At 32.8% G+C, this 72089-nt stretch overlaps 2 protein-coding genes across 3 annotated transcripts; one reads left to right on the top strand and one right to left on the bottom strand.

Annotated features, from left to right (window-relative positions):
* The first annotated feature begins 1255 nt into the window (after positions 1–1255).
* Positions 1256–4945, top strand: LOC123224100 (protein ABCI7, chloroplastic). Its single transcript, XM_044647629.1, has 3 exons — positions 1256–2261; positions 3816–4075; positions 4419–4945. The coding sequence occupies exons 1-3, from the start codon at positions 1371–1373 to the stop codon at positions 4738–4740; spliced, it is 1473 nt and encodes a 490-aa protein (XP_044503564.1). The 5' UTR covers positions 1256–1370; the 3' UTR covers positions 4741–4945.
* A 27736-nt stretch (positions 4946–32681) lies between these two features.
* On the bottom strand, positions 32682–40069 carry LOC123222303 (protein phosphatase 2C 29-like). Of its 2 annotated transcripts, XM_044644985.1 has the most exons (4): positions 38013–40064; positions 34807–34920; positions 33765–34029; positions 32682–33371 (listed from the first exon to the last, which is right to left on the bottom strand). In XM_044644985.1, the coding sequence occupies exons 1-4, from the start codon at positions 39882–39884 to the stop codon at positions 33247–33249; spliced, it is 2376 nt and encodes a 791-aa protein (XP_044500920.1). In that variant the 5' UTR covers positions 39885–40064; the 3' UTR covers positions 32682–33246. The 2 variants fall into 2 exon arrangements, with proteins under 2 accessions (XP_044500920.1, XP_044500922.1); XM_044644987.1 differs by lacking the exon at positions 32682–33371 and having other exon boundaries at positions 33889–34087; positions 38013–40069.
* Between the last annotated feature and the right edge of the window lie 32020 nt (positions 40070–72089).

Raw genomic sequence — 72089 nt, 5'->3', positions numbered from 1 at the left:
ATTTTTTTTACCCTTTTTACCCTTATGTTGAAAAACCCAGTAAAAATATTTTTTCTGAGAATATGCGTCGGTTTACGGCGGTTACGATGGTAGCTAGGGATTTTACAGTGAAACCCTAAATATGTCGAATGTATATGGATGTTTTTGAATGTTTCGAACGCTTAAAATGATATAGTTTCGATGTTAATGGATGCCTAGAAGTGTAGCCGTTGAGAGACAAAAGCGCAAACTGTGAACAGTGTCGCGCAAACTATGAACAGTATCACGCAAACTGTAAACAGTATCGCGCAAACTGTGAACAGTGTCACGCAAACTGCGTAAATACTGTTTACATCGCGTAAACTGCTTGCAAAATCGCGCAAAAAATACTGTTCACAGACTATAATATCTACTTTTGCGCGATGTAAACAATGATTGGGCGATGTGAACAGGTTTGCGCGGTGTAAACAGTGTTTGCGCGATTTACGCAGTTTGCGCAACACTGTAAATTTGCGCAGTTTGCGTGACTGTAAATTTGCGCGTTTTTGTCTCTCAACGGCTACACTTCCAGACATCCATTAACATTGAAACTACATCATTTTAAGCGTTTGAAACATTCAAAAACATCCATATACATAATTCGACATATTTAGGGTTTAGTGTAAAATCCCTAGCCACCATTGTAACCACCATAAACCGACGCACATTCTCAGAAAAAATATTTTTACTGGGTTTTTCAACATAAGGGTAAAAAGGGTAAAAAAAATACGGTTTGCTTATTTTGGTAAAACTTTTTTAGGGTGGCCTAAAAACGTATAAACGCTTAAAATTTTGCTTATTTTAATTAATTACCCTATTAAATAACATAAATAATATTTTAAAATAATTATAATTAAAAACATTTAAATGAAATAATATTTTATTTTTCTTCTATTATATTCAACCACAAATAATAATTATTTTTATTTAATTATTTTTATTAAATATAATAATAATAATTTATAAATGATTTTTTTTCGTAATATTTTATTTTTGGTGTCCAGTGAAAAACTTCAACCAAACACTTCCCACAACGATTTCATTAAAAATGAGACAGAAAATTATACCAGGGTAAAAGTGGAAAATTATTTGATTTAGATAAAAATTAATTAAAAACAGAAACCTTAAAAAGAGAGTGATTGAAAGGATATCCAATGAAAATGTGCCACGTTGTAATGTGTGGCTCACACGGGCACCCTCGTTCCCCTGTTGTACAGGCATCCTTGTACAGAAAATTTTGCGGACAAAATACTGAGCAGAGTAAAGCTTGTTGTGTCTCTTTAAAGTTTCACAAAACTCGACCCTAATTTACAATTCTGATAGCAAAATCTCTGCGTATTAATTGGCCATCGATGTCTGTATTGTCTTTCACGCCACATCTTCACGTTCGCATCAATCCCAAGCTCACTCCCAGACCAAAACCAAAACCAAAACTCAACAAACTCATAATTTCTTCCCTACAAACCTTCACAACTCCGCCTCTACAACCATCTTTTTCCGACCCTTTCGTCCTTCAATTAGCTGACTCTCTTGAAGATTCCCTCCCTTCTTCTTCACAGTCTCTTCCACTTCAGAAACTCAGAGACTTCTCCTCTCAAACCCTCCTCTCAACTCCTTGGCCCTCTCGTAAAGATGAGCCTTTTCGTTTCACTGATACCTCGATCATTAAAAGTTCCCAAATTGAACCCGTATCTCACCCTGCTCAATTTCTTGATTCTTTGTATGTTTCAGGTGATACCCAATTCCCTAGTCTTGTTTTTGTTGATGGATTTTTGAAGGAGTCTGTATTGGATTTGTCAGATTTTCCTGATGGAGTTTATATAGGTAGTTTGTCAAGTGCTTCAGATAGGATTATAGAAAGGGTAAGTAAGTTAATTGGGGATTTTGAATGGGGTGATTTGTTTTGGTCAATTAATGGGATAGGGGCACCGGATTTAGGTGTTATTTATGTTCCTGCTGGATGTAAGGTGGAACTCCCGATCTGTTTGAGGTACTTTTCAGTTGAGGGAGGCAATGAGGGGTCGAACAAGTTGCCAATATCGAATCCGAGGGCGTTTGTATTGGTGGAGGAGGGAGGAGAGGTTGGTGTAGTAGAGGAGTTTGTAGGTAAAGAGGGCACTGAGTGTTATTGGTCGAATCCAGTTTTGGAGATGGTTATTGGAGAAGGAGGGAAAGTTAGACATTCTTATGTGCAGAATCAGTCCTTAAGAGCTGCTCATATCAAGTGGACTGCAGTGAGGCAGGTATATTCTCGTTATTGTTTATGTACTGGTAAGACTTAAATTTCTTTGAGCCTATAAGTAATCAGTTTAGTTTTAGAGGATTTTAAAAGTATGTCCAGGATATGTGTTTTTTGGCTTACATTTTGGTGATATTTGTTTATGTGTAACTGTGCATTGAATATAACAGGAATACTAACATGGTTATAACAAGTTTAAGGGATCCTGAATCTCAACTATAAGAGGGAAACTAAATGGTTGCTTTCATCCTTTACTTTCACCTAGGACCAAGTCTAGAACGCGCTTCCATGTTCTCCTTTTCTGAAGTCTTTCTTCTTGTCTGTGGAGAACATCTAATTTCCTTGGTTCTCATTTGTCTAGTTTTTTATTTAATTATTTATGTAATCTTGTCAGTATTCTCGATGATGGCTAACATTCCCAAAGTATTACTTAAATGATTGCTGTGTGGTGTGGGAAAGGGAAATGTGAGTTTTCTTGACTAGTGCAGAATTGCTTAGAATTTGTTGACATTTCAGATATCTATTCCCTGTTTTGGATGTTCTAGAAATAGGTATTTTTCTTCCTTTTTTTTCAAATTTCATCTGCATGGCTTTTTAGTTGTAACATTGAGTGATAGAAGGATTTTGTAATATGTCCCATATTTTGCAGAAGTTTCTTCTCTACTTGTGGCATACTTTTGAATATTCCATGGACAAAAGATGAAAAAAATTTTTTGCCTGCAACTAGAAACAAATGCTTTGAAGTCTTGTAGGGGGTATTTGAATAGTGCATTAATTAAAGGTGCAAATATCTTATTAGTAATGCAAGTGTGTGTTTGGTTAAGACAGCTCAGTTTGCATATGCCAGAAACCATTTTCTTGATTGGAGAAGTAACTTGGCAAACAGTTTCCAGGAAATCAACTATTCTCAAAAATCTCTTCCTTGTTTTTAAAAAAAAAAATTATATGTTGTATAAAAACTGCTATCCATTTTCGTCAAAAATTTACTGCTCTTAAGTGATTGTAGAATAGCTTTACTTTTTTGGGTTGAGTGCTAGTATGGAATTGTAAGTATCAAAGAGGAAAATAATGAATTCTCACTCTCATTAGTTACTGGGGGAATCATGTTTCTTATAAAGTAGAAGTACTAACAACATTGTTAAGGATTAATTCTTTAATTTTCAAGAACAGAAAAGAAGAGTGCACATGCTTTAATTTTATTAAATACTTATTTCCTTTTGGTTTAGAGGCTGTCTCTAGGGAGTCATCAATAACTTATTTTTTAGAATTTGAGTCTGACAAGAGATTGTAAATATAAGCAACTTTGTTATGTGAATCTAAAAATCATTTATAATGGCCTGGAGTATGTCCCATGACTGGTCTTTTTGCCTCCATTTTGTGGACTGAGGAGATGTTCAGATTGTTCTTTTTTATGTGGTCTGCAGATTATAGTAATCTTCCCCTGTCACAGTCTCCATACCTGTTTGTTTACTTGTCAATTCTTGAAACCATTTCGTAGCTCTATATTCTGTGATTTATTGAGCAACAGTCAATTTGTTCATCAATTTGCCATTTGTAGGAATCATCCAGTACTTATGAACTTGTAGAGGTAAGCACTGGTGGAAAATTGAGCAGGCACAATGTCCATGTTCGACAACTTGGCCCAGAAACAGTAACAGAGATGTCCACATTTCATTTGTCTGTCGCTGATCAAACACAAGATTTACATAGTAGCCTAGTCTTGGATCATCCACGAGGTTATTCTCGACAACTTCACAAGTGTATTGTAGCCCATCCACAAGGACAAGCAGTTTTTGATGGAAATGTTAAGGTCAACAGGTAATTTTATTGTGTCTCCCTTTTAATTGTAATTTTTGCACTTGGTACCATCATTTGATTGTGTGCCTTAATATCATTTGGGTATATGATCACATCGTCGTTTATCAACATCCCTATTTTCCAATTTAGAAGTTACTAGTTTCTCATGTATAATCACTCATTGGAATTGATGCTAATTAATACCTGGAGAGAATTTATCCTTGAAACTGTTTTGTTGCTGATGTTCTTGTATCTTTCTTTTTTTACTCGTTGTATCTTGTTTGCTTATATTGTAAGGATAGTTTTTACGGATGTTGTGTGCATGTTTGTTCGTTGTTTTCATATCTCCACTTGAATTATGCAGATATGCACAGCAAACGGATGCTGGGCAACTAACAAGGAGTCTCCTCCTTGAACCTCATGCAACTGTAAATGTCAAACCCAATCTCCAGATTATTGCTGATGATGTGAAGTGCTCCCATGGAGCTGCTATAAGTGACCTAGAAGAAAGCCAACTCTTCTACTTTCAAGCACGGGGTATTGACCTAGAAACAGCTAGAAAGGCTCTTGTCTTTTCCTTTGGAGCCGAGGTGATTGGACGCATTCCTTACCTGCCTTTTCGTAAACAAGCTGAGAGTCATGTTAAACAATTACTGGAAACCACATATAATAGTTCCTCATTGTGAGGGGTCATAGATTGTATTATTTTCAATTTTGTTCAATATTGTCATGGATCTACTGAATAATAGTTGTGATTAACTACCCAATTCAGCGACAGAGTTGCTCTTATTCCCCATTTTGGTTCCCATCCAAATAGTGAAATGGAAGAGATTACGAATTGTCACATTATGAAATTAAAAATAAAATTTAGATGTATCTGATGTTTTGTTTGATTATTGTCGTTATTTAACAGAGAGATCTTTACACTTACCATTGCAACTGTCTAATTTTTCTTGATGTTATGAACTTCTGGAGTCAGATCCTGTAAAAGTAGAGCACAGACTGAGCTTGCAACTAGTGTTTCTCGTCGTACAAGTATAGCTAGTAAATTGCCAGAGGAAACAACATTTTCTAGTTTATGTTTGATCTTCTCTTGTGGATTTTCAAGCTTGTGCTATCTTAGTTCCATTTCAGATGCTAAATTAGGAGACATTACAACAGTAAGCCCTTCAATGCTTTTTCCTAGACACAGCAAAGGGATCGGATCTTGGTGATTGTGATATCCTTAGGTGAATTCTACATCGGCAAGGCTTGGGGGAAATGCTAGAGATGTATGTGCATCCCACATCACTTAGGGATACTAAAATAAAGCCAGTTAAATAACTTATAAGCTTTTTTAAGTTGTTAATACGTGTTTTAGCTTGCAAAACCCTAAAGTAAAACTATAATGAATTGTGTGTTCAAAAGTAAAGACGATATTTTAACAGTAGATCAGACTATTGAATCAGGGATGTTACAAATTGTATTAGAATCGTTTCACGTGTCCTCTTAAGTAATTGTGGGACAAACCTCAGCAAAAACCCTGAATTTTGTATAGGCGTGATTGTGTCACTCTTAGTTGAATCTCATATTGACAAAACACAAAAGATATGTTAGAATCATTTCGTATGTCCTCTTAAGTAATGGTAGGACAAACCTCAATAAGGATATTGAGTTCCATAAGGGGGTGATTGTGACACTTTTAGTAGAATCCCACATCGACAAAGCATGATAGATATGTCAAACATGTGTATGCATCTTACATCACTTGGGAATGCTAAAATGAAGCTGGATAAATAGTTTGTGAACTCCTTAAATTGTCAAGATGTGTTTTAAGTTGCAAAGCTCAAAAACAAAATCATAATGGACTATGTGTCTAAAAGTGGATAATATCTTGATAGTGGGTAGTAGTCGTTGGCATGACCGAAATTCTTTATTTTAATTTTTTTTTTCTATATAAACCCTCTCCCCTTCGCAAAATTCGTATATGCAGTCTCGATCTCTCAATCTTTTCTTCTTCCTAATCTCATATTCTCTCATCAATCTCTCATTCTCAAACTATCTAAATTCGCAAGCAACATTTCTCTATTTTTATAATTTAGTTTTTGTTTCAAATTTATTAATCAATTATTATTTTTCATTTATTAAAATATTTTACAAATGGATCCAAGTCAAATGAGTTCAATTCGTTTGAATATTATGAAATTGATGATATTATTGATGATTCATGTAGAATAGGAGTGCAGGTACCAACAGGTAAAAGTGGGACAACCATAGGCTCGACAAGAAGAAAAAGACAGTAGAAGTCTATAATGTGAGATCACTTCGATCAAATACAAGAAATAATTGAAGGAAAAGTAATTCGTTGAGTAGTGTATAAACACTGTTATTCATGTTTAACATGTGCTTGTTCGGGTGACACCAGACATCTTTGCCGATATATTACAAGTTATTGTAAAAAAAATACACATGAGGTGAGATGACAATAACAAATTGTTTTCACCAAATCACAGTCTGCTAATGCTGACGTTAGAGCAATAGAAGGTTTATGCAGTTTTGGGCACATGAGAGAAATGTCCAATTTCATATACAATCAAATAAAAATGTGAGACTACATGGTCATATATGTTGTCACTTTTGACCAACCTTTTTTTTATATTGAAGATGAAATTTTAAAATAGATTATGTAAAATAGTATTCAATTCGTATTTAAAAAAAATTTTAGGTTTACTCTTAGGTCAAACATTCTATTATAACAAATATTCAATTTAGGAACGATTTTAATTTTGCCCCAAAATATTACTTTTAGTGATAGAATTTTAATTTCATCATAGAATGTTATTTTTAAGCGCAAAATTTTAATTTCGTCCTAAATGATTATTTTAGGGGATAAAATTTTAATTTCATCCCAAAAAATTTATAATTTATTTTTAATGATATCTTTAGTTTCCTCCTAGAATGATAATTTTATGGACGATTTTATTTTTATCTTAGAATGATAATTTTAAGGGACGAAATATTAATTTCGTCCTAAAAAACTTGGGATTTATTTTTAGGGATATTTTTAGTTTCCTCAAAGAATGATAATTTTAAGGATGATTCTATTTTTCTCTTAAAATAATAATTTTAATTTTGTCTCAAAAAAATAGGATTTATTTTTAAATATAATTTTAATTTCGTCCTAAAATGATAATTTTAGGAATGAATTTATTTTTGTCCTAAAATTATAATTTTAGGAGATGAAATTTTAATTTCGTCTTGCAAAATTTAGGATTCATTTTTAAAGATATTTTTAGTTTTGTCTTGGATGATAATTTTAGGAGACGAAATTTCAATTTCGTCCCAAAAATATTAGGATTTATTTTAATAACATTTTTAGTTTCGTCCCAAAATAATAATTTTAAAGACAATTTTATTTTTGTTCCAAAAGAATAATTTTAGAGACAATTTTATTTTTGTTCCAAAATAATAATTTTAGGGAACGGAATTTTACTTTTGTCCTACAAAACTTAGAATTCATTTTTAAGGACATTTTTAGGTTTATCCCAAATGATAATTTTAAAGAACAAAATTTTAGTTTCATCCCAAAAAACCTAGGATTTATTTTTAGTGATATTTTTTAGTTTGGTCCTAGAATAATAATTTTAGAGACGATTTTATATTTGCCCCAAAATGATAATTTTAGAGGATAAAATTTTGATTACGTCCCTAAAAAACATAGGATTTATTTTTTGAGATGATTTCAATTTTCATTCTAGAATGATAATTTTAAGGAACAAGATTTTAATTTTGTCTTAAAAACTTAGAATTTAGTTTTAGCAAGACTTTTAGTTTTATCCTAGAATATTGCTTTTAGAAACGAAATTAAAATTTCATCACAAAATGATTATTTTAAAGTACAAAATCTTAAATTCTTCCCTAAAAATTTTGGATTTTTTTTTAAGGATATTTTAGTTTCGTCCTAAAATAATAATTTTAGAGATGATTTTACCTTTTTGTCCTAGAATAATAATTTTAAAAGATAAAATTTTTAATTTTGTCATCCAAAACTTATGATTTCTTTTAGGGACATTTTTGTTTGTTATCCCATAATGATAATTTTAGAGGACAAATTTTTAATTTCATCCATATAGCTCATGATTCATTTTTAAATTTAAATCAAATGTTTTAATGCAAAAATTTTAACTAAGTTTCACTCCGTCAAACATTTTGAAACCAAAATGTTTGATGGCATCAAGTCCAGCTTTGCTATTCCAAAGAACAAGTTGTCTAGTTCATTGGTTCCAACATAAGAAGCATAGGAAATCGAAACGTTTTAGAAACCAAAACTATTAGAAATCGACATGAAATGATTCAGACATGTTTCAGAAATTAATGAATAATTGAAACGCATTTCAAATGCTTAAAATATCTTCATCAAATTTTTTTTCACATTCTGTCATTTCTATTCCCAATTGAAATCCATAACTAACATTTACGTCATCTCTCATTTACACTCCAGCGTCAAATATCGTCTCCTCACTGACATCTCAACTCTTCTCTGATAAACCAACTCCATCAATGAGCTAAAAACAAGTCAACACAATCAATCAAGCTAAAGACTTCTCTTTAATTCTTGTGATAAATTAATAGTATCAATCACTTCAATCAGGCCATAGTTATCTCCTTAATTCTTGGTTAAAATCTTGTAAATATTCTATAATATTTTTCATTCAATTATGTATATTTAGTTTATTCTAAAAGATTAATTTCCCTTTCTAGTTTAGCAATACACATGTATAAAATATTTGTATTATTCGGAAATAAAATTAAAAATCCATTACACTCATTTTACATAGTTTCTTCATGGCATCAAAGCCCTAGGCTCCTTCTTCACCTTGTTTCAAATTTCAATCATGGCTGAATCAAATATAGTCACGATTATGTCTAGCAATGAAAATCTTTCTTAAAAAAATCTCTCAACTCAAGTTATTTCAATCAATACTGTTGCACTTATTCCTTAAAAACTATCAAAGGAAGAAATTATTTGGTGTGGAGCTCGCAAATGATGAATCTTCTTCTCCAGTATGATTTCATGAAATTTGTGGAAAGAGCCTATCCATGTCCACTAATTAATGATCCTAAATATAAGACTTGGATTCATTAAGATCAGTTGATACTCCTTGCCATCCAAACTGTTGTCTTTGGACTAGTAAACCCACTTGTGTCTTGGTGTAAAAATGTTGAGGTGGACTGATTCAAACTCAAAACCATTTATGCCAACAGATCTAATACTTGGATGGTTGGTCTCATTGATTCTCTTACTAAAATCAGTCATGAAAGAAAAAGTATTTCTAGTTTTATGCAATTAGTTAAAACCATTATTGTTGACCTTGCTATGATTGGGCATGAGTTGAGTGATGGTGAAATTGTGGTTCATAAACTTAATAGCTTTACCAATGATTGTAAAGAGCTTGAGGCTACTTTATGTGCTAGAGAATCATCAATCTCTTTCATAGAGTTTCTTAAGAAAGTTTTAGACTATGAATCCAACCTCAAGCACTTAACTTTAACAAAATAAGACTCTTTTATCACAACACAATATTCTTGTAAGCAATCTTACAACAAAGTTAAAGGTAAGCACTTTAATACTTTTAAAAAACAATTAAACTATAAAGGAAACAATAGTGGTAATAATAGGAACAACGGTCATTAATCTCAATAGACTTCTTATGGAAGTTATGGATTCCATAACTATCCTAATCCATCAAATCATAATTGATAGACTTCTTTCCATTGGAACCAACCTCGATTTGTTTGTTAATTATGTATGTAGGCCACACCCTATGCCTTCCACTTAACCAAAAGCTAACTACTCAAGTCATGAAACTTCATGTAATCAATTAGGTTTGGTAGTTGACTTTGGAGCCTCTCACCACATTACCTTGGACTTGCAAAATCTCTCCATTCATTCTAACTACAATGACAATGAAGACATCATGGTTGAAAATGGTAATAACGTTCCTATTACTCATGTAAGAAATGCTATTGTAAAATCTAGTAGTTCCATTTTCAAACTTAATAATGTTTTGTGTGTACCTAACATTAAGAAAAATCTTCTATCTATTTCTCAATTTTGTTCCAATAATAACACCTTTATTGAATTTTTTCTTGATTTATTTCTTATGAAGGATTTAATGATAAGGGCATCCTTGGTGCGAGGCCGGAGTAAAGGAAATGTATATGAGTGGCCGACCTCAGTGACTAGATCATCTTCATTGCAACATATTACTTTTATAACAAACGTGCCAAACCCTTCAACCATTAACCTCTGGCACAATCATCTTGGCCACCTATCCTAAAGGATTCTCCATCAGATTATTGCTTCTCACAAGTTACCATTATCTTGCTCATTTTCTAATCCTTGCAATGCATGTTTATGTAATAAAAGCCATAAAACACCATTTGACATTTCCTTGTTAAATTGTTTTAGATGTTTAGAAGTTCTTTTTATTGATGTTTGGGAACTCACTTTTCTTATTTCATTTGCTCATTTTTGTTGTTATGTTATATTTGTGGACAAATTTACAAAATATACATGATTTTTTTCTACTAAAAAAGAAATATGATGTTACTTTAGTATTTAAATGTTTTCAATTGCTTGTTAAGTGTTATTTTTCTACAAAGGTTCAAATTGTTTATATAGATGGAAATGGTGAAACCTTTTATCTTGGTCATTATCTATCAAGGGTTAGAATTCAAAACCTCAAATCTCCCCCTAATACTCCTGAATATGTTGGCATAGCTGAAAGTAGACATTGTCATCTTGTTGAAACATGTTTTACTTTACTATGCATCCATGCCATTCGAATATTGGTCTTTAGAATTTCAGGTTGTAGTTTATCTAATCAACGGTATGTCATCCCCGGTCACAAATAACAAATCTACTCTCTTTCATCTCTTTGAGCAGTTACCAAATTATTTGTCATTAAAAATATTTTGTTGCTTTTGCTACCCATGGTTGTGACTTTATAGTTCTCATAAACTTGAACCACAATCTCGTCCTTGTGTGTTTGTTGGCTACTCAATTCCTCATCATGCATTTGCCTTAATCCTTCCACAAAGAAACTATTCACTTCTAGACATGTGATCTTTGTGGAAAATACTTTTCTCTTTCATAATCATTCATCTTATTATAAACCACCGCACACCTTTGTTGACTCAAGGAGTCATTATGCTCTTATTTTGATGATAACAAACTAATATATTCCTTAGCAATATTAACTAATGATTCTACTTGAGTGTGAGCTTAGATTGCAAAAATTTATCTAATGCACTTGAAGAAGTTTCAAGATGAAAATGAAGACAAGGCTCAAGTGAAGAATTCTTGAAGATTTGAAGTAAAACTCAAGTTTAGGTAGACGTGTTTGTAATTTGGATCATTCGTTTTGATTAGAATATTTATTTGCATGGGATAGCTCACTTGAAAACTCATTTTTATATCTTTCACATTTTGGGTTAAAATGTCATTTTTTCAAACTTATTGGGTTAAGCCAAGTTTTTCACTAAAGTTTATTAATTCTTTTAAAATGATGAAATTTTGTGAACTATATTTTCATATCCTAAAGTTGGTTTTGAAAGAATTTTCAAAAATAGGTTAAATTGTCACTTTTAAAAGTTTTAAGGGTTAAATTGTGATTTTTGAAAATTCAGGGGGTAAAATGCAATAAAATTTGATCGACCGAATCAGCTTCCGAATTGTCTAGAAGCCATGTATTTTGGCTTCCAGAAATTCGATTGACCGAATTAAATTCGGTCGACCGAATTTTGGTTTGAATTTTCCAACGGCTAGTGCCATATAAGCTCCACGAAAGTGCCATGTCACATCCGATTGATCGAATTACATCCGGTCGATTGAATTGTGCATTTTCTGGAAAACTAAAACGACTATTCTTTGTGCACAATGGTAACTTTCCTTATTTTCCCCTATATAAACCCAATTAAATTCATTCGAAAAGAACTTTTGCCAACAAGAACTTTCACATATTTGAGAGCAAATTAGTTTTGAGCTATTTACTTGCAAATTCTTTTCTCTAATCAAAACCCTTGCTCATACACTTTGTAATTTCATTTGCATTGGATTGTACTAAGCTTTAACTTTCATATGCACTCTTTGAGAGAGATTATATTTCAATTTCGTACTAAAATTCATACTATAAAAGAGTGAGGTTCACTCTTGGAGAGATTAAAAAATTTCTAGTGAGAGAAATTGAGCTTTAACATTTGTAAAGGTTAATAGCACCTTGGAAGCTATTTTGGTTGTGAAGAAAAGCTTGGTTGAAGTTTTGGTCAACCAAGGATTAGTGGAATACTCTAAGGGAGAAAGTTTGGAGGAGTGGACGTAGGCCGAGTTGAGCCAAACCACTATATATTGCGTGTTTGATTTTCTTTTCCCTTAAACTCATACTTTATGTTATGTTATTTTGATTGTATTGATTATTTGAATATTTTAGTTATTCTCATAAATTGGATTAAAAATAGGCAACATTCATTGATTTGAATAAATTGCTTTAATTCTCAAATTTGGTAAAGATTGTTTTAAAATTGCCTAATTCACCCCCCCTCTTAGGCCATTCAATCCTACAATTGGTATCAAAGCTTGGTTATTCATTCTCATAAACTTAACTGTTTAGAGCAATGGCCATGAACCTAGGAAAATCTCACACCGTTATTGAAGGGCTTGCCCCTAATGGACCGCCATTGTTTGATGGCACCGGATATGCCCATTGGAAAAATCGTATGTCGATTTTTCTTCAAAGTGATTATGAATTGTGGGATGTAGTGCAAGATGAACCTTTTGTTCCCATGAAAGAAGTAGATGGAAAGCAAGTGCCCAAAACTAGGGAAGAAATGACCCCTCAAGATAAGAAGAATATTGCCATTAATGTTAGAGCTATGAATGTGTTGTATTGTGCATTAAATGAATATAACTTTAACAAGGTACAAGCTTGTACCTCGGCTAAAGAAATTTGGGAATTATTGATGGTGTCAAATGAGGGAACTTCACAAGTCAAAGAGACTAAAATTAGCATGCTCACACACTCATACGAGTTGTTTAAGATGAATGAAAATGAAACTATTAGGGGCCGTTTGGTTATGAGTTTTAAAGATTACTTTGGTATCTATCTTTTATTCTCTTATTTGGTTTATCAGTAATAAAAGATTATAGTAATCTTTTATTACCTATGCTGACGTGACAGGTAATATAAGTGGTAATCTGATTACCATATTTACCTTAGGTATTTAAATATTACCAAGGTAATCTTGATTTTATTATAATTAGATTAGTATTTATTAATTTTTTGAGACAAAAATAAATTTATTTTTAATTAATATGACAAATAATATGAAAAATATTTTAAAATAATTATATTCAAGGACATTTAAGTAAAATAATGGCCAAACGACTATTTCCCACCCAAGGTTTGATGTTTTCTCAAAAGTCCCCCCTTTAACTATGAAAACACCAAACACCCACCCATGGCCGGTTAGATTTAACAAAACTCTAATGGTGGTAAGGGTAAAATCGTCATTTTTGCTATAATATTAAAAATAAACTAAAATAGAATCTAATTTTGCCCCCCTAAACTTTAAAAACTAAAATTTTTCCCCAGCCTAAGTTTTAAAAAATGGCAGTTTCACCCTAGGGTTTGCTTTTGAAATCTCCGACGACCATTTCGATGCTATTGCCGATGACCTCTCCCTCCCGAAGCAGCCCCTCCTTCTAGCGAGTGCTTTCCTCCCATTTGGAGGCTCGATCAGCGTCGGAAACGCCTTGGGAGACGAAGAACTTCGTCTTCCCTGACGAAGTTCTTCGTCTCCCAAGGCATTTTCGAGACGAAGTTCTTCGTCTCCCAAGGCGTTTCTGACGTCGATCGAGCCTCCAAATGGGAGGAAAGCACTCGCCGGAAGGAGGGGCTGCTTCGGGAGGGAGAGGTCGTCAGCAATGGAGCCGGAACGGTCGTCGAAGATTTCAAAAGGAAACCCTAGGGTGAAACTACCATTTTTTAAAACTTTGGCTGAGGGAAAATTTTTAGTTTTTAAAGTTTAGGAGGGCAAAAAGGGATAAAATTTTCAGACGTTAGGGTTTTGTTAAATCTAACCGGCCATGGGTGGATATTTGGTGTTTCCATAGTTAAAGGGGGGACTTTTGAGAAAACATCAAACCTTGGGTGGGAAATAGTCGTTTGGCCTAAAATAATTTACTAGTAATCTTTTATTACCTTTAAACAAACACAATAATTATTTATACCTATCAAATTTTATCAAACATAGTAATAATTTATACCCAGTAATATTTTAAGTAATCTATCTTCAAAGTAATCTTTCTATTTTGGTAATAAAACATTACTCAAACCAAATGCCCCCTTAGTGACATGTTTGATAGATTTATTACTATTATGAATGAATTGAAAAATCTTGGTAAAGTTTATACTAACCAAGAAAATGTCAAGAAACTTCTTAGGTGTTTGCCTCCCTCTTGGGATCCCAAAGTGATGGCAATCGAAGAAGCAAAAGATGTCAAGACTCTACCTCTTGAAGAGCTTTTAGGTTCACTTCTCACTCATGAGCTTACTATGAAGCAACGACAAATTGAAGAAGTGGAGAAGAAGAAAAAAAGTATCGCCTTCAAATCATCCATCAAAGAGAATGAAAAGTTCCTAGAAGAGGAAGAGGAGATATCAAATGATGAAGATGAAGACATTGCACTCTTGACTAGAAAGATTAGAAAGCTTATAAGGAATAGAAAGCTAAGAAGAAATGGAAACTTCATAAAAATGGATGTTTCTAAAGGTGAAAGGGGAGAAAGACAAATGAGAGAACAAGTTGTGTTCTATGAATACAAGAAGCCAGGACATATCAAATATGATTGTCCTCTCCTCAAAATTGGTAGATCGAAAAAGAAAGCAATGAAGGCTACGTGGGATGATAGCGATGAAAGTGAATCCGAAAAGGAGGATAATGAAGTAGCCAACATGTGTTTAATGGCAATTACAAATAATGAGGTAATTAACTCTAACTTATCTAATACTTGTGATGATTTAGATGACATAGATGATGAGATAGATGAAAACCCCTCATATAAAGAGTTATATGATACACTTGAAGAGATGAATGAAAAACTTGCTCTTTGCATGTCTAAAAATGCAACCCTTAAAAAGAAAAAATTTAACTTGGAAAAGGAAAATGAGTCCTTAAAGAAAGAAAATGAAAAGGAAGAAAACAAGTGTTCCATTTTTGAAAAAGAAAAATAAAAGTTTGAAAATGATCTTTGCATAGCTAAAAAGGAAAAAGAAATTATAGAAAATGAAATTGAAGTTTTAAAAAGGGGAGCAAAGGATTTAAGTGAAATAGTTTTAAAATTTAAAAATGGAAAAGATATTCTTGATAAAATGCTTAGTGTACAAAGGGGAGTTTTAAACAAAAAAGGACTTAGTTATAAACCTTTTATCAAGGCAAAATACTTAAAAAATTATTTTGTTAAAGCCTCAACTTCAAGTGAACCAAATATAACTTGCAATTATTGTGGAAATAAAGGTCATATCTCATTATCTTGCCCAATTCAAAAGAAACATTATATGGGCACTAAGAAAGTGTGGGTTCCTAAGGGAACAAAAACTAACCACCAAGGACCCAACATGATTTGGGTACCTAAGACAAATTCTTGAATCTTCCATTGTGTTTAGGAACCGAAAAACAAACGGAAGAAAAGCAAATGGTTCCTCGATAATGCTTGCTCAAGACACATGACCGGAGATATTTCACTTTTCTCGACAATAAGCAAGAAAGATGGAGGACATGTCACCTTTGGAGACAATGCGAAGGGTAAAATTATTGGCATTGGAGATATTGGTAACAACTCTCATATTATCATTGAAAATGTTCTTTTGGTAGATAGTCTTAAGCATAATCTCTTTAGCATTAGTCAACTATATGATAAAGGATTTAAAGTCATTTTTTAGCCAAATAGTTGCATTATAGAAAATATGAATGATGGAAAAACAAGTTGTGTAGGAAATAGAGATGGAAATGTTTACACTATAGATGTAGAAAATGCTTCTCATGAAAATCTATGTTTCTCCGCATTGCATGAAAATAGTTGGTTGTGGCATAGAAGATTAGGTCATGCTAGCATGGATTTGATTTCAAAAATCTCCAAGAAAGAGCTTGTAAAAGGTTTTCCAAAAATAGATTTTGTTAAAGATAAAATTTGTGATGCATGTCAATTTGGTAAACAAACAAAAAATTCTTTTAAAAGTAAAACTCATATTTCTACATCTAAACCTTTACAACTTCTTCATATTGATCTTTTTGGTCCTTCAAGAACCGCAAGCCTAAGTGGAAAACATTATGCTTTTGTTATTGTTGATGATTTTTCAAGATTCACTTGGGTATTTTTTCTTGCATCAAAAGATGAAGCCCTCCATGCATTTTCAAAATTTGTCAAGAAAATACAAAAAGAAAAAGAAATGCATATTTCTTGTATTAGAAGTGATCATGGGGGAGAATTTGAAAATCATTTATTCGAAAACTTTTGTGATGAGCATGGTATTAAACATCAATTCTCTTGTCCTAGAACTCTCCAACAAAATGGTGTTGTTGAAAGAAAGAATAGGACAATTCAAGAGATGGCTAGAACCATATTAAATGAGAAAACTTTACCTCAATATTTTTGGGCGGAAGCTGTAAACACCGCATGCTATGTTCTAAATCGTGTTTTAATAAGACCATCTTTAGATAAAACTCCATATGAACTTTGGAAAAACAAAAACCAAATATTGGTTATTTTTAAGTTTTTGGATGCAAATGCTTTATTTTGAACACAAAAGAAAACTTAGGAAAATTTGATTCAAAATCTGACATTGGCATTTTTCTTGGATATTCATCATCTAGCAAAGCATATAGAGTGTTTAACAAAAGGACACTAGTAGTTGAGGAATTCATGCATGTTATTTTTGATGAATCTAATCCTTCAACTAGTGTGCAAATTGATATTGATGATGATTAAGTTAAAAATGAAGACCAAACAAAAATTCATGATTCACCAAATGATGATAAGGATGAAGCAAACCAAGAGCTAAAACATGAAGAAGATAAAGATCTTCCTAAGGCTTGGAGGTATGCAAATGCTCATCCTAAAGAATTAATTATTGGTGAAGAAAATCATGGTGTTAAAACTAGATCATCCTTTAATCTTTGTAATAATTTAGCATTTCTTTCATAATTTGAACCAAAAACATTTCATGATGCATTAAATGATGAATTTTGGATTTTAGCCATGCAAGAGGAACTAAATCAATTCGAAAGAAATAATGTTTGAGAACTAGTCCCTCATCCGGATCATCAATCCGTTATTGGCACAAAATGGGTTTTTAGAAACAAAATGGATGAGTTCGGAGTGGTTGTTAGAAATAAAGCTAGATTAGTGGCTCAAGGCTACAACCAAGAAGAAGGAATACATTTTGAAGAAACTTTTGCACTGGTGGCTAGACTAGAATCCATTAGGATGCTTTTGGCATTTGCATGTTCTAAAAATTTTATTTTATATCAAATGGATGTCAAAAGTGCTTTCTTAAATGGATTTATCATGGAGGAAGTATATGTTGAACAACTTTCCCAGTTTGAAAGTCATGATTTCCCAAACCATGTTTTTAAACTTCAAAAAGCTCTTTATGGTTTAAAACAAGCACCTCGAGCATGGTATGAACGTTTAAGTAAATTCTTGCTTGAAAAAGACTTTTGCATTGGAAAAGTAGATACTACATTGTTTGTTAAGAGAAAAGAAAATGATATACTTTTGGTTCAAATTTATGTTGATGATATCATCTTTGGATCTACTAATGTTTCTTTGTGTGAAGAATTTTCTAACCTCATGAGCAAAAAATTTGAAATGAGCATGATGGGAGAACTCAAGTATTTTCTCGGACTTAATATCAAGCAAAGTAAAGAGAGTATCTTCATCAACCAATCTTCATACATCAAGGACTTAATAAAGAAGTTTGGCATGGAAGGAGTAAAAGCCTCAAGCACACCAATGAGTTCAACTATCAAGCTCACCAAAGATGAACGTAGGCCAAATGTTGATGTCAAAATGTATAGAGGTATGATTGACTCTCTTTTGTATTTAACCGCTAGTAGACCCGATATTATGTTTAGTGTGTGCTTATATGCTCGATTCCAATCATGTCCCAAGGAATCTCATTTAAAAGCCGTTAAAAGAATCTTCAAATTTTTACATGGCATTAGATTTTTAGGGTTGTGGTATCCTAGAGAAACGTCTTTTGACCTAGTGAGCTATTCGAATGCCGACTTTGCTGGAAGCCAAGTCGATAGAAAAAGTACTAGTGGTACTTGTCATTTTCTAGGTCATGCATTAGTTTCATGGTTTTCAAGGAAACAAAACTCCGTAGCTTTATCAACCGCGGTAGTGGAATATATTGCCGCCGGTAGTTGTTGTGCTCAAGCCGTGTGGATGCAACAAACCCTTAGGGATTATGGAGTTAGCCTATCTAAAACTCCAATCTTGTGTGACAACACAAGTGCTATTAGCTTATCCAAAAATCCCATTCAACACTCTCAAACCAAGCATATAGAAATTAGATATCATTTTATTCGAGATCATGTTCAAAAGGGTGATATTTGTCTTGACTTTGTATCTACCGAAAATCAACTTACGGATATTTTTACAAAACCTCTTGGGGAAGAACGTTTTTGCAAAATTAAAGGTGAACTTGCGATCATGGAATCACCATATTAGCATTTGCACTTACATATCATTGTGGTTATGGTGTTTTGGATTAATTGAAAATGTCAATATATGTTTTATGCATCATTTCATGTTTGACCATCCTTGATAGTTTTCTTGTACCAATTATTCTTGCATTGATTTTTAATGTGTTTGATTTAATTTTCCTCATATTTAGCATCAAATTTCATTGTACTTTATGTTATTGAGTCAAAATTGCATAGTTGGATCATTTTGGTTTGTTTATACTCAATATGGGACAACAAAATGCATAAAATATACACCAGAATTTTGCAAAATTCGGCTGACGAATTGGAAAATTCAGTCGACCTAATTTGTCAAAATTCGGTCGACCGTTTTCTTCAGATTCTGCAATGTATAAGGACAAATGTTTCTCCACTTTTTACATCATGTTTCTTCAACTTTTTTTTATCAAATTGGTTCCCAACATATTTTCTACACTTTCTAACCAAAATTCTCTTTAAAAAACATCATAGTTCACCTTAAATTTCAACAAAATCTCTAAAGACTTTAAACCCTAAAAATTTGATTTTTGCTCCAATTCATCCAAATTTTTGTTATTTTATATAAAATTAAACACACATTTATCCCTTCTAGTATCATTCTAATATTTCCTAACTACCAATTTTTTAAATTAAGTCTTAAATCGAAAACCCCTAATTTTATCATTCAAAATTCGGTTCTTGTCTTAAAATACCTTTTTTGGTAATCCTTTTTGGATTTCAATTGTACCATTAGATCACCATTTTTAACTTGGGTGTGTATTCAAATTTCAAATGTGTGAATGTTCATGTAGATTTACATTTTTGCCCTTGTACATACATTCGAAGCCATGGTGCATTTCATCACATTTTATTGCATTCAATATGACATTTGTTAGTTTATGTGATATATTTGTGTATTTTACATGAACTTGCACTTTATATTGTCTAAGCATTAGTACTCTTACTTGGATGATTATGATTGTTTGGACTTTTCTGTCATTGGTTTAGCCTTGATAATCATATCTTCTATATATGTGTTAAGGTATTTTAGTCTTTCTTTGCCTTGTGGATATATATCTTGCTTATTTTTTTTTTTATAATGACAAAGGGGGAGAAGTTATACATGTTATATTCTATATTTAGTTACGGATGTATTTGGTTATGATTATGGATGTAATATTTAATGTATATGGACTTTCCACATGCTTTGATGCTTTATCTTGTTTGAATTTTTAATGCTCTTATTTTGATGCTTATACTTATTTAGACATTATATTTATGCACTAAGCCTTGATGATTATTTTTGGGCCATTTTGGTGGTCATTTGCTTTTACATTATTTTGTCTCCTTGATTATATCATTTTATACATTGCCTTATTCTTTTTGATAATGACAAAGGGGGAGAAAAGTTTAATTGATGATTGATACTTTCATTTCATTGATGTTGTGGATATTGTGGATATTTTCGTTGATGTTGTGGATATTTTGATGAAGATGTATGTTGTGGATATTTTGATGAGGATATATGTGATTGATGAGATCAATGTTGAACATATTATTATTTGCATATATTCAGGGGGAGGAAACTTGATTTTTTAAGGCGAACTCTTGCAAAATTGTTTAAAAAATCAAGTGTTTCTTAACTTCAAGGAAATACATTCATTGATATATTTTATAAAATTCCTTGAAGTGCATATATGTTTGTCATCATCAAAAAGGGGGAGATTGTTGACTCAAGGAGTCATTATGCTCTTATTTTGATGATAACAAACTAATATGTCCCTTAGCAATATTAACTAATGATTCTACTTGAGTGTGAGCTTAGATTGCAAGAATTTATCTAATGCACTCAAAGAAGTTTCAAGATGAAAATGAAGACAAGGCTTAAGCGAAGAATTCTTGAAGATTTGAAGAAAAACTCAAGTTTAGGTAGACGTGTTTGTAATTTGGAGCATTCGTTTTAATTAGAATATTTATTTGCATGGGATAGCTCACTTGAAAACTCATTTTTATATCTTTCACATTTTGGGTTAAAATGTTGGTTTTTTCAAACTTATTGGGTTAAGCCAAGTTTTTCACTAAAGTTTATTAATTCTTTTAAAATGATGAAGTTTTGTGAACTATATTTTCATATCTTAAAGTTGGTTTTGAAAGAATTTTCAAAAATGGGTTAAATTGTCACTTTCCAAAGTTTTAGGGGTCAAATTATGATTTTTGAAAATTCAGTAGGTAAAATATAATAAAATTCGGTCAACCAAATTTGACCGATCGAATCAGCTTCTGAATTGTCTAGAAGCCATGTATTTTGGCTTCCAGAAATTCGGTTGACTGAATTAAATTCGGTCGACTGAATTTTGGTTTGAATTTTCCAACGGCTAGTGCCACATAAGCTCCACGGAAGTGCCACGTCACATCTGATTGACCGAATTACATCCGATTGACCGAATTGTGCATTTTCTGAAAAACTAAAACGGTTATTCTTTGTGCACAATAGTAACTTTCCTTATTTTCCCCTATATAAACCCAATCAAATTTGTTCGAAAAGAAGTTTTACTACCAAGAACTTTCACATATTTGAGAGCAAATTAGTTTTGAGCTATTTACTTGCAAATTCTTTTCTCTAATCAAAACCCTTGCTCATACACTTTGTAATTTCATTTGCATTAGGTTGTACTAAGCTTTAACTTTCATATACACTCTTTGAGAGAGATTATATTTCAATTTCGTACTAAAATTTATACTATAAAAGAGTGAGGTTCACTCTTGGAGAGATTAGAAAATTTCTAATGAGAGAAATTGAGCTTTAACATTTGTAAAGGTTAATAGCACCTTGGAAGCTATTTTGGTTGTGAAGAAAAGCTTGGTTGAGGTTTTGGTCAACCAAGGATTAGTGAAATACTCTAAGGGAGAAAGCTTGGAGGAGTGGACATAGGTCGGGTTGAGCCTAACCACTATATATCACGTGTTTGATTTTCTCTTCCTTTAAACTCATACTTTATGTTATATTATTTTGATTGTATTGATTATCTGAAATGTTTTAGTTATTCTCATAAATTGGATTAAAAATAGGCAACATTCATTGATTTGAATAAATTGCTTTACTTATCAAATTTGGTAAAGACTGTTTTAAAATTGCCTAATTCACCCCCCCTCTTAGGCCATTCGATCCTACAACCTTATCCTTTTTAGATGTTTGGTTACCTAACCCACATCATGAACCAAATTTATCTCCTCATTTGATACCATTTCTTATCACGTACTATCAATTTCAAATGCTTAAAATATCACCAATCTCTCTATATCCCTTACTCTTCAACCCGATACCATATCATCCCTATTCTTAGATATTCAAATGGTCAGTTCCCTCTTACAAGGTCTCTGTCTCCAAATCTGGTCAACTCATCTTCTAGATCCTCTTTTATGTCTTAATCAAAGGATGCATCATATTCTTCATAGGTAAGTGTCTTATCTGTTTTATCTTTTTTTTTTCCTTTTGTTATTGTTGCCCCTCACTTTTATAACACTACGCTACAAAATAATATCATAAAACCTAAACACCTTCTTATCCTTCACATTATAGCCAATTCACCAAATAATGAACTTCAACCATTTAAAAAGTCTAGAAACATCATGCATAGCGACAAGCAATGAATGATGAATACAATGCCTTACTTTCCAACTAAACCTAGTTTCTCGTTCCTTTTACCCGTATACAAAATGTTATTGAGTATAAGTGGGTCTACAAGATTAAAAGGAATCTTGATGGTAATAGCTCATTATAAAGCTTGCTTCATGGCTAAGGGTTTTCATCAATGGCCCCGAAGTTGATTTTATTGAAACCTATAGTTCTATTGTAAAACCTACAATTGTTAGATTATTACTTCTATTACTGTAACTAACAGTTGGTCCATTTGCCAACTTGATGTAAATAATGCTTTCTTATAGGGTTATTTATCAAAGGAAGTATTTATGGAATAACCCATAGCTTTGAAACATTGACCTTTCTTATCATATCTGTAAACTTAAAAAAAAAAACTATATATGGACTTTGGTAAGCCCCTCGTGCTTATTACCATGAACTTTGTCATTTTCTCATCTTTAAAGGCTTTACCAACTCTCATTCATACATTTCCTTGTTTATGATCTACTCAACCAATTCAATTTTTTATCTACTAGGTTATGTTAATGATATCGTCATCATTGTCACCTTCAAAACTGCAGTCAATTCTTTTATCACCATACTTACTCACTGCTTCTTACTGAAAGATCTTGGTAATCGATTTTATTTTCTTGGTGTGAAGGCTTTTTATACCTCTAATGGCCTGTGTTTGTCTCAAAGATAGTATGTCAAAGACTTAATACATCAGTTAACATGGTTGATGCTAAACTTGTCTCCATACCTCTTACGAGTACTAAGTCTCTCAAGTTATTTGATGGTTTTCCATCATATGATGTTATGTTATATCACTAAGCTCTTGGGTCCTTACAATGTCTTTCTTTAACATGACCTAACATCTTCTTTGTCTACAACAAGTTATCTCAGTTTATGCATTGTCCTTCCACACTTCATTGGGTTACAATTAAATGATTGCTTCATTATCTAGTTAGGACACTTAATTATGGCTTAATGTTTTATAAGAACTCTCTTTTAACTCTTCATGCATTTGTATATGTTGATTGGGTCGGTGGCCCTAATGATCAAACTTCAACCTTTATTTATATTGTTTTTCCCAGTGCAAATCCTATCTTTTGGAGCTCAAACAAACAAAAAAGGTTGCTCACTTTTCCACTGAAGTAGAATACAAGGCCATTGCCTCCATTACATCCAAAGTTAATTAGATATCAAATCTATTTCAAGAATTATATGTACCTATTTCTTCTGAACTAGTCATCTATTTTGACAGTGTGAGTGCTACAAATGTTTATGCCAACTTCGTCTTTCACTTACGTATGAAACATACTGCTATTGACTTCAATTTTGTTTGGGATCAAGTTACTATAGGACTCTCGCATATTTCCCACGTCCATACTTCTGATCAACTTACTAATTCACTTACTAAGTCGCTACCACATCTTCACTTTCATTCTCATCAAACCAAGATTGGTGTCCTAAACACACAATCAATCTTGCGATGGCATGATAAATTAACACCATTAATCACATTATCAATTGAGTTAAAGATAAATGTTGTAGACCTATATGAATGGCCAAATATCCAACTAACTGATGGTTCCAACATCTCTCACAACTCCTCCAGTAGGCTTTAGATATAGCTTCCTCATACAGATTCAATATTCTAGTATCTTTCCAACTACAACTCAATCAACAAGCCCCAAACATTCAATCACACAAAGAAAGAAAGAAACAATCAGAATTATATATTCACTCTCATTAACTTGTTATCATAAATATATAATTGAACAGTTTTGCATTGAGATTGAATTGAGCAGAATTTAATATTTCAATCCATGTCCATAATGAAACAATAACTTCAATAACATGCCTAATCTACAATAATGAGTTCAACAACAAAACCAAACAAGAATCCCTACAAGGTAATAACAAAGCAATAACAAGAACAGTAGCAATGAGCAAAAGATATGTTGGATTTCGAGAGCCAACCCTCTATAATCAGTTTCTCTCGACAAACAACAATATTCTCAATGATGTCCCCCTTATTCTATACGTTTTTCCATTATATACATAACCTTCTAACCGTAAATGGACCCCACCTCTAAGGATTCTTTTCTGAATTTTGGAAAGGAACTTCAACTAATTTTAGCTGCTTTGGTGAATTGTCCGATCTGCCCTCAATCATTTGGTCTTTCTTTTTGCTCTTAGCTGGGCCAATATCCTCACCTCATGGACTGCCTTTTGGATTTTTCCCTTTGGGCCTGCGATGGTAGACTTTTTTAATTAGATTCCTATCAATACCCCCTGCCTGAAGTCGTACTTTGTCCTCAAGGTGAAAGGAAAGAAACTGCTTATTAACTTCTTCATAATCTTCCCAAGAATTCTCATAAGGAAGTAGGAGCTACCATTTCAAGAGAACTTCAAGGCGACCATTCTTAGTGTAGCGAGTTCCCAACAAGGCCTCGGGCTGTAGCTGAAGCTCCAAATCATCAGAAAGGCAAGTAGGTAACAGTTGGGATTGAATTTCAGACCCTACCAATTTCTTAAGTTGAGAGACACGAAAAACGGGGTAGATTTTTATACCCGAAGGTAATAGCAAACGAGACACAATTGTTCTAATCTTCTCAATAATTTCATAAGGCCCATAAAATCGAGGGCTTAACTTCTCATTGGGTCATCTAGCTAATTTTTTAAAGCGATAAGGTTATAGTTTAAGAAATACCTTATCACCAACGTCAAATTGAACTTTTCTCTGTTTCAAATCAGCTTGTCTTTTCATGTGTACTTAGGCACGATGCAAGTGATCTTTTACTCAGTTAAAATAACATCACGTTGTTAAAGCAAAACACCCTCTTCATTAATTTTAGAGTCCACAGAATCCCAATGTAGTAATGTTGGAGGATCATGCCCATACAAAGCTTTAAAAGGTGTTATGCCTATGGAACTGTGGAAGGAAGTATTATACCAATACTCTACCCAAGGAAGTCGTTTAGACCAATTTCATGGCCGCTGAACATAAAAACAATGAAGGTAAGTCTCAAGACTACGGTTAAAGACCTCCATTTGGCCATCAGTTTGGGGATGATAAGTGGTACTAAACTTCAAGATCGTCCCTATAGTACGAAACAACTCAGCCCAAAAATGCCTCATGAAGAGACGGTCTCTATTGGATATAATGGAGCGGGGGTACCCATGTAGTTGCACAATTTCCTTTCCGAATAACTCAACTACATCTTTTGCAGTATACGAGTGCAACAACAATAAGAAATGAGCATATTTTGTTAATCTGTCAACTATGGCCAATATAGTATCTCCTTGACCCGATCGTGGTAAGCCTCCAATAAAATCAATAGTAATGTCGTCCCAAACCTTATCAGGGATTAGTAAAGGCTACAATAATCCAGTTGGACTCAAGGCTTGATATTTATTCCTTTGACAAACCACACAACTGGCCATAAAGTCCTTAATAGTTTTTTTCATCCCAATCCAAAAGAAGACCGTTGCAATCCGTTTATAAGTGTGGAAAAAACCTGAATGACCACCAAAAGGGGAAGCATGAAACTCAGATAAAACAGTAGGAAGAATAGAGGATTAAGGAGTAAGCACCAAACGACCTTTATAAAAAAAAGATCTCATTCTTCACCCAAAAATTGGCATGGCTGGTTGGGTCTCGAAGTAAATCCTAAATAATATTGATCAAAGCGAACCTCCTCTACCACAATATCATCCTCAACCCATGAACTAGTAGAGAAAAAGGCAAAGTTAATGCTAGAAGGTAATCTGGAAAAGGCGTCTGTAGCTCTATTTTGGACCCCTGGTCGATATTGTATCTCAAAATCAAAACCCAACAATTTCATTACCCACTGTTGTTGGTCACCACTAACAATTGTCTGCTTCATCAAATGTTTGAGGCTTTTCTGGTCGGTGTAGACTATAAAGTGTCTACCCAATAGATAATACCGTTATTTTTGTAAAGCTAAGACTATAGCTATTAACTCTCGCTCATATATAGATTTTTCTTGACTTCTTGGTGATAAAACTTGACTCATGAAAGAAATTAGACGACCCCCTTGCATAAGAACTGCCTCAATTCTTGTAGTTGATGCGTCTGTCTCTACAACAAATGGTTAAGTAAAATCAAGTATTGCTAACATCGGGACCGAAGTCGTAGCCTTCTTAAAAGCCTTAAATGCATGTGTGGCTTCCTCCGACCAATTAAAGGAATTCTTCTTCAAAAGTTGAGTGAGAAGAGCGATGATTCGCCCATAATTGTGAATGAATCGATGGTAGTATCCTATAAGACCCAGAAATCCACAAAGTTCACTAATGTCTTCAAGGAGTGGCCATTCAACCATACATTGAATTTTTTTGGGATCTGCAATGACTTCGGAAGCTGAAATAATAAGGCCTAAATATTCCAATTGTGAAACGGCAAAGGAGCATTTTTTTCTATTTAAGACTAACTAGTGTTCTACGAGCAAGGCCAAGGTTGTCTCCAAGTGTGCAATGTGATCTACAAAGTCTCGACTGTAAATTAATATATTATCGAAGAAAACTAGCATAAAATGACGCAAGTAGTCACAAAAGATGATGTTCATCAAGGCTTGGAAAGTGGTCGGAGCATCGGATAAACCAAATGGCATTACCAAGAATTTGTAATGAACATTGTGGGTCTGAAAAACCATCTTTTCAACATCACTATCAACAATTTGAATCTAATGGTATCCAACCTTTAAATCTAATTTGCTAAAAATAGTAGCTCCAAATAATTCATCTAATAATTCATCAATAATTGGAATAGGGAACTTATCTGGCACCGTGTGCTTGTTGAGAGCCTAATAATCAACACAAAAGCGCCAGCCACCATCTTTTTTTTGAACCAATAGAACCGGGCTAGAGAATAGACTAATACTTGGGCAGATGATACCAACGTTTAACATGTCTTGGACCTGCTTCTCTACCTCATTTTTCTGATGATGAAGATAACAATAAGGTTAAATGTTTGGTGGAATGGCCTCTTGGATTAACCGTATAGCATGATCATGTGCCCTATGTGTAGGGAAGCTAGAAGGCTCTTCAAATAAGTGCTCGAAATGTTGCAACACAGTAGCAATTTTCGGCTATTCTATTATATTTTCCTTAGCCACAGTTAGAGTTAATTCAACCCAATAGGCAAGATGACAGTTTTTTAAGGTTTTACAAAATCCACGAATTGAAGTTTCTTTGGTAATTAATGAAGAGTCCCCCTAGAGAGTCACTTGCTGGTCATGCCAATCAAATCACATAGTTAAAGATTGCTAATCACTGTGGATGATTCCTAATGTAGACAGCCAATCCATCTCAAGAATTACATCCACATTGTCAAGCTGAAACATATAGAAATCCTTAAGGAAATTAATAGAGCCCAAGTGCAATTGAACTGCCCTACATATTCCACCTCCCTTGATGCTCTGTTCATTGCCTACAGTGACTATGAATGCCTTTCGTTAGACTGGAAGAGCTAGGTCTGAGACTAATTATTGAGAGAGAAAACTGTGAGTGGTGCCATAGTCAACCAGTACCACCACAACTTTACCAGAAATTTTTCCCAACAACTTCATCGATCTGGGGGAGTTAATACCTTCTACTAAATGTCTGGATAACTCAATAGCCTATTTATCCTACTGTTGAACCCTTATTGTTTCTTCAGTTTGTTTAGTCAACTCTATGTCATCCCCTTCATAAAGCATAAATTGGAATTGTCTAAAACAACATTGGAGAGTGTAACTGTACTTGTCATTGTACTTGAAACAAATACCTTGAGCAATTATGGCCTGGAGTTCTAGTTGAGAAAGTCATCGTGGAGCAGAAAGAGGGGGTGGCCTCCTATTTGAGATGTGTAAGGGATTCATGGTTAGAGGAAGAGCTAACAGGTTTGAGTGGTTAGTACTAGGGGTAGGTGGTTTTAAATGGCTGGTAGTCACGGATGACGTTGAGTGAGTGACTGAGATCGACAACGAACTGGGATTTATGGTCGATAGAGTTGTTTGAGCAATATTTAGTGAAGAAGATGTATTAACTTTGGGCGGGTGCAAGGAATTGGATTGGGTTTGGGTGTGATTAAAATAAAGGATATGGGTCTGGGCTATGGGTTTAGCAGGGAAAGCAAATCGGGTCGACCTCACGAAGTTAGGTGAGGGAATAGGCTAGGTTAATGTTGGGTTATATATTAGGTAAGGATAGCAAGCTTAGGTTTCTGGAATATTGGCTGGGCTGTTTTAAGCTGGGTTTAAGTGTGGTTGGATTGGTCCAGCCTAATTAGGCATTGGGTTCAGGGTAAAGAAAGGGTTGTGTGGTGATGGGCCTATAATTTGTGGGTGTATTAAGTGGCCTGGTGGTGCGTTTAAAGAATAAGTACCTTTACTTGGCTAGAAATAGACCGCTTCAGCTATACCTGGATTCCAACCCACACCATAAATTGCCCAGTCACGTTATTTAACATCTGCGACCATCTGCATTAAGGACCAGAGGTCCGTTGGTGCTAAGAGACATAATTCCGCTTGAATATGAGGGTTCAAACTAGCCATAAAGGCGCCCTTCAGCTATTCAGTGGACACCCTCGATAGCATGGCTACAAGTTATTCAAAATGTGCGTGATACTCTACCACCATTCCTATCAATGGTAAAGAATGATTTGCTCATACGGTGTACGATTCTGTGTTGACCCGAAACGGAGGAATAACTCCTCCTTCAATTCTCTCCATTCTCTGAATGGTTTCCACAGTTCCCAAAATTACAACCAGCTCAAAGCCTCACCTTCAAAACAAAGGATTACCATCGGTAGATGTTTTCTATCATACACACTGTTCATCAGAAAGTACCGTTCAGCTTTGGCTATCCAGCCCCATGGGTTTTCTCCGTTAAATATGGGAAGTTTCATCCTGCGGTGGTAGTGGTCTCGACGATTATAATGATCCGTTTGGCCATAGTCTGGCCTGCAGTTATTTCTAGAAGCCTCTCTGTAAACTACTCCAGCTCCAACAAATAGGGGTAATAGTGGTGGAATGGTCTGGTCAAAATTCTCTTTCGTGACAGCACGCGTATCCGATGGAAATGGTGCTTATGAATGGCCAACCATAGGTGTTGGCATTGTTTCAGTTTCTTTCCCTCTATTATTTTTCAACAATAATTGTTGTATTTCATACAAATTCTTATCTATTTTTTCAAACTATGAGGTTGAAAGAGCTTTGGACTGCCCTAATTTCTCGTCTATAATCGTCATTTTCTCAACCAAGTCCTTGTAATGCTTCTCTAATTCCTCAACTCTCCCTTCCATTCTCGTAGTTACCATTACCCAGCTTTGTCGGCTCTGATACCAAGTTTGTTGCAGACTTGTATGAATGGCCAAATATCCAGCTAACTGATGGTTCTAGTAGCTCTCAATAGCTCCTCCAACAGACTCCAGACACAACTTCCTCCTATAGATTCAATATTCTAGTATTTTTCCAACTACAACTCAATCAACAACCCCAAAACATTCACTCACGCAAGGAAAGAAAAGAACAATCAGAATTTTATATTCACTCTCATTTGCCTATTATCATATATATATAATTGAACAGTTTTGTACTAAGACTGAATTGAGCAGAATTTAATACTTCAATCCATGTCCATAATGAAACAATAACTTCAATAGCATGCCCAATCTAAAATAATGAGTTCAACAACAAAACCAAACAAGAATCCCCACAAGGCAATAACAAAGCAATAACAAGAACAGTAGCAATGAGCAAAAGATATGCTGGGTTTCGAGAGCCAGCCCTCTCCAATCAGTTTCTCTCCATAAGCAACAATATTCTCAGTGATGTCCCTTTATTCCATGCGTTTTTCCATTATATGTGCAGCCTTCTAACTGTAAATAGACCCCACCATTAAGGATTCTTCTCTGAATTCTGGAAAGGAACTTCAACTAATTTTAGCTGCTTTGGTGAATTGTCCAATCTGCCCTCACCCATTTGGTCTTTCTTTTTGCTCTCAGCTGGGTCAACATCCTCACCTCCTGGATTGCCTTCTGGATTCTTCCCTTTAGTTTTGCGATGGTAGACTTTTTTAATTAGATTCTCATCAATAAGTCAACACCATCAATCACTTCATCAATTAAGTCAAAGATTTCTTTTTGATTTTTGTAACAAGTCAACACTTTAGTTCTTGGTTGAAATCTTGTAAATATTTTATAATATTTTTTCATACAATTATGCATATTTAGTTTATCCTAAAAGATTAGTTTCTCTTTCTAGTTTAGTAATACACATGAATAATATATTTGTACTATTGAAAAATAAAACTAATAATCCATTACACTCATTTTGCATAGTTTCTTCAGTCTCTTCACTAACATCTCAACTCATCTCCTCATTGATATTTCGACTTGTCTCCTCTTTGACAGAAGAAGGAACTCTCGGTGAAATGTCTTTCGACTTGTTAGTGCACCTTCATTAGTTCATTGGTGATAGTTGAAGGGAGCTCCTCTTTTCTTTGACATCTCTTCTCTCATCTATTTCTCTTTGACTCTAGTATGATTTTCAATTTTTCATATTTAACATTGATATTGTACTCTGTTATCAGTGTTATGATTTAACTTGATATCCAATGATATTGATACGTTATTGCAAGTTTTGTGATAAAATTATGTCTATTGTAATATTATTGTTAAGAATTCTGTGATATCTTTATGTCTATTGTGATATTATTGTTGCAAATTTTGTACTCAGTTGTGATTTTGGAATGCATCTGTCCAGAATATGCATTAAAGAGTTTATAAACATTATTTAATCCCATTCTGTTGCAGATTTGGTAGTCTTTTGTGTTTTTGGAATTTTGTACTCTGTTTGGAATGCATCCAACCTCATTTCATTCGATAATCTGGCTGCCATGGCTGAAAACTGAATCATCTAATTAATGACTTTAAACTTACAAAGCTCTTGCTATGGCTGTGCTAACGTGATTCTTATCTTCCTGGAAAGACCTGGCCAACCTAAAATCGGCAGTTTTATCATGCAGTTTTGAATCAAATAAAATATTGCTTGTTTTTATATCTCTGTGACTGCGGAGTATAAGAAAGAACTCCCCTGGACCAAAGAAGGTAGAATCACTGTAGCACCTTTAAAATTGAGACTTCAAAGGTTGTGTATGTCAAGAAAATCAACTGTAGAAATGAGGTGCATAAAGATGGAAGAGTAGATGATGGAATATTTAGACATCCGGTTGATTCTCAAGTATAGGGATTTTCCATGGTTTGCACAAGAATCTTGAAATGTATGTTTTGGCCTAGCAACTAATGGATTCAATCCATTAGGTAATATGAGTAACTCTTATAGCATGTGGCTGGTTATTCTAATACCATATAACCTACCAGCTTGGAGACATACGAAAGAAAACTTTCTTATGATGTCATTGTTAATTCGAGGGCCTAATGACAATGCTGAACATATATGGAAGCGGAGGGATCGTTCAATTAAGGGTTTGGGAAAGGCTAGGAGGATTGTTGATTTGGTGAGAATGTATGATGTCTCGGTGGGACATGGAGTTATGCGGGGTGTTTGCTGTCTGTTGTGGCCCTGTGTAAAACCAGTGAGGATGTTTGTGAGGTCTTGCATGTTTGCGGTAGGCTAATCCAAAGTTGGTTGCCTTAGTCAAATTGATTAAGACAAGAAAATCCGCATTCAGATCACCAAGGAAGAGTATAGGACTGTCATTAGGGACACTGCAGTTGATGCCAGACCCTTCTGCATTTGTTTGATGCTGCTCCATTTAGGACACTTAAATATGTGAGTTGTCATCTGGTCCACATAACAAAACTAGGGGTGAGTTGATTGTTGCCATTGGTGCAGCTCAAACTGCCCTGGAAGAGTGGATGGCAACTCAGAAAAAACAGCTCAACACAAAGCGGCGTTACCAGAGTTGGTTTTTGGCTCAAACCGGTACAGGAACTCTCAAATTTTCTCAATGTCTTGGATAAGAAACTTGCAGCACCATTTTGGCAGAGTGAAGAGAGCACTGGCCAATTTGTGGCAAGCAGGGAGGATCTAGTTTCATGGGTGCAATCAAGAATGCCTTCTTCTGTCACCACATAATGCCAAATTTACTGTAAAATATTGATACTTCGTAATTTTTACTTTCTCTTTATCGGTTTCCCAATTTTCTCACTGAATGGAAGCGTCCAAAACGATTTCTACACAAGCAATCTGAAAATGAGATCCCAACTTTGTAAACCGCATTGGTGGAAAACCACTTTCAAAATTACAGATGCTCATCTATACCCCCCTCCCCCCAAAAAATAAATAAATAAATAAACCACGAGTTATTTCTGTTCTTTTTCTCTTTTCATCTTCTACCTTGAATGGAAAAGAAAAAAAGGAAGGCACCTTGGAATGTTAGGAGCCTCCATCTAAGCAAATCTCTATGTAAAGCAAAAGTCTAAAAGAAAAAGATTTAAAAAAAAGAGTTATTTCATATCCTTTTTGTCCCTAATGAGCATTTCCCAACAACCCTTCCCATTTTTTCTTAATCCTGAATTGAATTTTCAGGCATCTGCTCAAGCTCTTGATGACTACCTAACATTAGTCTGCCTCTGTCATTTTAACTTCCCCTATCAATTGTATGCTTTGCTGCAAGACCCAAAAACACCTAACAAACTGATGAAAATGGATCAGCATCTCAAAATTTCCGAACCACTTGTAGGAAACTTGATGCAAGACTTGAAACTTTCGAAAAGATGATTACCACCAAATCATCATGAAGATCTCATTTTTCAAATGTATTTTCCTGATGACTTCCAAATTCTTCCTTCAAGTGAAACCACCATAACAGTAACATCATCATGATACTTTCTGCGATCTCCTTGAGGGATGTCTAGTAGCTCACGTAAATCCATCCCTGCAGAAAAACAAGCTAATTCAGAATCATATACTCTAGACCATAAAGAAGAACCATCTGGAAATTTTAATTGAAGTCAGATAACCAAGAATGTATAACTCAAAACCAATCTTGTTGGAGCCATCATGCTAATAAAGTTAAGAAAATAACTCCAGCAGATAGCCATTGTAGTGCAGAAGAAAATTTAACTACTAAAAATTAAAATTAGTTCACATTGAGAAATAGTTGACAAAGAGCTCAGCATTTACATGGAAAAGGCTATTATTTACCGTGCAAAAAACACCTTAATTTTCAGAGGTAAATCTTATAATTACTTTTCCACATTTTGTACAACTGGATGATTTTTAGCATATCAAACAAATAAGAATAAGCAGAGAAGAAAAAACATTTTACCAGCTTTATTAGCTGCATGGAAGAGCAGCTCCTCTATTAGGTGCTGTGCAGGATCACCATCTGGAAACTTCTCCATGAAACTCTCAACATTTGAAACCACTTCCTGATTGGTCAGATACTGATATAAGCCATCAGATGAGAGGATCAAAAATTGATCTCTTGGGCAGAGTTTATGGTGACGAAGAGAAGGTGTGCACGATATGTATGGAGCAGTTCCAATATACTGATTTCGAAACATTTCCAATAATGAATCATTCAACTTGGGCTGCACGAAGATGCCATGACATTATTGAGTGAGTAAACACTCCACTGGATAAAGGAAACTTCATCAATTGAAAAAAAGAAACATAAGTGTAATGCTCAAAAGTGCCTTTTTGTTAGAACAAGAATGCTTTTACGAGTGAAGTATTAGTAAAATTAGAATAGATATTATTGTGGGTTTGTTTGAGCAAGGACGCATATATGAGTGAAAAATTAAAAAAAATTAGTAGTGATATTTGGTTGACTCACATGACACATAGTATACAGAGACATGATATATTTATGCACTGATAAGGTTGACCTACAACTTGAATCATTTGAAGAAACATTAATCTAAAAAGAGAGATGTGAAACAAGCTTATTGAGGATAAATAATGCTACAATACAGCATTTCTACTATCACAAAACTTCTTAAAATTTCATAAAATAAACAAGGATAACCCCTCAAAATAAATGAGAACAAAAGAGGGAAAAGCGCATGGAGGTTCATAACTGAAATCTTCATTATGAGATCTTAGCATTAATTCTTTTATTTTTCATTAAATTTCCTTCAGATAAAATATAATCGAAAGAACATTTTTATTATGCAATGAATTGTCTGTAAAAGCCAATGTGTCTGATCCATATGCCATAGCAGAACATAGCAGGCAATGAGCACTTATAACGAAGATATATGCTACCATGAGTATAAATCACCAACAAATTATAATTTCATTGACCACAATTAATTCTTACGAGAGATCCTTGGGCCAAAAGTTATAACAAAGGATATACAACAAACCTTTTTCAGAAATCCAGCTCCAAATGCTCTGGTGACCTTGAGACGACCTTTCACTCTACCATTGACAATACATTGGCTATCATCTGGGTGTTCATTCTTTATTCTTATGATTTCCTGCAATATTAGTGCAAACCAAAGTTCTCAGCAAATCTATATTTCCCATCATTAACAAGACCATACCATTTGTTAAGGGGGTTGAAATGATCATACTTGGTAGGGAAGGGCTGGGGAACAGCCAAGGAAAAGAACAACAGTAAGTAGAATGAATATTTTCATCATTAATGAAAATATACATGCAAGTGCAAGTAGACATTTGGGATCACACATTATCATCTTAATATGAAAAAATCCATCCATTAAAGTTGAAACTTCATGGAAAAACCAATATTATCAATGAACTTCATTTGTCACCAACCCATACCTATTCTGCAATAAGCGCAGGCTGACTCAATATTGAAAAAGTGTCCACAGTAATCATTTTAGTTCAATATCATACATACATAGGGTCCGAACACTGGAGCCTTGGGAGCACATGAGCATGTGTGTGAGAGAGAAGCAACATGGAATAAAAAAAAACAAATAAGAAGAAATGGAAAGTTTATAATATCAATGACCCTGATACATCAAGAAAGTTTAATATTTTTCATCCCATTTCCACTACACAAACAACTGCTCAGGCTTCCCAACGAAAAAGAAACAGGGAACAGAAGACAGAACTCCACTACAAAAAAAAAAAAAAAGGAGCAAAGTTGTAATTTTGATAAATCTAGTCTAGAAAGGTTAACTATACACTGTCTTAAATCTTAAACTTGTACCCCTAAAATATTACTTGTAGCTTTGAATATAGGGGGTAATGGATAAATATATAATTTATTATTAGGATTTGAAGAGGACAAAAAGGAAGGCGGGGGGAGGGGATTGTGGTGGTGGTGTATTTGTTGTTTTTTTAAGGTAATCAAGCTCGAGCTCAAGTCAAGTCCTACTTGGCTCAGCTCAATTACAACCCGAAATAAAACCAAGAAGATATAGCAGTGATCCATATCTAATATTTATGTACACTAATAGACAGATCAATCAAGCATAAACCTTCCTCTCCACCTATCAGAAAAACAAATTAAAATGAACAAGACAAATAATTAATGTTGCCAGACAGCCAGCAGTATATGATACGTAACATTCAAGTATTATCTGCACTACTTTACTAATACTATGTACGAATCTCAAACCAGACCTTAATGATAGAAGATATACTATAGATTATAAATGCACTCAGTTTTGAGCACACACAAAATCATTCTGATAGTATCCATGTAAAACAGTTCACAGCATACTTTTAATATAATGTCACAAAGTTTGGAAGATGACCCAATATGATAACTATACCTTAACTTGGCTTACTGACTCACATTCTCCAACACTTCCCAAACTACAGATTAAATCACAACATGTATCTTGGCACAGAAGGTACTTCCACACATAATAATAATTAAGTACAACACACTGGACCAGACACTACTGTCCATTGTGTTAACATACTCTCCCCAAACTACAGATGTCAACACGACACAGTATGCCCACAAGCATTGTCACAAGTCTTCTGGGAGAGTCACTATTCTAGACACCTGATTACATCTCTGGTTGGATAAAATATATTGCAACATACCTTTGACATCACCTAAGAGAATCAATCATCATATATGGGAAATATTCTCAATCACTGAGACACAAGTAATATTTTAAGTTAACCAAATACTCTTACAATAACAAGTTCATACTTTTTTGGCATAGGCAAAGAGTTCAAACACCTATTTTACCCCACAATCTATAATTTGGACAATATCATATACAATATTCCAACTGTAAAAAGATCCACATCCCCTGCTTTCTTAAACTATTAACAGTAACAAGCCATTGCAATACCAAAGGATTACCTAATGTCCTAGACATTCATAATTAGAAGTCTTAAACACAGCAGTTTCTAGCAGCCAACAAGTGGTGCCTAAGTCATGAGATACAATGCTGTTACTGCATAAGTGAACCATAAAGCCAATACCCAAAAGACTTTTTCTCAACCAAAAGTTCTTCTGCCTTCCGTTAATAAATTATCCTTCCTTATTAGAGCCATCTTGAGCATTGAGGTTCCAAATAGTCAGAAGCTTGAGTAATAGCCATCCAAAGGGGAATCAACTAAAAATTTTGCAAATTTTTATTATCCTATAACTCAAAACAACCTCAGCAGGCATTCAAGCTTGATTGCAGTAACTGAACTAAGACGTTTTCACAAATCAAAGTTTTGAAAACTCTAGATTTACAAAAGTCCTTGTTTTTTAACCAAATGCATTCTTCTAGAAAATGAAATTTGGATTTCATAACATCCACATAGAAGCTGTAGCTTGATCTCTCATCACAGACATTCTTGAAAACTCTTAACAATTATCATTTATCGTTTATCATCTTAGGGGACTTAGTGAGATTATGATACTACTACACATAAACATGAATTCAAATAAACCCAAGAGTACATTTACTGTACCACGACATCAGGCATTTGTACTATAAAATTATGCTTATCCCACAAGCATAAGACTCAGTTCAAAAATTTCAGTAATAACATTATACTATTCTGCAAGCATAAAATTTTCCTAGAATCATAGAGGATATCTTTCAAGGAATGCAACATATCTTTAATAATTTAACACTGCCAATTTCAATCAAAATGTTTAGACCCATGTACATTTATGCTGACAAAAAGCAGAAAATGCAGCCAAAAGGCCATACAGTTTAAATTTCTAAATCCATCATGGTCTACAGAGTAGATTTCCAGATAACAGATAATCTTGTCAGCTTAATGAAACAGTAAAACCTACGGAGATTGAGTATATACCAGAAAAAACCAAAGTATCTATCAGGTATAAAATTTTCTAAATCAGTATTTCCTTCCAATTTTGAACACCAACCTGTTTACAAGGAAAAACAAGAGTTTGTATGCACCAAAAGCACAGAGCTCAGAGACATTAAGCTTCAAGATCAATTCCAAAAAGAGCATATTATCAGGCAAAACAACTCCTACCAATCAAAAAGAAACAAATTGCATGTTCAGGAGGACCTTTACACTAATCAGTTGAACTGAATATCGTGATGTGATAATGAGTTCATGAAGTGCAGAATAAAACAATAAATGAGTATGAAAGTTTTCAAATACTAACTTCTTCAATGCTGGTGCTGTGATCAGTTGAAAGCTGCATTGCAGTCAACTTCATTCGTTGAGCAGAAGCCTCATTTGTCCTCACCTCGCTTCCCCTTTCATCCTGTGTCACTGGCAATTCCTCAACTATACCCTCCATACTTGACCCATTGCCCTCAGGCCCTTTCATCCCCACACTACATCCAACTGCTTCTGGCTGATACTGTGCAACAATTGCCCTACTATCACCCACATTCATCACATACACATCCTCATCCCTCATCAACACAACCATTAAACAAGAACCCATCAACGCTAGCTCCGGATTTGTATCAAGAACCTTATCCGTCATATCCAAGTACGCAAGCTCAGTCAATTCTAGAGCTCGCGACATTGCCGCCAAAACCAATTCATGATCAACTGGGCCCTCTTTTCGCTTCCTTCCACTCCTTGCAACCTTCTCCTCTACTCTGTTCTCATCTAATCCAACCTTCTCTTTCTCCGCCAATCCAAACGTCCTTGGAAACAGTGATTTCCTCCCATAACCAACCTCCTTATGCTTTGTCAGCAACCCTGGTTTCAACCTTGACAATAGCAACCATCTCCTACTTGCTGCTGAGCTCTCCTTGTTGACACTAATGGCATCATCCACTGAAAATGCAAACCTCTCTGACCCAGAAAGATCCAATCCATCTTCCGGATCCTCCTCAGCCAAAAATTCCCATAATCTCCTCCTCCTATTTTCTGCTCCCTCTGATTCAAAAGTCACTTTTTTAGCTCTCTCTCTATCTTTCATTTCATTTTCATTACTTAAAACCAATGGGTCAATTTGAATTTCAGTTTCCTGAGTATTATTATTTTTAGCATTCTTGATTTCATCATCTGGCTCCTCAACATCCCAGAACAAACCTTGTAACTCATTATAAACAGCTCTATAAAGATTACCCATCAGAAATTCGGGAGCATCCGGGCCATTGAAACCATCATAAATTCCAACGAACAACCAACCCTGTTCTTCGGATACCACCACGTGCACACGATCTTCACCGGCCTTACCCAGTGCCCATTGAACGTTGACATTATCCCTCTCGTTTTTGGACACGTCGGCAGCCTCCTCTTCCAAGTTGTTGTCATGTTGACTGTGGTTGCATTCCTTTCTAGAAACGAAATTCAGCACAGGCACCACCCACGGCCGTTTCTTCTCGGAAAACGCTTTTCGAATTCCCGAAATCCCCAATATGTTCCTCTTCTTCTTCCTTTTCACGTAAATGCCACCGAGCGGAGCTGAGAAATGGACATGACCACCGGAGTCGGAGCAACCGGTGTTCGGGTCTAGTGGGCCCGACAATGCCCAGCGCTCCAGCGGGCCAGACAAAAAGAAAGGGCCCCGCTCGGATGCGTCGTAAGCGCCGCCACGTGGCATTGGCTGGAGAGGTAAAGCACTAAACGACGACGTACTCTCAAAACCACTGACATTCACAATACTACTCTTCACACCATAACCACCGGTAAACGTAGTCTCAGTAGCATCGTCATAAATATTGTCAAGTTGGAGGACAGTTCTGGGAGTAGAAGTATTAGCACTAACCGAAGCTCCCGAAATGGCCTTAAACCCCGTCTCGGGCAGCGGGCCACGCTGTCCGGGTCCGGAACGGGTCGGAGAGAAACGGAGAGAGTGTGAAGGAGAGACAAAGCGATCGGAAGGAGTTGGCGAGATGAAACGGTTAGACGATCGGACGTAGCAGAAGGAGTGTCCAAGAGTCTCATCCAACGGCTCAGACGAAGCGAAGATCAGGTTCGGTTGGTGAGGGGGGTGGTCCAGTTGGTGTGCGGTCCGGTTAGTTCGGTTAACCGGTTTAATACAAGGGAAGAGGTAAGAGAGTCCACTTCCCATCACATTTGATTCAGACCCTCCGTTTGGTTGCCGAGAAAATTTTTTGAAAGAGTTAAGTGTAAGTTATTTTCTGGCAGAGTTTGAAAAAGAAAAGAAATGAAAAAAAGAAAATTAAACAAAAAGGAAAAGGAGACGAAGACAGAAAGGACAGAGAGAGAAGAGATTGTTTTTTAATATTTCAGCTGAGTAGACTTTTTTTTATAGGGAGAGTGAGAGAGAGAGAGAGAGAGAGTGTGCGTTTTTTGATGTTTTTGTTTTTGGTTTTTTTTTTGTTTTTCTGTTGCTGGCTCACATGGTTGACGGTTACACCTGGCGTTTTGCAGAGCGGGAAGAGAAGTGAGAGATGCCACGTAAGATGCCAGGTCAGAGTTTGGGATCTGAAATGACGGAAAAGTCCACGATTGGCTTTTAGGGAAAGCAGTAGGGTCAAAGTGGGAAACAGTAGTTGAAATAAAGAGTTTTCCTTTCAGGTATACTTTTGTCATTTACCTTGTTTGGTCAATGGAGCTCCGTGTTTGGAAGCAAAAGCCAAGGCCCAATTTGGTTTTAATGCTATATTGACAATAACACCCTCAATCTATATTTTGTTAACAATTAATTAATTTGTTTTTTTTTTATATTCTATATTTTATATTTTCATATTTATACAGATATCAATACTGTCTAAATTAATTCTAATATAACTGAATGTTGAAAGCCCCTTAAAAGCATGAGCCATTTGGAGAATTCTTTTCTAGCAAATAAGATTCTTGAATGGATGTAAACCACTAAGACTTTTTTCTCTATGGACCTGTAACTTTTTATTAGAATGGACTGGCTATATGATTTTATAATAATATTTTCTTATTATCTTGCTATAAAATTTGTTAGTTTTTTATGGAGGTGAGCAATTTTTCTGTGGACTGATGACACATGATATTGTGGGGAAAGCCGGCGGTACCTAAACATACAACCCACTAATCCTATAGAGCTATACGCATTACATATCCCTTTTAATAAAATTATATACATAACTTATATATATAAATGATAATAAATCCTCATGTAATTAAATATTATTTTATCTCTAATTTAAAATTATTCAATCATATAATAATATGTTATTATTTATACATAAAATTATACACATATATTATGTACATAATTGTACTCAATCCCTTTATGTCCACCCACCACCATGTATGGGCCACCCACCACCATGTATGGGGTAAGTGTGGGAATTTACCTATCATAGAATATAAGAATTATAGACCCATTAATAGTTTAAACTCTTAACCTAATAACAAGTGTTTGATCCTAGCAATATTCAATATATTTAGGGTACGTATAATACATTTTATTTAAGAAAAAGAGAATACCCAAGTAAAGCTTATTAGTGTAAATCAGATAAAAAATTTGTTATTTGTTGTTTAGGTTTGTATTGGTGATAAAGATGTTCATTGTTAAGTTTAGTCTTTGGTGACACAAATTTGTAATATATATCAAATTTTATTGCTAAGACATGCATATGTTTGACATATTAGTCCAAAATTTCAAAATATATTAGTGGTGTGATATGAATGAGAAGTAAAAGTATGAGTTATATATTTGATATATGTTATTTAAGTTGACTTTGTTTATTTTATTTTTAATTAATCTTTCTTCTTTTATATTTCTTTGTTGATTTTTTTATTATTCTATTTGATCATCCTATATTTTATTTCTAGCTCTAACCCTAATTACATTGAAATGCTTTTTATGTTTAAGCTTTAGTTATTGAGTGTGTGTTTGTGTTTTTAATTTTAATTTCAACTTAAATTCACTTTAAAATATTGACATTACTTTGTAAATAATGATATAAGAAATAAATAAATAATTTATTAATATTAATTAGTCCTTATATGTTACATTAGTCAATGATAGTGTTGGTGAATGAGAGAAGAAATTTTTATACATGAAGTAAAAAGAGTGGACCGCACGGTAATGAGGTGGTTGCATGGTGGGTGAGAGATGATGTTTGAATAAGGATGAAAATTCAATTCAAACACTATGGCAAAAAAGAAAAATCAAATTACTATTTTATCCTTGTTTACCATGAAAGTACTATAATAACATTTAAGTTCAAAAGAGAAGATAAATTTTGAAACAATTGAAAATGAAATAAAATTCATTCCAGTTAGTTGAGGATATAAACTAATGAGGAATGCCTAAGCTATTACATACTCTAAATGAGAAAATATATTGGATAATTTTTTAATATCTATAGGCAATGAGAATTATATTAAGTAATGTTTAGTATATAAAAAATTATTAGGTGTGTTATGTGATTAAAAAGTCCTATTTGAAGTCAACACTACATATAATGTGTGAAAGTTGGCTAAGTATGATAAATATACACGCCCCTTGTATGGTCAATACAATTGAATTTTAGATAAGGATCATTTTCATAGTGATTACAAAAACTACTATTAATAGGTAACGACATAGGTAGTCGTGTATCAAGGGTACATGAGTGTCTATCAAGATTTTTAGTTAAAAAATAAAAGGGGTTCAGGCGCATTTTGCTTATGAATTCTACATTATTTTCCAACAAATTGAGAGGAACTTGAAGGCTTTGAACGAATTCTGAGCCAGGAGGTGCACAAGAGCCTTCAGAATTCCACCTTGCCACACGAAAATTTGCTTTTGAACTACAAAAGACAGGTAAGTAGGCGACTTCACTCTCAAAGTGAATGATTAATTTGTTGTTCATCCATGAATTGTAAAGTTAGTATGTGATGAAGATTCTATTGTTATTATTTTGATGTATTCATAGAGTGATAATGATTAGTTGATGTTGAGTTGTTGTTGATTGCATTTATATGAATATGTATGTGTATGCTTGAGGGTAATTTAATATACAATTGAAAGTAATTGACTTATGTTCTTTCGATTCAACAACATGTTAAAACGGATGCGGTTCGAATTACTATCATGATGTGATTTCTTAATATAGTCTTTGCAATAGATTCTTTGAGTAATGAGATATGGTGTGGGCATGGATATGTGTATGGAAGAATTTGATCATTATTAGATGCCTTGAGGGTTAGTTGATGTTGATTCTAGTGTAAAAACATTCTTAGGGTGTCTAGAGATAGATTGGTGTAGTTTTAGCTTCATATTTGTATTTGGTTAATATGAAAATAGTAAAATCCGATGAAGTTGCTATCTATAGAAGTGCATCACACATTAGTGTGTTACTAGACACATAACTATGTATATTTAGAAGAAATAGTTCCTATGTAAAAGGAGTCCACAAAAGTGTTAATTTAGGATCAGGTACCCCTTTGGTGTGGTGTAAGATACAAAGTCGTGTATCTTGCACTAAGTTGCATGCTTGTGTATATAAGATGCGTACCTATGTATGTATATTTGGAAACATTTACACCCTTATGTATAATTGGGAAAATTGGAAAAGAATGACTAGGAAGTTAGCAAGACTTATATAAAGTTATGGTAATGACTATTTTACTTTTATAAGTGAAGAATATGAGAAAATCATTGTTAAAGCCCTAATGAAGGTTGTATGAGGTGGAATTAGTATGGGGAGTCAAACTATGTGGATGACAACACGGATCGAGATTAGAGCAATTCTGAATTGAAAACACAAATGATGTATTATCTTATTCTCAATACCAAGTTGTGTTCAGTGTGGATATTTCATTGAGCTTTGCACAGTGTGGACTCATCACTGAGATATGTGCAATATGGCTATGAAAGCATTAGAGCCAATCTATGTAACATTAACCCAAAGTCTGGTCAATATGTGTAAGGGTACACCATATGAATGACAGTTGGGATGTCATATGCTTTCACCAGACGTTTGGGACGTCGATATACATCATTTAGTACTAATCATCGAGGATGACATAGATATTTGAGTTTGGGCACAGTGTGTCGATATATTTGGGTGGGCATCAAGATGCTAGTGAAATATTTGGAAAACAATAACTAGCTTGAATATAGGACATTTTGGGATTATATTATCATTTTATTATTGTGTGTAAGGTGTCGAGAGGTTACTTGTTTACTGAATGTGTTTCGCTTATCGTATTTCTTTGTGATTTTGTAGGTAGAATCGTGGAGCAGCGAGGTTGCGGTGGAGCCAATGGGTTAGGTCAAGACATTACATAAGAAAGGGGAAATTTCTTCATTTGCACTTATTCATTTATTTATGTATTGAATTTTGGGATTTGGATTATTATGCATTTAGGTTTTGTAAACACATGGTTTGGATTGGATTATATATTGTTGCTCTGATTATTACACTTTTGGTATTATGGGATTTGATATTTAATACTATGCATTTATTACCTTACTATTTATGTTAGAAGTCTGGAGTTTACAGGTCTCTTTGGGCGCATATTTTGAATAGCGTTATGTATCTGATAAGAATGTTAAAATACATCACCTGAGTGTACATTTGGCTTTACATGCAACCTGTCCGAGTTTCATGAATTATATGGGTGTGAATTGACCAACCAATACAATGTACACCCTAGCCACTTTATAGGACTATAGTATACATGGCCAAAATCCACCCAAGTCGTGTAGAAGGTCCATGCAAGCTTATCTTTTATGTATAAATACACATGGTTTCTCTTGTTATTTGAGATACAGACATATCAAACACAACCCTAGTCATATAAAGAGAATTTCCACCCTTCTCTCACGTACATACAATTTGTCTTTAGGTTCTTGCAAGCCTTGAGCATAGTTTAGCCTCCATTTGAGTTACTGCTTTATTTGGTTACCAAGGAATAGGCCTATGCTTGGTTTGAAAGCACAACTTCACAACCTCATGCCATCAGAGAAAGACAAAGAAGCCACTTATGTAGATATGCCAAATAAACATCCTATGTGTGTTTTATGTCATGTTGTGAATTAATCATCCTATGAGGATGATCTGAAGTAGGATTTGTGGTAATTGTTTGCAAATTTTTGTAATTAATTTTATTGCCCCAAGCCACAAATTCTTACAATGGTATCAGAGCCACCCTTGAGGGATGAATTCACAAAATATACTTGTGAATTTTTATTGCTTTGATTGCCCTTTTTTTTTTTTTTTGTTGATATCAAATTATAGAATTGTAATAGACTATAAAAACTGTTGCAACAATTTTAATTGATGTTATGGAACATAAATTTTTGTTTTTTTTTTAAATTTAGTTTTTTATTTTATGTTGATTAATTGCAATATTATTTGTGTTTGATTCTAGTTGATACCTAGTTTTGCGTAGTTACGTGAGATTGTCCTCATTGTGTGTTGATGCACATGATAGGTTGTTATCGAAACATGATTGACTTTCATGTCGTTTCTTGCTATTTTGATAAGGGTTATTGGATTCTAAGAAATATTTCAGAAGCTTGTTCTATGACAAAATTTGGAATATACATAGTGTACAAGAGTGCCTAAAACACACACCCTATACTAGTGTAATTCTCAAGTGTGTACACCTGGGAAATTTTAGCAAGAAACATACGGTTGGTTGAAAAACCAATGTATACCTAGTCCTACACCTAGCCCTTACTTTTGGATTGGGTGTACGTTGAGTAAAAGACATGGTATACCTGGTATATGCTTTTGGATCGAGCATACAGTACATTAAAAATGATGTATACCAGGTCCTCACTCTTGGACCAGGCATATGAAGAGCAAGACCTAGGTTGACCAATCAACCCTTCATGGCTCAAAAGGATTGACATTAGTTAAAGCTGTATACCGATACATTTTAATTTACATTTTAGTATACATGTTAAGTTTTATTTTTTGAATTATCACCTCACATGCTAAATAACAAAATTGGCGAGACCATAATAAATCTCTTAAAAATATTAAGTCGAAAATAGCCAATGTCTTCTAATACGATGCCTTAGGACAAGCCCCTATTCATTGAAACTTTGTTTGTGAAAGAGAAAAGTATACTTCTACTAGGCAGAAGACCAAGTAATTATTTGTATTGGGTCTGACTTAACTAGTAAACCTAACTTATTCACTAAAGGAAATGTGAAATTGTATTATTGACAAGGTTAGAGACATGCAGTTGTAGTTGCATAGGCGATATGTAGTATCCACCTTATTATACATGATTGGTTCATGCATAACTACTAAATTAGAGATTGTATATTTTTGTGATTGATATGATTAACCTACCTCTTGATTAATTCAAACTTTTTTCCCAAAACAAAAGAGAGAATTAATGCAATAGGATCTTACCTGCTAAGAAATCTTATCGAGATTTCCCGAGCCTAATAGAAAGGATTGTTGACTTGAATAAAATAGTGAGAGAATTTATTCAAGAAAAACCTTTTTGAATAAATAATTAATTAAAATATAGATTACTAACATTTACTTTCCTACACATGTAGATCAAAACCTATCATGTCAAACAATAATATGAATTTACAATCAATTTGGAAGAAAGAGAATAGGCTTAAAGGCAGTAACTTTAATTACTGGTACCAAAGCCTTCAGATAATACTATGTCAAGAAAAGAAATATTACATTCTTAAAGGAGCTTAGCCTCTTGAGTTTGCTCTTGATGCCACCCAAAAGTAGAAGGATACTTATAGTAAGTATTTGGATGACTCTAATGACATTCATTGTTTAATGTTGGCATATATAATACCTAAGCTGCAAAAACAACATGAAGATATGGATGTCTAGTCCATTATTCTTCATCTCTATGAGATGTTTGCAACCCATATGAGGTATGAGATTTACCAAGTGTTAAAGGCATTTTATAGGTGCAACATGTCTAAGGGAAAACCAGTAGGCCTACATGTGGTCAAGATGGTTGGCTACATAGAGTGGTTGGTATCACTTGGTATGACTAGTGACAATAACTTGGCCATTAACCTTGTCTTATAATCCTTTCTTAACTTTTATAGGATGCTCATCATGAACTACCTTATGAGTGAGAAAGAAAAATCTATCCCTGAGCTTTTATGATTGTTTAAGACTGTTGAACAAAAGGTAAAAAGGTCTACTAATGTGCTTTTGGTAAATGCCAAGGCATGCAAACCCAAAGGTAAAGGCAAGGTCAAGGCCTAGTCCAAGCCCAAGGCTTAAAAATAGGTTTCCACTACTCTGCAGCCTACATATGACATTAGAAAGGTTAAGGTTGTTTACTTCTGTTGTGACAAGGTCGACCATTAGAGGAAACATTACAAGGCCTACTTTGAGAGCAAGAAGAAGAAGCTAACTACTTCAATTATAGGTATGTTCATTTTTGAGATAAACCTTCTTATTATCCATGTCCTGGGTTGTAGACATAGGTTGTGATTCTCACATATGCTCTAGTGTGTAGGAACTAAGTTAGAATAGATTGCTTGTCAAAAGAGAAATGAACCTACACATTAGAATTGAACTAGAGTTGTTGCATTAGCTGTAGGAAATTATATTATCAGTTTGCCTTCTAGGCTTATTTTGAAACTTAAGGATTGTTTTAACATACCTAGCATTCCAAATAATTTAATTTGTTTGTTTGCTTTGGACAAACTTAGATATTACTTCTTAATTATTGGTGATATTATAAACATCAACTTGAATAATAGTTATTATAGAACTTCTGGTTTATTAAATAGTCTTTATATTCTTGATTTGCATGATAAAATACTTAGTATCGAAAATAAAAGAACCAAACGTTTTGATCTGACTACCATATATCTTTGGAATTGTAAGCTCAATCATATAGGATCAAAACACATTTCAAAACTTCACAAAGACTGAGTTTTATGATCATTTAACTTGAGATCTTATAATGAAAACAAATCATGCCTTATAAGTAAGATGACCAAGTCGTTATTCATTGGACACAGTAAAAGAGCAACTAAACTGTTAGGAATAATTCATAATGATATATGTGAACCCCTAACAGTGAAAGCCAAAAATAGGTATTCTTTCTTTGTCCTATTTACTGATGACCTAAATGGATATGGTTATGGGTTTCTAATGAAACACAAATCTAAATGCTTTGAAAAATTCATGGAATTTAAGAGCAAAGTAGAAAAGCAGATTGGAAATGGTATAAAGATTCTCTGAAGTGATCCATAGGGTAAATACTTGTTTATTAAGTTTAGAGACAAGCTAAAGGAACATATAATAGTATCTCGGTTTACTCATTTTGGTATACCACAATATAATGATATAACTGAACGAAGAAATAAGACATTGATAGAAATGGTTAGATCCATGATAAGTTTTACTAATCTATCTATGTCATTTTTGGGTTATGTTTTAAAAAAAATCGTATATACATTAAACCGAGTCCCATCAAATCTATGGACAAAACTCTTTATAAGTTAAGAATTGGGTGAAAGCCTAATTTAGAGTATTTAAAGGTTTAGGGCAGTAAGTTTTATATAAAGAAATTGACTTCGAATAAGCTAAGCTCTAAACCTAAAAGATATATCTTTATGAGGTATCATAAGAAGACCAAATGATATTGTTTCTACCACTTAGGCAAGCAAAAAGTTTTCATTACTTAAACCAAAGTTTTCTTAGAAAGGAAGCTCAATTCTAGAAGAATAAGTGGGAGAAAGATCAAACTCGATGAAGTTCTAACACCATAAGATACCATAGATATAAGATAGAAAGATATGCCACCATAAGTTGTTAAACATCGTGAGGAGGTTGTACCACAACCAATTTAACATACATACAAGTTGCATAGGTTTAGCCAAGTATATGATGAACTTGAGAGATTTGGTTTCCTTTTGACTTAGCATGGTGATGTATTAGTCATAAAAGATGAAAAACCTAGGACTTACTAAGACATTATCTCAAAACCCAACTTTGTTAAATAGCTTAAAGCTATGAAATCTAAAATAAACTCTATGTACTAGAACCAAGTATGAACACCAATAGATTCATCTAATAAAACCCGTAAGGAATAAATGGGTCTTAAAAAAAAGGACTGATATGAAAGGTAATGTGAATACCTTTAAGGCACGACTGATTACAAAAAGTTTCACCTAAAAGCATTGTATAAACTATGACAAAATCTTTTCACCAATTGTGATGTTAAAGTGTATTCGAATTATACTTGTAATAGCTACATACCGTGACTATGGAATCTGACCAATAATTGTCAAAGCCACTTTTCTGAATGGAAACCTATAAAATGATGTGTGTATGGCACAACCTGATGATTTTGTTTTTGATAGACAAGTGAATAAAATATGCAAGTTATAGAGATCTATCCACGGACTAAAGCAAAATTTTAGAAGTCGAAACATTCGTTTTGATATTATATGCCGATGACATATTAATTATCAGAAATGACATACTTAACCTATAATTGATAAAGACAATAATTGATAAAGACTTGGTTATCCAAGTGCTTCTTCAAACTTATGAAAAGTTACCTTCATCCTTGGAATAAAGATCTACTTAGATAGATCAAGTAGAACTGTTTAGACTAAGTCAAAACACGTACATTAATAAAGTGTTGAAGAGATTAAGTCAAAGCACATACATTAATAAAGTGCTAAAGAGATTCAACATGGAAGAAAAAACAAAATAAAGTATCTTCTGATAAGACAACGTATATCTCTCTAGTTAAATGTGCCCTCAAACATAAGAAAAGAAAGATGAGATGAGACTAATCCCATACACTTTGTGATAAGATAGATTATATATGTCATGTTATATACATAGATTGATGTCTCATACACATTAAGAATTTGTAGTAGATATCAATCAGATCCAAACGAGCATCATTGGATAGCTATCACGAACATTCTTAAGTACCTAAAAAGGATTAAGACACATTCTTAGTTTATAGAGAAGAGTTTGAACTCATTACCAAAGATACAATGATGTCAGTTTCCAAATGAATCAAGATGACTTCAAATCCTAATCAAGATTTGAATTTTGCCTAAATCGTGGGGTAATCAATTGGAAAAGGTCCAAGCAATGTTTTGTGGTTGATTTTACAATAGAGTCTAAGTACATTGCTTTGTCTGAAACAACAAAAGAAACAGTTTGAATTAATAAGTTTGTCACCGAACTTGACGTGGTTCTATTTATAGTAAACCCTATAAAACTCAGTTACGACAACAATGTAGCAATAGCACAAGCAAAAGAGTTATGGTCTTACCAACAATTTAAACATATAGTCATGAGATACCACTTGATTAAAGAAATCATTCAACATGGAGATGCCCAGATAGAAAGAATAGATATTAATGACTATTTGGTTGACCGACTAATGAAACCTTTGCCCTAGCAAAAGCATGATAGACATATAGCCTCATATGATATTAGACATATGTCCAATCGATTTTAGTGCAAATGGGAGATTGTTAAGGTATTGCCCTAAAGCTAATCATCACAACTATAATTCATGTAAACTTTGATATTTAATTAATAAATATGACATTCTTATTATATTTATTTTGTCTAATATAGATGATTGTTCTAAGAATAATTGAATCGTGATAAGAGTATTAGTATTCTACACTTGGTCATGAGAACCTTATGTTCACATTAGATAGTCATTCCTAAGACCATTTATAACTCTAATTATACTATGATCAAAGACACTGGTAATAATGTTAGAGTTATTATAGTGTTGAACAACCTCATCTAAAAAGAAAATAATAGTTCTTATGTGTCAAAGTTGTTTGTTGACAACGTGGTCACCATATGGATACACATTATAAATGTGTTTACTAGATTAACTCATCAAAAGGATTTCATATGGATGATTGCTTCAGTATCTATGAAAAATATCCTTTTAGTGAACGAAGATACATGTGATCATTAGACTAAAGGTCACCGGACTATTTTATACAAGGATTGATATGTTTGACACCAACCTAATGCAGTCTAGTTAATAGATTACCAAAAAGATGATGATTAGTCATATCGTGATTTATATGAAGGCTATAGTGGATTAATAAAAGATTTGTCACTTCAAACATGAGAGTTGATATTTCAGTTACAATCTACTAACAAATATCAATTACTAATTAAATTTATGGTCATAATAGGATTGAGTTGATGTTTAATTCAATGTTTTCTGGTCATTGATAGAAGTTAATTTATGTGATTTAAGAAGTCTTTAGAGAGACACTTTATTTATACCCCAACCTTAAAGAGATATCATATGATGAAAGAGTCGAATTGTATGAGTAATCATATCACTAACAGGTTAAAAAGTCATATATTGATCCTCTATTAATTAGGTAGTCATGATACCTTGCTAGAGGCCAATCTTGATTTGTGTTCAGGTTGAAAGCCCAACATGAATTTAAACATTACCGACTTAGTAGGGAGTCTATGGGTCATACACAAAATGAGTTGATAAACTCTAGAAGCATAGAATTATCTAAGTTAAATCTAGTTTGGATTCCAGATAAAGGATAAAAGATTTAGGCTCGAAAGTATATTTCACTATATTTAGGGACCTTAATGTAATAATCTTATAAAGTTGGGGTGTTTGTAAGAAAGTCAGATTGGATTTATCTAGTTGGATAAATCCAAATCTATGTCACTTAATTTGAAATTCAAATTAACTGCAGGATATGATTTTATCATATCCCTATCCTCCCACGAATTTTTGGTAGTTAACCTAAAATCGTGGGAAATTGATTAAGTAATGTACATATGATCCAAGCAAGTGCTTGGACCGGGTGTAAGAAGCAAGCCCGAATGCATGCAGTATGCATCACCTTGGTGTACACTTGGCCTTGCATGCAACCTACTTGGGTTTTGTATAATATACGGGTGAGAATTGTCCCACCAATATAATGCACACTTAAGCCACCCAGGCCATGCACAAGGCCCAAATCCACCCAAGCCATGCACAAGGCCCGAACGGGTGTCTCTTATGTTTATAATTACACATGGTTTCTCATGTTATTTGAGATACAAACATATCAAACACAACCCTAGCTATAAAGAAAGAGTTTCTACCTTTCTCTCACGTACATACACTTTGTCCTTAGCTCATAGCAAGCTTTGAGCATAGTTTAGCCTCCATTTGAATTGCTGCTTTGTATGGATACCAAGGAGTAGATTTACGCTTTATTCTAAAAGCACAACTTCACAACCTCTTGTTGTCAAAGAAAGACGAAGAAGTCATCGATGTAGGTATATCAAATAACAACTTGTGTGTGTTTTATACCATGTTATGAATTAATCATCCTATAGGGACAATCTAAATAGGATTTGTGATAATTTTTTGCAAATTCTAGTAATTAATTCGGTTGCCCAAGGTCACAAATCCTAATACTTGTTCATCTAAAATGGGTTAAAACTTCATTTTTTGCCTTGAACAAGTGTGCAGGCCTTCATGGACAGTCGTTCATCATTTTGTATCTAAAATTCATTAAAATTCCAGATCCATAAATGACGAGACAAACGACCATATGAACAAGTGAAATTTTCACTAATGAAAGACATTTGTACAAGATAAATGAATGTCAATCTATAAAAGCTCACAGACAAAGAGATTTCATGATTATTACAATGACAAAATGCATCGACAAAAGGTCATGCGTCATCTCATGCATGTTCATTCATAGCATGTTTTTTAGATTCTATTGTGAAGTGCCACCAAAAATACCTCCCCAAATCTAGCACGTCTTTGCTAGGATGAGATAACACAACATGTAAGTCTATCTCACTCCTACAATAACTTTTGAAGCACACAACAATATGAATCGAGGGTGATTTCATACAATGCAAAATCATTTGGCATTTAACCGAATTTTTAAACTTGCATGAATTCAATAATTTTTCAAGCAAAAGTCAGTAGATAAAACTTAATAATCCAACACATTATTTACATTATTCGATTATCAATGATCATGCTACAACACAAACACAAATCTATTTACAAATTAAAAATAGTTTGATATTAAACATGAAAGCATACTAATTTAATCAAACAACAGAACAAGTATATATATCATAAATAATGACTTAAACGTTAGCTCTAATACCATTGGAGGAGTTTTCAAGTTACTGAAAACCAATAAGTGCAGCAAAATATATTGTAAAATTTTCAAAAATCCTAAAAACCCCATTGGATCACATTTTAGTGTTAATTATTCACGAGTCATGGCAAAGTAACCATAGGGATTTTCAAAAGGAACAATACTTGCTTTGATGGCTCCTTGGGTATTTATGTGGCAATGAAGCCGCTCTCTAACTTTCTATAAGGCGACACCTTAGTATGCATATGGAGCACCAACGAAAGAAGATTGAAAACGTTCACAAAAGGCTATTAGAGCTCTATGAATGAGGAAAGTGTTTAAAAGGGCGTGCATGCATATTTGAATTTTGACAAAGATACGAAATTGTGAAATCTTGTTCTTATTTATAAAACGCCATGAACAACAGTTCAAAAGGCATGAATGATCACTCATGTTTGATCCTTATCTGATACGATCTATGATTTATTTGAATCCTTGAGCATGAATTTGGATAAAATTTATATAAAGTTTTATCATAATTTAATTCATCATGAACAGTCATCATGGTCCTTGAACAGGCATTTGTGGTCCATGAATAGGTGTTTGTGGCCTATGAACAAGTGTTCATGGTCAAGAAAAAATTCATACTGGGCTGATTTAATCCTATTGAACAAGCTCAGTCTATTCCCAATTTGACCTCAACCTAGACACCCAAAGATAATCACCAAATAACCCTATGCCTCCAAAGTCTGAGTTAACTCTCATATGTGTATGACCAATAAGCTCTTTATTGCATTAGTAATGTTCAAATTCAAGTTGGATTTGATCTTAGACTAAGATTTCCCTCTAATAAGGCGTCATGGCTACTCGATCAATAAGGTATTAACAAACAAATCTTACTCCTTGTCAACATCATGGTTATGCACAATATGATCCTTTCATCAATCGGTAATTCTCGAGGCTAAGACATAGATATGTTTCTATCTTAGTAACTCTCTAATATGAATTGATACACATCAATAACCATTTGAATCAGATTTGAGCTATGACCCAATCCCACTGTGGTCATAGTTTCAAGAAGTTATTGATATCTTTTAGTATTCACATTTGAGACATCTTCTCCCATACTCGAAAGTGACTAATCATTTATTGATCTATTATAACCTTTATATAGATATTGATATGACTTATCACTACCTTTATGGCTACCCTTATTACAATGGCACATTAAGTGGCATCAAATCATACCAATTCTTGTATAAGATAGTCCGGTGATCTCAAGTATAAGAATTATATATGCCCATGAGTTAGAAGATATGATCCATAGATATTGAAGCAACCATCCATATCGAAATCTTAAGTCGGGTCAGGTTGATGAAGATGTCTACATGTACCTATGTGTTCTACCAAATTGTCAGCTAACAACTTCGACAAATGAGAACTATTGCCACCTTTAAATGGAGTCTCTCAACATTATGATAATCTCATATCCATTACTTGTGCTCTTGGTCATAATACTGTCGAAATTATGGGCAATTTTAAAATTACCACTTAATGTGTTCATAAGGTTCCTACAATTAGTCATCTAATTCTTTTGTTACAACTCTACCACTCTATAAGTGTGTTATTCTTACAAACATATTAAATACACATTACTATAAATTAATAATAAAAACCTTTTATTAATAAATGAATATATTAAACACATAATAGGGACTAAAGAGCATTTACTTCGATTTAAATTTTGGATTATATTAAAAAATTGAGGCTCCATATCAAAAGTCTTGAATTTTTTCAACTGCTAACAACCTTATTGATATTTCTTCAATCTACTTTATCACCTTTCTTCCACAAAATTTAATAAAAAAATTATATAATGTTTGTTACAAATCAACCTGATTGGTATATCTTCATTTACTTTATCACCTTTCTTCCACAAAATTCAACAAAAAATTATGTAATGTTTATTACAAATCAAGGTTTGATGAAGATGTGTGTTTTGTTATATTTATGTTTGAGTAACAATAATATTATATTATTTGTATAAATATAAGATAGAATTATAATAATGAGTTTAAACAAAATGACATGTCTTGTATAATAATTTAATTATTTATTTTATTTTTAATTTAAAATTAATTAATCTAAAAGTTTCAACTGATCATGTTGGGTTACAGTTAGCCAAAATTTGCACAATTCATTGTGCCAGAGGTCACGTCAGAACAAGGCCTCGTAAAAATGTCAACTTTGATAGGTCATGCCAACCTATGAAATTCGAAGGCTTGGGGCACAACCTACAATATGGTGGGTCGTGTCTCCATGAGTTTTTTGATAATGCAGCTCATCGAAAATTAATTTTATATACTTTTATTTTGTTAAATTTTTATAATTTTTTTAGCCGTTTGCATATTGTTCCAAAATAATATAGGTCATGCCAACTCGACCCATTATCATGTTTAACCCAATCACATGATAATATTCTAAGGTGTTTGTATTTGTTAGCATCCAACTGTTTGTAGACAAAGTATTATTGCATATGTTTTTCATTATATGGATACATGAGTAATATGATATTGATAAACAAATCTTACTAATGTATTTATATAATCTAATGTGATAGTATGTGATTAAATTATTTTGAAATAAGAGAAAAAATAAATAATCATATCATTTAATCATATATTACCACCTTAATTTATATATATAGAGTAATAAAATTTGGTTGTGTATACAATTTTATTATTTGATAAATTGGTCTGTTCTTTAGGATGTATATTATTATTTGAAAAATTTTACTTGAAATAACTAAAAAAATTAAATATAGGATACTTTTGTCATTTAGAACTCCATGTGGATCAAGACAAATATATAATATGGTTTGACCTAGACAGACCCAAACTTATAGGTAAAAAACAAAGTGTGATAAAATGACCATAATACCCTTGGGCGGATCAAAGTCGGGTATCTCTCATGTTGCCATGTCAAAGGGAACAAGAATAAAAAGATAGGAGACTTGATAAAAGTGGACGGTGTGGATTGAATGGACAGGATCTGATTCTTCAAAGGGCAGGAAGTCGTCTTCACCGTATGGTTTGTCGTAATAGGAATCTTTAACAATAATAAAATCTCATTTTCAGAAAAATAATAATATTTGCAGTGATATTAATAATATAAAATAAATAATGGATTGATAGTCTTGGGAAGTCGGGCGGGAGCTTTTCATACTTTAATAATAAAAAAAAAAAAAAAAGAGAAGAATGAAGCATGTGAAGGCGGCAAAATCGATCTCACACTGCAAGTCAAAGAGTTGGTTGGTTTTCAGAATTTTGTAAAGGCCAGAAGACTTCTTTTCCATCCAAAGTTATATTTTTAATTTTTAAAAATTTAAATGCTTATTTAAAAATTTTTTTTAAAAATTTAGTTACGATGAAAAGTAATATTCAATAAAAATATTAAGTTTTATTATTTTTTCTTTATATTTAAAAATCTTATAATTTTTCTTCAATCCAAAAATTGAAAGTGACAAATATCTCTTAGAGCTTGTTTTTTTCTTCTTCTCTTTAATGTCGATTGATAGTTTCTTATTGTCAATCGTTCTCCCTTTTGTTTATCTCTCCCTCCAGTCTCTCTCCCTTACCTCTTTAATTGTATTCGATCAAAATAAAGACAATTTAGTCTTTGCTTAAACCAAAAACAGTTGAAGAGACAAGAGAGATAGACTGAAGGGAGAGATAAGATGGGAGAGAGGACAAGCAATAACTAAAGACCGTTAATTGATGCTAGAGAGGAGAGAAACAAACTCCAAGAAAACATTTAATACTTTTCAAACTTTAAATATAAGGAAATTGTGAGTTTTTTAATTTTGAAGAAAAATATATAATTAAACTTAAATTAATATTAAATAAAACTTTTAGTAAAAATTTACTTACAAGTTAATGTTTAAATTTTCGAAAATAAAAAAATAGGAGTTTGTAATTCCTGTACACCTTGAGTGGGAATACGTTTTTTGGCCTTTCGTAAAACAAGACGACAGAAGCCACTCACAAGATACGTGTAAAATTGAAACCCTGCATTCTCTCACTCTCCTTTATATTTTTTCACATTATCAGCTTAAAAACTAAAACCATAAACTTATCATTTAACATGCGAGACCTAGTTTGAGTGGCACATGATATAAAAAATTCTCAAGTATGAGAGAATAAGTTTAAGATCCATCATTAATATTTGATTTAATTATTATAAAATTAGCGAATAAATTGATTCAACCTTAAAAGAATTATCCAAATTTCACTAAATAAGATTTTTTTATTAAATAAAAAAAAACAAATAAACGTATCTCTAAGATGAATTTTCTATATCACACTATATGTAATAATATATATGTACAGGTGAATATTCTCCTGTAGGAATATTTTCAAGTTTATATTATATAGATCAAACATAAAAAAATGATGTGAATGTTAAAAAATATGGATTTTTTTATGAACAATGTTTTTTATATATATATATATATATATATATATAATAATTTGAGTATATGAATAATGTATTATTATGTAATTAATAATTATTTTATCATTAGTTAAAAATCAATCAATTATATAAATAACACATCATTTTTATATTTAAATTATATATAAAAAAATATGTATATATAATTTTATTTATTTTTTAATATAAAATTATTTATTAGTTAAAAACCTTTGATATTAATTTTATTAGGATCATATTATATATTATAATTGTTGGTGTTGAAAATCACAATAATAAAAATACAGTAAATTATACATGTAATTTGATGTGAGACGGGTGAGAATAATAGTAAAACAATGGTGAATATAATGAATAGAAAAGAAAATTGAGATGGAGACAAAAAAATTTTCACAATCAAACATAAGCCGAGGATATAAATATATATATATATCCTTTTTTTATCCCTGTCTTTGTTATGCCCAACCCTACCCTGCCCCACCCTTTCTCTGTCTCTGTCTTTGTTTTTATCTTTATCCTTACTTTTTTATATTAATATTTTTATTTAAAATATTTATATATTTTTAGAGTATTTATATTTTTTTAATTTATATATATTTTTATTGTGTATATTAAAAAGGTTAATAAATGATATTTATAATATTTAAAATAGTAAATTGATTTTAATTTTATTATTTAATATATTTAAAGGATATTAAAGAAATTTTTTTTCTATAAATATAAATATAGTAAACGTATGAGAAAAAGATTTTTCCTTTCAATAAAAGAGCGAAAAATTCTTATCATGCCATAATTGGGATGATACTCATATTTTCTAAAGGAACGAAAACAGGGATATCAATCCTTTATCCCTTCTTCTCTGCTATCATCCCTGATATTAATTAACTCGCCTATGCCACAAAGACTACATTGCCCAAGCTTCAGGTATGGGTTGGTGACCACACCAAAAAACATCTATTAATTTGATTTAGCAACGCTGTATTTGTTCTGCTGTTTTCAGATTTGACATCATTTATTAAAATTCTCATATTTTTATTATTTATTTTGAATTTGTCGGCCTAAAGTTAATTCTTGAGTTTGTCTCTACTTACGAATAAACATGGTGCATTATTTTGTGTTCCAGCCTGCTCCACAATATCAACCATCATGCACGAGTTTGCAATTAAATCAGGGACGTGTTAAATACAATCTCTTTGTCACTCTCTCCTTATTGTGACACATGAAAAGAAAAAGTCATTTGCTTCAAATATTAAATAATAAATATTTATATAAAAGAGATATTAATTAAAATAGATAAAAAATTTTCCATTTAAACTTTTTTAAATAAACGTACAATGGTTTTACCTTTATAAGCAAATTTAATTTTAATTCTAAAAATATCATCTCTCGGCTTATTAGATGACCGTCATACTTAATTACATTAGAAGCAAAACTTTTTTTCGACAAACTTTTAGCATCATATATTTGTTACATTATGATTCGATGATTCAAAGATTAATATAAGTGAAAAACTAGGCAAAGAAGGGTGTGTAAAGTGCATAGGGTGCGTGGGTGCGTAAGGTGTGCAGGCGCGTGAGTGCGTGAGTGTGTATGAGTGCGATTTAAGTACGTAGGGTTATTTAGCGCCATTTTCAACCCACCACTTACGCCGCATAACGAAAACACGAACAATCCACTTGTCTGATATCATGTTATCCATCCATTCACATTGACATTATGAAAATCGACAAACACTTCTGCAATGTCATCTGATTTGTCTCAGGTACGTACGTTTGAAAATCTTGGATGCATTGTTAGGACTAAAATTGTGATTGAGATGGTTGCCTTAGGGTTAGGTTTATGTAGGATGTTTTTAGTTTAGAGTTTTGTAGGTTTGCATTGTATTTATTTTTGCCGGATTTGAATTTGTTTGTGTTGCCGGTGACGGAGAGAAAAGGGTCTGGCTCATTTCGCACACACATACACATACGTACCCAATACACACCCTTGATGCACCCACACACCTTGTACGCACCCACACACCCTTTATGCACCCTGTACGCACCCATGCACCCTTTACGCATCCGTTCACTGTATACGCACCCATGCACCTTATGCGTACCCAATCATGCTTTATGCATGCATGCACCCTTTACTGACCCTATGCATACCCAATCACCCTTTACGCAACCTATACACACCTTTGCCTATATTACAAATTTTTTGTTTTCAGGGGTCTTTTCAGGGAATTTCAATTAATAATCAGCCCAGTGAAAGGCGTTACAATGATGCACATAATTTTATAGCTATAATCAAAGTTAGAAGTCATGTAGAAACAATTAAGCATAGCAAGATTGCACTTACTCCTCGACAAAAAGAAATGTTCAGAGAAAGTTATTTAGGCCAATTTCTAAGTTTAGACATTTTGAAACATAATTCTCCTTTGATGCATTTTGTATTGTTTCGACAAATCAATAAGAGAGTATTAAGTCAGGAATTTTGGTTTCGACTGAATGGAGTAGATTACAGATTTGGTCTTGTTGAATTTGCTCTAATAATAGGGTTAAAATTTGGTAAAAAGATAGATAAAAATGATAGGATAATAGGAGATTCACAACTAAGTAATAAGTACTTTTCAAAGATTAAACATGTAACGTATAGTTTTCTAGTAAAACTTTTTAAAGAAAAAGCACAGGGAAGTAATGATGAAAATGCTGTAAAAATAATGCGTTGTATTTGCTTCACAATAGGTTAATGGAAGCAGATAATAGAAAAATTATATCAAAACGTACATTCAATATTGTTAATGATTGGGATGCTTTTAATATGTATCCATGGGGGATACCTATTTGGAAGATGATCGCAGAATCTATGAGTCAGATTATGGAGAAAAAATATGATGAAGTTTCAAAAACATATCCACCATTTTCAGAGGATATCCCAATGATATCATATTCGATAATGGGATATGTAGTCGCATTTCAAGTAATATAATGCTAATTTTATTTTATATTTATGTTGAATATGTATTAATGTTGAATATGTATCTAATATGATATTGTTAATATTACAAATTTGGATATATGAAACTTTACATAATTTAGGGCACTTTATAGTTTGTAAGTCTAGAGAAAGTATTTCTCGGATGTTAAAATGGAAGAGTTTAGAAGGTCCAAATTAGGAGGATGTTTACCTTATTTTTGAAGCTTCCGAAGTATGTTATTATAATTACATATCTAATTTTATAAATTTAAATATCTATTTTTAGAAATGTTGTGACTAATTAATTGATCACATTTTGTAGGATGTTGTGACTCTTATTTTGATTCCATTTGTAATTGAGCAACAATTATTTTGCTACAAGGATATTATAGAGTATATTGGTGAAAACGAAGAGTATGATAATGCTCGTGTTCCTATAAGATCTTCTCTAGAAATCCAATCTCCATACTCATATCTTCATAGGCATTGAAGCACACCTATCCATAGTCCTATCATATTAGTTTTATCTGTGCATAGCCCCATTGTGGAATTATTTCAGCCAACTGAAGAAACAGTCCCACGAGTCACTACCTCTGCATCCACATCGAATATTGAAGATAAACTCGATTAACTTCAACATCTTATTGAAGGGTTTATGCATAAAGTTGATGAGCGATTTGGAAACATTGAAGAGCAACAAATGACATTAGAAGCATGCCAAGCATTGATAGAAGCCAAATTAATAGAGTTGCAATGTATTTACAACATAATCTCTTCCAATGAGGTAAGTCTTTTCCTGTATTATTAATTATTCATAATTTATAGTTATATTTTTTACTATAATTTATAATATTTTTTTATTAAATTTTAGGATGATTTTAAAATGGTGATTTAGTTCTCCGGGCAAGAGGATACGAAACGTCAGCAATCAATAAGCCTTGTAATAGAAACTTTGATTTAATAACAATTTAATACTTGTAAGACTTTACGAGGAAGGATTCACTTCGGAGTCCATACACTGATCCATTGAGATAACGACGTGCACGAGAAGTATTTTGATCCTCACACCCAAGTGGAGAAAAAGTTAATATGATAGAATATTTGCAATGGTACGGGGAGAGTTCTGAAGACGTCATAGTGAATACCTTTTTGTATAGGCTATGTAGGAAAAATGATTGGTGAAAAATATTATGTGAAGATAATCAGCAATCAATAGACCCTATAATAGAAACTCCGATTCAACCCTATAATAGACTTTAAAAGGAAAGATTGTAAAGAAGGATCGTTCACTTCAAAGTCCATACATTGATCCATTGAGATAGTGACGTGCACAAGAAGTATTCCGACACTTACACTCGAGTGGAGAAAAAGATAATATGATAAAATATTTGCAATAATACAGAGAGAGTTTTGAAGACGTCACAGTGAATACCTTTTTGCAATGATTGAAAAACGGGACCGGACCGGCCAGTTTGACTGGTTTAACCGTGACCCGGTACTGTAGACGGTTTATATAATGGATAAAATAGTTTTAGAGTAAAAATCGAGTTGGACCGCGGTTGAACCGCTGGTTCACATCCGGTTCACGGTCAAACCCGGTTTAGCAGTTCACTGTTCAGTATTTTATTTAAAAGTGAACAATTTTCTTCTTTCTTTTTTTTCTTCTTTCATGCTGTGAAGTTTTGGCTGCCGGCGACTTATTCTAACTTCATCCCAACAGTTGATCTTTTGCCGACGACATTTGGAAGACTATTGCCAACGACGACAACAGTTGACGACGATAAGGACACTGCTGAATATTAGTTTCGATCAAAGGTCTAGACAACAACAAATGTTAATGTCAGTATTTGCTGCTGCTGTCGACGATATCGCAGGCTGAGACGACAAATTCCTGTGCTACAGTAACCAACGATTGTACTCCAACAATACCGACTGCAGGCTAGTCATTGTAAGGTTGTGTAATTTTGATTTAAATTTTTTTCGTTTGAATGTATAAACTGAGAGCTAGAAAAGTGCGTTCTGGAAAAGTAAAAGTAGATTGTTTATATTTATTTTGAATTGCTGCAACAGTGACACTTTATATTTGTATTCTTTTGTCAAAACTTATAATAGTAAGCTTTTGTTTTTTTTTGGTTAATTGATGCACAGCAAGCTAGCAAAATCACCATCATGTTTATTTGTTTTTGTAATTCAATATATTTAAGCTTTTGTTTTCTTTTGGTTAATTGATGCACAACAACCCAACAAAATCATCATCATGTTTATTTGTTTTTGTAATTCAAGTTGGTTGATTTTATATTTTATTTAATACATATATTAAATTTCTGATTTGTTTGAGAGTTCAATAATTAATAGTGCATGTGTTTGTAGAATTAGATTTGTTTAATGCATATGTTTTGTTTTGATGCAAAGTTAGTTATTATTACTTATTAGATTTATGTTCAATAATACATATACTTTGTTAATTGTGAAAACCGAAAAGTATGCACAGTATAAAATTTACTATATAAAGCTCATATAATTACTAATTAGACATAATATTTTTAGGTTTTTACATAAAACTGTAATTCCGGTCCAATCGACTAGTTCAAACTGTCCAACTGGTTCGACCAAAACCAGTACCTAAAACGGTTTTTATCCCAATCCGGTTTTGAAAACCTTGCCTTTTTGTATGGGCTGTGCAGGAAAAATAACTAGTGGAAAACATTATGTGAAGATAATTAATGGCTAATGGATCAAGTACGTAATAAACAATCACTGATTATTTGTTCATTTATTCATTATATTATTATTATTATTATATTATTAATGGTATCACTATATATTTATATATATTTATTTCAGCGTATTGATTCTTACTTGGTGGTGTTACGACATGCATTTCCATCGACTAAATGGACTTGCGTTGAGACTTCTTTCGATGGATGGTTGTCACGCGAAATCAAGAATCGGGAAGAGGTTGGACCTGATAATTACCAATGGCCACAGTTACTACTAGATCCGATCGATGGAATAAATGACCTAACCATATATCGTGGTTATATCCGATAGGCTTATGTGGATAGGGTTTGTCACATTTTAATCTTATTGATTAATAAATTAATGATTGATAGATTGTTTGATTAACTTATTATTATTTTTACAAGTTTACATTTCAATCAATTTTGATTGTCAACATTGGATATGTAGTCAGTTGGATTTGAATGTATGGGTTTTAACCGTTTACAACTCATCAATGACTTTCTTCAGCTCTACTGAGAGCTTTTCTCAAGCAATGACATATTATCTTTATCTTCCATCCATTATCAGTGCATCGAGTTATTGGTAGATTAGGGGTATAGAGCCAAAAAGAAAGCCACTGACAATCATAAGATGTACAAATGTACCTCAGCAGGATACAAGATCGGGTGATTGTGGGATTTTCACTGTTTATATTTTAGAATATCTTGCAAGTAGACGCGAATTTAATTTTAATGCAAAAAACACATCCCCCATGCGTTATATTGTAGCATCAAAGATATGGAAGCATGAAAGGAATTCATGTTCATAGTTGCGTTGTCCGAATTGTGATTGGATGTTATGATTTTCATTATGATTTTATTTATATTATTGTTGCCATTTTTTTAGTTGTCCTTGTTAGATTGTCATCGATGTTGATATGAATGAACTTTTCGTTTAGATTTGGTTGATGCTTGGATTTAGTGTATGTTGGAAGTAATTGAAGTTTTGTTTGATTACATGTATATATTGGAGTGTTTAATTTTAATACAGGTTAGGAAATATTAAAAATACAGGGGAAATACTATCAAATTTTTTTTTTTAATAAAAAGATGTGAAAATATACTTCTGCGAGTAAATATACAATAATAAATATAAGGTAATTTTGGTTTAATTAATCAATTAGAAGATGTAACAAATATAAAGTAATTTATGCTTTTCTAACAAGACACAAAAAATATCATAATATTATAAATAAAATCAAATAGATTATAGAAGAAGAGAAAGCACTCTAAAAATGTAAATATACTCAAACAGAAGATGTTAATATAGCTAAATAAATTGTAGAAGCAGAAATAGAAACAACAAAACACATAAGAAGAAAACTCTTTGATTTAGAGTCTTCTTGCAGACCCGACACCTGATAAAGGATTCGTACAAACCAATCATGTATAATCTTTCTCATGACATCGACTACATTCAACTTGATGGGTTTCTTTCCCTTGTGATGACCTTCTATTGTGTTCAGAATGACGGTTAGAACGTTGACGTTCTATCTAAGGTGGATGGACTATATATATTTCTTTCGATTGCACCTATTCAAATGGATCTTCTAATGGTTCAACACTCTCCCTATATACCGTTTTCTAATATTCGATTGAGTAGTACTTATTCACTTATGGATAACAATGTGAAAGGTTTTGGAATTTGGCAATTGCTACAACGTATGTACATGCTATTTATGATAGTTGAAATTTCTTACAGGTGCACTCCTTTGTAGCAAGGTCAACTTTAGCAATAGGTTTACCCAGAGTATGCATTTCATATCGATCAATAGTTATTGGCTTGACAATCATATTAGCTAATTTTTAGATATGACCAGCCACCTTCTCTTCAGCCCACAAAGTCAAAGGATAAGTACAAGCATCTGCATAATCAAACGAATATAGAAATATTACTAATTTATACATTTGGACAAGCATCAAATATTAAACACAAAATTAATCCAACTCGCAATATTGTGATGAGTATAAAACCATTTCTGTAAGGTTGAGCATAAAAATTCATGGAACATCATCATTGGCAACTTTCGTGCGTGTTGTGCCAAAGCATTAAACGACTCAGCAATATTTATAGTCATGATATTATATTAAATACCAAGAAAGTAAGCGTGAGCCCACCATTGATAGTCAATACCCTCTAAATAAACTGTTGTAATTAGATTTTCAACTCTAATAATTCGCAAAGCCTCCTCAAAATCTTTTATTCGATACACTTTCACGACTTTCCAAAATAATTTTTCTATATGTTTTGTTTGTTTATATCGATTCACATATTTCCTTTGATATAATGGTTGCACCAACTGTGATATACATTCAGGAACACGTCTCTCACACAATGAATGATAACATGATATCTGTCTGAGATTATTGCTAAATTAGGAAGATCCCCAATACACCTATGTAATGCTCGAAGGAATGGGCTCTAAGTTATCATTTCTTCCTTTCCTCTAATACCAAATGCTAATAGATAAATTTGATTATTTTCATCCTTACTTATTGTAATAAAAAGTGTATCTCAATATCGATTTTTCAAGAATGTCCCATCAATACAAATCACAGGATGACAATAATTACAAAATGCTCTAATAGACATTCTAAAGCTATGAAGACAAAATGAAATCGATTATCCCTATCAGTGTCTATTTGTGTAATGGTATCAGGGTTTTATTGTTCAAAGTTGTAATAACATATCGGCAATAGTTTGAATGACTCCTCCGACGAACCTCTTATTTAATTCAAAGCTTAATTCTTAGCACGTTAAGTTTATGCATAAGAGATATCAATTTGATATCTATTTGCTATATCGATGATGATATCTTTCGGCCTATAGACACGGTCACTTATAATAAACAATATTTGTAATATTTTTCCCAATGCCCTTTTAGCTGTTTGTCTATGATAAGGTCTTATGACATTGCGAATACAAGTGTGTTTTGTAACACAAAAATGTCACCGTTGTTTAACTTCACCCCTCTTGCTTTCCATTTGCACTATTGATGCACACACTTTATATTCCATCTCTTTTTATTAGAACTCGATACCTTGAATTAATAACCATTTTCCAGTGCATCCCTAAATAAAGTGTCTATTAAAATTTGTTTAGAAGCAAATTGATCGTTGACTTTGAATTTATCATTGTGTGGTGCAGTTGCATGAATTTCAGTTCTCTCATTTTCTACATCTCTATACAGCTCTAGACCACCAAAAAATAGATTTGAACCGTGATGTATTGAACTTTCATGCACTAACCCTGTTAGACCAATCCCTGCATTATTAACAACATCATCACCCTTTTCAAGACCATCAATATCATTGCCACAATTACAATCAATACCCCTATCATCATGATCATGATATTCTTCTTCTTCATCAAAATAAAAATAATTTGTTGGTAAGTCGCCCATTTGATAACATCTTTCGGGTGTACCTTATAATAATTCTGGACCTCTTTCGTCATGTGCCCAATCTTGAGAAGGATTCCAACTAACACCAATCTTAATATCATCAAGGTCAAAGTTTACATTTATTCTGCTCCTTTCTGGTGTACTTTCTTGTTGCATATATATATTATCTATAGAGTAAACTTTAGTGGATGGGGAAGGGTTTTGATGAACCACTTGGTGAATCCTTTGTTCTGTTTTTAGATGTTGTTGTTCATTGTTAGCTTGTACTTCTTCTAGATGTTGTTCAATTTGGTTTACCACCACTTTAAGAAATAAGGAAGACTTTCTCTGTGACCTAGACAACTTCATTATCATCTGAATGTCATAATCATCTTTTAATAAATATGACAAATCATTGAATTTCGTTGGATTTGGCATATAAATTTTTATCTCAGAAGAACTTCTATCGATACTTAAATGGGAAGATACTGCTTCCACAAACAAATCCATCATAATTGATTTTTCTACTTACTGAAACTAATTATTGAACTCTAACAATATATTTTAAATTATTATCACCTTCTTTGCGCCATTGCCTACCAAATCCAAGCATGAATATCATTTCTACCAATTTTTTCAATCAATTGAGGCAAGTGAAAATAAAAGAAGTGAAATATAGTTTGTTCATAATCAATTAAATATAGAATGAAAAAGTGAAGCTGTGTTAATGGAGTAAATATTTCATCTGCCTTCAAGCTAACCATCCAAATCATTGATTACTCAAATCAATTTTTTTTCATAAATTATATTCATGCAATTGATTAATGACAAGTGCTTTCATAATAAGAGCTGTATTAATTTTTTAGTTTCCTCGGCGAGTTAGCTCACAATTTTTCACGAGTCGCGTACCCTACGCGCTCGCTCACAACTTACGCACCTCTTACTCACTCTACACACCTTTTACGCACCCTATGCACTCTCTACGCATCACCTTTTACACAACCTACTCACCTTCTATGCACCTTGTACACATCCTATACGCATTCTACACACCCTGTACGCACCTTTTACACACCCTATACTCAACTTATGCAGTGACGGTTTGCACTCACCATTCTTCTCACCTATGCTATTTTTTCATTACTACCTGTATTTGAAACCCTAAACAATAATTTATTAATTTTCAAGTATGTCTTTGATCCTTAAAACATGACTTAGTAAGTGTTCGAATCAAAAATTACAAAATCTTGTAAAAACAATTACGCGGCCAGTGTGACGTAAATAGCCGAGAGTAATCCCATTAGTTGAGAGGGTATTTTTGAAATTAATCCTAAATTTGCTTATAAAACTAAAATTGTTATACATTTGCCTAAAAAGGTTTAGACGAAAAACGTTTTGTCGATTTTAATTAATATCTTTATATAAAATATTTATTATTAAATAATATTTTATCTTTAATTTAATTCATTTAGTTATATGATAATATATCAATATTTAAGGACCTAGAAAAACAAATTAATAAACTTAAATGAAAATTTTGAAATAAGCTTTTCTTCAATAAGTTTTTAAAATTTTAAATTTGTTTCACAAATATAAACAAAAATTTTCTAAGAAAACTTTTCTTATTATCATTTTTTATTCTCAATTTTATCTAAAAAAATGTATAATATTTATTCACCTACCATTTTTGTTTTGCATATAAAAAAGGGTAAATTCAATGTATAACTAAAATACTTGAAAATATTTTCTATATTTCTTAAACATTAGAAAAATATTTTATAAGGTCCGTTTACTTGATGGTAATAAAATATTATCTTTGTAATTTATCTTCAATTATTAACATTATTTTATTTGATTTATAAATATTAAAAAATTATAATAATTTTGTATTATCAATTCAAAGTTAGGTATTAAAAGATTACCAATGTAATTTTTTTTTTACCAATTCTATCATTATTAATTTTTAGGACAAAAATGCATTCATTTTTAATTAATATAATAACTAATATAAATAATATTTTAGAATAATTATTCTGAATGACAATTAAGTAAAATCATATCTTGGCATTCTTTTATAATATCAAACTTAATATAATAATTATTTAAACCAAGGATTGAAAAATCAGACCGGACTGATCGGTCAGATCATGAACCAATAGTTTTTACAGTTCTTGTAGCTAGTAAAACTATTTTATACTTAATTTCAAATTGGAATACATGCGAACCGATGGTTCATTTCTGGTTCATGGTCTAAACCAATTCAAGGATAAAACGATTTTTATTTTTATATAAGCGATAACGACTCTGCTCCAAGGAATTCTTCAAAGTGTCATGATTGTTATGACCATTTGCCAACGACGTTTTGAAGACGTGTGACGATAACAACGACAGGTGACAATGACGATGACTTTTCTGCTACAATTGTTGACAATAGGTGTTGATGGCTTTTTCTTTGCAGTAGTTGACGACGACAAATTGTCATTGTTGTTGTCACCAATGTTTCTTCTTCAAGGATATCGATAATAGGCCGGTGTGGTTAATTTAATTGTAAAAGATTTTCCAACTTTGGTTTTCATCCTATTGTAACATTGTTATTAATTTATTATTATCGATTTTTTAATTTTTTGCTACGAATTTGTAATTTTATATATTTGTATTGGATGTACTCCAATCGTAATGTGATTGGTTTCCAAGAATTTGAAAATTAAATATCATATTTTTATAGCACCCTTTCTCTCACTCACTCTCTCTCTCTCTCTATATATATATATATATATATATATATATTGTTTTCTAAATTTTCTTTTTCATTTATTATGTCTTATATGTGATTAATACTTGATAATCTACTAGGTCAATGTCATGTTAATTTTGTTATGGTTGTATTTGCTCGCAAGCCAGCTTAGTGATCAAATTACGAAATACGAATATTGTTGTTATTACGAATGTATGAAGTTATATTTGTTGAATAATAAACTTGATTATGATTTTTTGAGTCTCTGACTTTCATATTATGAATATTGTTATGAAAACTTTTCACTAAAAAGGTAATTATATAATATGATAAAGATATACACATTTATTTGCATAAGTGATATTTATTATTTACTTTAATGCATACAAAATTATGAAAGTTTTCTATTTTTTGATGTTGAGTATATATTTAATGAATATATAAAATAAAAAATATATATTTAATTAGTTTTTATTTTTTATGGTTGTTTGTTATTGTGTGTAACAAATAAATAAAGTGGAAGTATGCCATCATTCGAGCTAAGGCTTCTTCGACACCATATCGAGTGAAATGTGATATTATTTGGGCCTCTTTGGCATATGTGTTTGAGAATGTTAACGATAATGGAAGGAAGATAATGAATTGTTTATATTATGATAAGACAACTAGAGGAGGTGGTACATATAGATTGAAACAACATTTGACTGAGAAAAAAGGGAGGTTAATCCATGCACTAAAGTTTCTTATGATGTTAGATATCAAATGATAAATGAATTATATGAAATTATTGCAAAAAATGAAGAAAGACAGGATTTTCGTAAGTATGCAACTCTTTTGGTGCTAGTGTATCTCCATTTGAGGGTGATACTGCATGTGAAAAATATGAAGAGTTGTCTCTGCTTATGAACATGAATGAAGGTAACACTGGTACTAGGTCTTCTAAAAAACAAAATAGACTTACAAATGATGTAAAAAGAAAAAGACCTATTAGGGTTGGGTTTTTTTGGCTCCAAGAACTACTAGTGGTTCTCAACCTTTAATACAGATTGTTTTGGCTAGAAAAGAAGCCAAATAGAGAGCCGACATGACCATTGTTAGGTTTTTACATGATGCTTGCATCTCTCTTAATACATTAAATTCTATTTATTTCCAATCTCTGTTAGATGTCATAACTACAGTGGGGCCTAGATATAAACAACTGACATATTATGAAGAATAAGTGAATTTGTTAAACGATTCAAAGAAAGAAGTTCAATTACTTGTTGATAGTTACAGAAAAATTTGGGAAGATATTGGTTGTACACTTTTGACTAATGGTTGGACAGACATTTCGAATAAGTCATTAATAAATTTTCTAGTGTATTATCCAAAAGAGATTTGTTTTATTAAATCAGTTGATGCATCTAATGTTGTAAAGAGGACAGACACATTATTTGGGTTGTTTGAGGAAATAGTTTTATAGGTTAGGTTTAAAAGCATTTTCCATTTTGTGATTGATAATAGAGTTAATTATAAAGCAGTCGGAAGATTGTTGTTTGAAAAATATCGAAATATTACTTAGTCGTCTTATGTAGGACATTGTAGCAATTTGATTTTAAGAGATATTGGTGAAATAGATCACATTGTTAAAATTTCCAAAAGTGCATCTTTTGTGACAAAGTTTATTTATAATCATACATTATTAATAGCTTAGTTGAGGAAGATAAAAGGATGAAGAGAAATTATATGACCTGGTGCAACTCGACTTGCTATAACTTTCATCGCATTGTAAAACCTTTTTGAACATAAGCATGACTTACAAGCGATGGTCACTAGCAAGTTTTTATTAATTCTAGGTATGCGAAGAGTAACAAAGGCAAAGAAGTTGTGACCATAATTCTAAATATGAATTTTGGAACAAAGGCAAATAATGGATTGTATAAAGCTAGAATGAGGATAAAAAAGTTGTTCAAGAATAAAAAGAAATTCTACAAGCTTTATACTCAAATAATCAGGTTAAGGTGGGATAGGATATTACATCGAGATATTCATATAGTTGCATATTACTTGAATCTTACCTTTTAGTATGACCGTGAATCATTTTGCATAAAACTAGAGGTACTGCAAGGTTTCCTATATGTTGTTGAGAGTAAAACATGTATGTTTAATATTAATAAAACAAAGTTAGTGGAATAGAGTAGAATGTTTTGTGATTATGATGAGAGTTTCTCATGTTAGCTTTCTATTGAAACATGCAAATCCACGCAAATTGGTATTAATTAAATTTTTATGTTTTTTATGTCTCAATTCTTTTTCTAAGTTATGAAATTCTATTGCTTAATTATTTACGTGTTATTTTGTATTAGATGAATAGTAGAGAATATTTGGATATAATACTCCCAATTTACAGAAGTTTACAATTAAAATTCTTAATCAAAGTTCAACATCTTCAAGTTGTGAGTATAATTTAAGTGTTTTTAAATGCATGCATACTAACAAGAGAAATAGATTGGAGCATCAACATTTAAATGATCTTGTTTTTATTCATTATAACTTACAGTTGCAAAATAGGTAACATAATTATCAATTATGCATCATTACATTTCTAAATATTTCTATTGAGAGTATTTTATCACGTTTATAGATTGTTTACATATGATTTTACCCTATTTAATGGTTATTGGTATATTTCTCTTTTAATTCTTTACTTCTTATCATTTTGGCCCTTTAGGTTATGTTACAAAAAAAAACAAATTTTGATCTAACTGATTATAAAAGTATTGATAAAACCGACTTTTAGATAGTGGATGATAAAGATGAGTTCAATGAACTTAATGTAGATGAATTGGAACAAATGCTTTATGGAGAGAGATTTATTCCTATCGATAATGATCCAACCAATTATGATTTGTCATATAATTTTCTAGGTAAA

Source organism: Mangifera indica, chromosome 8, assembly GCF_011075055.1.
Source record: "Mangifera indica cultivar Alphonso chromosome 8, CATAS_Mindica_2.1, whole genome shotgun sequence".
Classification (NCBI taxonomy): Eukaryota; Viridiplantae; Streptophyta; class Magnoliopsida; order Sapindales; family Anacardiaceae; genus Mangifera; species Mangifera indica.
Note: the sequence above shows the minus strand (reverse complement) of the source record. Positions and strands in the feature narration are given on the sequence as shown.

Bases quoted from the DNA above. Each gene is read 5' to 3' on its own strand.
- LOC123224100 (XM_044647629.1), top strand. From the start codon at position 1,371: ATGTCTGTATTGTCTTTCACGCCACATCTTCACGTTCGCATCAATCCC. The intron at 2,262-3,815 runs GTATATTCTCGT...TGCCATTTGTAG, and splicing joins AGTGGACTGCAGTGAGGCAG to GAATCATCCAGTACTTATGA. The intron at 4,076-4,418 runs GTAATTTTATTG...TGAATTATGCAG, and splicing joins GGAAATGTTAAGGTCAACAG to ATATGCACAGCAAACGGATG.
- LOC123222303 (XM_044644985.1), bottom strand. From the start codon at position 39,884: ATGGGAAGTGGACTCTCTTACCTCTTCCCTTGTATTAAACCGGTTAAC. The intron at 34,030-34,806 runs GTTTGTTGTATA...ATCTTCGTGCAG, and splicing joins GAGCTGGATTTCTGAAAAAG to CCCAAGTTGAATGATTCATT. The intron at 33,372-33,764 runs GTAAAATGTTTT...GTTTTTCTGCAG, and splicing joins CCATGCAGCTAATAAAGCTG to GGATGGATTTACGTGAGCTA.